Source organism: Lonchura striata, chromosome 11 (genome assembly GCF_050655825.1).
Source record: "Lonchura striata isolate lonStrDom1 chromosome 11, ASM5065582v1, whole genome shotgun sequence".
Classification (NCBI taxonomy): Eukaryota; Metazoa; Chordata; class Aves; order Passeriformes; family Estrildidae; genus Lonchura; species Lonchura striata.
The window spans coordinates 5,138,965-5,209,800 of record NC_140713.1 but is presented as its reverse complement, the minus strand read 5'-3'; the positions used below and the strand labels follow the sequence as shown (position 1 = coordinate 5,209,800).

At 48.3% G+C, this 70,836-nt stretch overlaps 1 protein-coding gene across 1 annotated transcript; it reads left to right on the top strand.

The window, feature by feature from the left end:
• The first annotated feature begins 10,294 nt into the window (after positions 1-10,294).
• On the top strand, positions 10,295-70,604 carry LOC144247087 (axonemal central pair apparatus protein HYDIN-like). The gene is made up of 26 exons (XM_085589344.1): positions 10,295-10,316; positions 11,268-11,396; positions 11,737-11,961; positions 14,904-15,032; positions 16,048-16,108; positions 16,204-16,319; positions 16,448-16,581; positions 17,101-17,226; positions 19,935-20,054; positions 21,827-21,961; positions 23,404-23,603; positions 26,681-26,805; positions 28,089-28,297; positions 29,123-29,229; positions 46,039-46,152; positions 46,834-47,177; positions 47,685-47,735; positions 49,309-49,396; positions 51,519-51,771; positions 52,321-52,464; positions 53,984-54,124; positions 54,611-54,927; positions 57,703-58,117; positions 59,629-62,311; positions 62,829-63,004; positions 65,384-70,604. Exons 1-24 carry the CDS (start codon positions 10,295-10,297, stop codon positions 59,776-59,778), a joined length of 3,855 nt encoding a protein of 1,284 aa, XP_085445470.1. The 3' UTR covers positions 59,779-62,311; positions 62,829-63,004; positions 65,384-70,604.
• The last annotated feature ends 232 nt before the right edge of the window (positions 70,605-70,836 follow it).

Genomic DNA, 70,836 nt, shown 5'->3' with positions numbered 1-70,836 from the left:
AAGTGCTCCTGAATGTTTTTACTGTAAAAAGAAAGGACACCTCAAGAGGGATTGTAAGAAACGAATAAAGGATGAAATAGTCTTTCAAGAGGAATAGAGGTGTCAGGGGCTTTACAATCTGGGGCCAAGGACATCTAGAGAGCCCTTGATAAAATTAAAGGTTGGACCCCAAAAACAAGAACTAACCTTTTTAGTTGACTCTGGAGCAGAAAAAACCACAGTCAAACAACTACCTCCTGGGTGCATCAAAGGTAAAGATTTTATGACTGTGATCGGGGCAAAAGGAGAACCTTTTCAGGTCCCTATCCTAAAAAATGTAGAAATAGAATCGGATAATAAAATCTGTGTTGGAGATATTTTATTAGTGGAAGAAACAGAATACAATTTACTGGGAAGGGATTTTATGGTAACATTAGGAATAAGTATAATTGCAAAAGACTCACAACTCACAGTAAGTTTATACAACCTAACTACCGAAGATGAAAATAAAATTGATCCCAGGGTCTGGCACACTCCCGAGGAAGCTGGAAAATTAGACATGGAACCAATCCACATTGAAATTGAGAGACCAGAAGACCCCATATGTAAAGCAATATCCCATCCCTCTAGAGGGAAGAAAAGGATTAAAACAAATAATCGAAGATTTAATAAAAAGAGGCACCTTAGAGCCTTGCATGTCAAGACATAATTCACCTATCTTGGCAGTTCAAAAATCAGATGGTAATTATCGGCTAGTACAAGACTTAAGAGCAGTAAATCAAAGAACAGAAACCCTATTTCCCACGGTCTCTAATCCATATACTTTGCTGAACAATGTGTCCCCGGATGATAAATGGTATAGTGTGATCGACCTAAAAGATGCCTTCTGGACTTGTCCTCTAGCTGAGGAAAGTCGTGATTATTTTGCCTTCCAATGGGAGGATCCAGACACCCACAGAAAACAACAACTAAGATGGACTTCCCTCCCTCAAGGGTTTGTAGACTCACCAAATCTTTTCGGTCAGGCCCTTGAAAAGGTGCTCAGTGAATTTGTGCCAGTCCCCGGGACCAAACTATTGCAATATGTAGATGACTTATTGGTAGCCGGCTCTAAGGAGGAAGAAGTCAGGGCTGGAACCATAACTTTATTAAACTTCCTGGGAGGACAAGGGTTAAAGGTTTCAAAGTCTAAATTAAAATTCACTGAACCTGAAGTAAAATATTTGGGGCACTGGCTGACAAAAGGGAAAAAGAAATTAGATCCAGACCGGGTGGCAGGAATAATTGCATTACCCTCCCCTAAGACAAAAAGAGAAATCAGGCAATTGCTGGGACTTTTGGGCATTGCAGACAATAGATCGAAAGATACAGTGAAATGGTAAGGTTTTTATATGACAAACTTACCACAGACAGACTTAAGTGGACTGAAAAAGACGAAGAGAGTTACCAAGGATTAAAAGAGACCCGCATAGCTGTGGAAAAATGACGGGAGACAAGTCCATTCTATAATGTCAACAAGTCTCAGTTTATTTCAAGCACACATGTATAGTTATACCCGTTATAATGAAGCTTATGCATATTGCAAAATTTAAGCTCATCCTTGGTGTATGAAAAACAGGTCAATCCTGCCTTTGGAGCTTTCTAAGCTTGCTTTGTTTTCCCTTACATTTATCTTTTTGCTGAACATTCTACTGTTGGGAACCAGCTTAGCCAAGGACATAAGATATTATTGCTACATCTGCTATTGCTGCACTGTGCAATTTTCAGCTACTGCTTCACTAACTGCACGTAGTCATGTCCTTTCTCACAAAGCCATTCATCCACAAAACTCTCCATATTTCCCCCGTTTTTGTTTTGGACCATTAAGTTAGTTGTCCACATCTTTTGAACCATGCGTTCTACCAGCTTCTGAAGACAGTTAAACAGGCAGGGCAAAATCAGCAAGAGTAGGAAAACAACAATCAAGATTCCTACTGCATACATGATAAAAGTTCTTAGCCAAGGACCGATCCCTAAACCTTTAAGCCATTCTTCTATCCCCAGACCATCTTCTTCTTTTAATTGATGAAGGCCCTGTTGTAGTTCTTTAATCTTAGCATGTATTGATACAGAATGATCAGAGAGATTCATGCAACACATTCCTTCAAATTCCTCACATCCATGTCCCTGGGCTAACAACAAAAAATCAATTGCTGCTCTGTTCTGTAGTACAGCATGCTTTACACTTTGTACATCCATAGCAAGCATAGCTAAAACCTCTGATGTTTTGTTAAGTTCATCTTTAGTCCAGCATCCCAATTGTTCAGCTAACACCATAGCCTTTTTGGCAGCTCCTCCTGGTAACAGGGTTGCCACTATTACCTGTTTTAAAGTACTCCAAAATTGAGGTTGTCCAACCTGATCACATTCTAAGTCATGCACATCACGTCTCTTCCTTGTCTTCCCTAGCCTGTCCCATTGCATTAGCAATGATATATTAGGATGGAACAGCGCTAGCTTTCCTAGGTAACAGGGTCCCCCTTGTGGTTTTACTGGTATTCCATTCCAAGCTCTATCTCCACAGATCAAAAATACACCCTTTGGCAACCTTAAGGGTTTCGTTATCTTGGAACCATCACAGTTAGAATATAACTGTGATGCTACCCTACCTGAGTCCAGTGAAGAGTCCAGAGAAGCCCATTTGTTTCTTGGGTTATTTACACTCTGCAAATTCAATGGAACAAAGCTAAACCATCCTCCTGTTGAAACATTCCCTAAACTAGCATTAGCACTTCCAAAGAGATCTAATTCTTCTGGTGGAGATTGCAATGTTTCTTTAAGTGACAGTACCAACAAACATTGCCTATAGCCATCTCGTTGAGCTTCTGTGTAACCAATATTCTTGTCTGGCCCTTTCACCTTTGCAAGATTTTTGCAAAGCATCTGATTCCTTATTAATCCACAAAATTCTTCTGGTCTCCAGACAGGAACACCTGTTAGGCAGGTACGAAATGGATTTGTCACTCCTCCCAAGCTAAGGCATAGCGAACTTTGATTAGTCATGTTAGCCAAGGTTACCCAAATATTTTCTCTGGGCTGATTAAATTGTATTAGTCCGTGACAAAGATTAGTCAAAAGAACAAGATAAATTATCCACCTTATCGCCCTCATGATTTCTTTTGCTTGAATTTTAATTTTAATGTCTGCGCATATTTAATAAGCTTATCTAATTCTATGTCTGGATTTCCTACTACTGGTTTTCCTAAATAAGATCTTATAGATACCTTCACTTGCTTTTGACACCTTGTTGATAAAACTTTTGAATTTGCTTGCTTAATTAATCTATCACAAGCGTGTTCTGCTTCCCACCTATAAAAAGCTAATATCTTTTGTTCTGGTGCTTCAAATAACTGTAAAGCTATAGCAACTCCTAAGCCTGTGTCTCGTATTAAATCTTTCTGCCAAGAATCTCCTCGTTTTCGAAAGTCACAATGTTTACACCAAAAAAGTCGTTTTAAAAATACTTGATCTTCCCAGTATGTTTTTCCACAACCCCCACAAACAAAAGCAATCCAACTGTTACAATTAAAATTCCCACAACTAAGACACTCAGGATTCTTTGGTCCTGGAATATGAACAGTCTGTAAAGCCTCAATAGCTGTAACAATTGCCGTAAAAGTTAACTCTGAAGGCAAAAATTGATCAATCACTGGGGAAAGTCCTCTTATCTCTTGAAGAATAGGTCCCACTGTGCGAATCAGCTTCTCTTCAATTCTCCTCTGGTCCTGATCCGTCAGGCGAGCTAAGAGACGACTCATCCAGAGCTGGTTTGGTCCACTTTGCTGGCACCCAGAGTGAACCTGTAGGGGTGGAAACACAAAGATATCCCCTTCCCCAATATAGGACCTTTGCTGGGTTCTGCCGAATACCTGTTTTAGGGTCCCTATACCTGACCCATACTTCTTTGCCCTTTTTGCTTATTTCTTTTTGTCCATAATGTACCATTGCAGGTGGTGCCTCTGAATCCCCAAATACACACAAATGATTAAGAACAAAGAGCACTTTCATTAATCTTTCCTGAACATCTCCAATCTCTCTATGTTTTTCCAGATATCTCTTCAAAGTTCCATTTGCCCTTTCTACAATTGCTTGTCCAGTGGGAGAATGTGCTATTCCTGTAATGTGCTTAATTCCCCATGATTTTAAAAATCTATTCACCCTGCCACCAATGTATGCAGGACCATTGTCTGTCTTAATCTGCTTTGGCACTCCCATTACTGCAAAACAACTACACAAATGCCTTATAACATGTAATGCTTTTTCTCCAGCTTGAGCTGTTGCCCAGATGTATTTACTATATGTATCTATAGTAACATGAACATATTTCAAGCGACCAAAACTATTTACATGAGTAACATCCATCTGCCAGAGTTCATTAGATGAAAGACCTCGTGGGTTAACTCCCCATCCCATGCCATGACCCCCATTATGATGACTACAGGTAGGACAAGCTCTCACTATAGCAGTAGCATCTGCATGGGATATTCCAAACTCCCGTTGTAACCCTTTTGCATTCTGATGAAACATAGAATGTGCCTCCATAGCAAGCATTTGCCCTGATAAAGGAGAAGTTTGAGTCACTGTGACGAGCTTATCTGCCCGGGCATTACCCTCTCCTAAGCCAATTTTCCATTTGTGACTTCTTATATGAATGATAGCATAAGGATGTTCTTGGATTTTTACTGCTTTTTGAAGTTGTATGAACAGTTCAAATAATCTCTGATTTTGTACTTCCTTGATAGCAGCATCCTCTATTCTTTCCACAACACCAACTACATACAAGGAATCTGTAACAATATTCAAAGGCCCCTTCAGGACTGTTAGAGCCCAAACCACAGCTGCTAACTCCAAGGTCTGAAGGGTATCTGAGTCATTTGCAGTGAGAATTTCATGATTCCAAACTCCCTGCTCCTGCCATGTAATTGCTGCTGTTCTTGACCTCTTCCCTGCATCTGTGTATGCTGTTATTGCACCAGGAATTGGCTCCTTTTCTCGCTGTGGCCGAACCATCCAACTCAATTTTCCAATCCACTGTAATGGAGGATTTTTTAATACTTTCAGTTATGACAGCACCTCCTATTCCTAGCAGAGCTTCCTGCAGTTCTTCACTATTGAACAAATACCATTGTAAAGAGTCCTTTTTCATTGGAATCTGTATTAATTCAGGCTCTCGCCCATCAACCTGCAAAATTCTCGCACGACCTCGTTTTATCAAAGCTGCTAACAGTTCAATTTTTTGAATTAAAGTCTTTGTTTGCTGAAGTGGAGGGGATAGCCATTCCAACACCCTTATCTCCCCCGTTTTTGTGTCTAGCTGGGTTAAAGCTCCCAGCAAATGTTTTTCACCACACCATATAGTGAGATTAAGCGGGATTCCCAGTATTCGCCGATGTACACGACCCTGAACCACACAGTCTGTAATTTGCTGAAGAGTTATTTTCTGCTGAGGATTAAGGGTCACTGGTGCTGTTGGGTCTGTGCCCTTCAATAAGGGTCTAAGAGAATCTAACAGTTCATTTGGAAGGCCCACTATAGGTTTAAGCCATTGTAAATCACCTAGTAATTTCTGAGCATCATTTAAAGTAACAATCTGTGTTTTCAGTTCTAATTTCTGAGGCGTTACCAAGCTTTGAGACAATGTCCATCCCAAGTATTTCCAAGGAGAAGTTAACTGTATTTTCTCTGGGGCCACAACAAGCTGAAAACGTCCCAGCAAGTTTTGTACATGTTTAACCTGTTGACTCGTAAATGATTTAGGCTGAGCAATCAAAATATCATCCATATAGTGATAACTGATAGCTTGTGGCCACTGTTGCCTCAATGGTTGTAATGCAGAATCTACGTAAAGCTGACATAAAGTAGGGCTGTTATGCATACCCTGAGGCAAAACCGTCCATTCAAATCTTTGATCTGGACCTTCTCTGTTCAGAGCTGGCAAAGTAGATGCAAAGCGCTTTGTATCCCTGTCATGCAAAGCTATTGTAAAAAAGCAATCTTTGAGATCTATTATCAATAGAGGCCATCCTTCAGGTAACATTGCTGGATTAGGCAGACCTGACTGTAGTGCACCCATTGGCTCCATCTGTTTATTAACCTCCCGCAAGTCATGTAACAAGCGATATTTCCCTGACTTTTTCTTTATTACAAAGATAGGGGTATTCCAAGGACTTGTAGACAATTTCAGATGCCCTTGTTGATATTGTTCAATGACCAAGGCATGAGCATGTTGCAGACTTTCCCTTTTTAAAGGCCATTGCTTTACCCATATAGGCTCATCACTTTTCCAAATTATGGGAATCGGGAAAGTCCAAGCAATGGCTATTATCCCAAAGGGTGCTCATTTGTCAGGACAACCCCTAACTGTGTTAAAATGTCTCGCCCAACTAGGCATTGCACCGTAGGTGGTAACTGAACAACAGAAAATATTGCCTTTATGACTTTACCATCTATTGAGACAGTAAGAGGTGGCGAGCGACTTGCAAGAGTTAAACCTCCAACTCCTGTTACTGCTGTAGCAGCTGGCTGTAAGGGCCAATGTGCAGGCCAACACTGGTGCAATAATACTTGAATCAGCACCCGTGTCCAGCAAACCTGTAAGCATGCATTTTTGTCCCTTATACTCCAACAAAACCTCTTTTCTTGGTCTGTCATTCAGATCCAAAGTTAATAGAGTCAAGCCTCCTGTAGATCCAAATCCATCTCCTCCACGGCTTTTCCGTGAGGATACAGCCTTAGTAACTTGCTCCAGAGGAACCAATTGAACGATCCTTTGTCCTTTATTAATCCCAATAGGAGGAAATGGAGTATGAACCATAATCATAATTTCACCAGTATAGTCTGCATCAATGACACCAGGCAGCACAAATAATCCAAGCATAGAGGCCGATGATCTTCCCAATAACAAAGCTCCCATTGTCCTGCCCTCTATTATAATAGGTCCATTAACTCCAGTGGGGACCTTCTGTGGCTGTGGTGTCATTAAAGTCACTTCTACTGCAGCTGCCAAGTCCATCCCGAGGCTCTCTCTTGTGGCTGGACGCAAGATGTCCTGTTGGAAAGGCTGGAGCAGCTATTTGTGTCGGAGCGCGGCTGCTCTTGTTCGCGCTGTTTCGGGCGTTTCCCGGTCTCCTCTTACAGGCAGCAATGTTATGAGTATCCGATTTGCACTTAGGACACCATATTCCAGCAGCAGAGCATTCTCGCCGAACGTGTCCTGTCCCTCCACATCGGAAACATCTCATACGGCTGCCGTAAACATTTCCCTGGGTTGCTACTGACGCTTGGAGGGGTGCAAGAGCATCTAACACTTGTGTCTGTGAAGCTTTTGCCTGCTCTTTTAATCCCTCCCCCAGCTCTTTAATAGCCTCAACTAAAAATGCCTGCTGCCCCATTGGTATAGTAGCCATCCTCTCTAGTGCATCTTCTATAGTCCAATTAGCTCCTAATGTGTTTAACACACTTCTTGTAGAAGCATTACAATTTTGCAAAGCACACTGCTTCAACAATGATCCACGCATAAACTCAGGCACTCCAGCTCTCTCTATTGCTGCCGCTGCCTTATCAATAAACGCTCCAAAAGTCTCATCCCTTCCTTGTTTAATTCCCATATACGCTGGCAAACCTCCCGGGTCTTTCACCTTATCTATAGCCCTTCGAGCCAGTCGCATTGCCTCTCGACACTTCTCAGGTCCTAGCATAGCTTGTGCCTCAGTGCGAAAATATGGTCCTAAGCCCATCAATTCATCTACAGTTACTCCATGAAGAGGATCTCCAGGCTGCCTTTGTATAGCTACAGCTTCATTAACTTCTGCCTGCCAGTGTGCACCAAACAAAAGCCTCTGATGCGGCGAGAAAATAAGCTTAGCAAGACTTCTACAATCTCCTGGTAGCAATATATTAGTACTCCAAACATAATCCAATATCTGCCTAGCCGGTTCACTAGTAACTCCAAATTGACTCACTGTAGCTCGCAACTGTGACAACAACTTCCAATCTAACGGTGTAATCTGAGCTGTTAACCCTCCGCCTGCCTGCTGCTGAAAAATTACAGGACAAGCCAGTTCCGCTGCTAATTCCAAAGCCTGCCCATCTCCTTTGTCCAGCTCCTCTCTTGCCAAAGTCGCCCAAACTTCCCTCCGTTCCCTGGCCAGAGCCTCCGTTAGGTCAGACTCTGCCCTAGGGGTCGGCTTACTGACAGACAAACTTTGACAAACTGTCGATTTCTGTTCTGAGGGGGCTGGAGGAGCCGTGGGCTCACAACGTGACTCTGTTTCTGTGTCCTCAGAAACAGGTCGCAATGGAGGTAACTCCACTGTAGACACAGCAGGTGGCATGGAAACACCAGGCAACCAATCCTCCCTGCTAAAACCTCTATTTTTCTCTAGTGCTGAAGTTCTCTGCTCGGCAGCTTTCTTTTCTGACTGATGTTGTAATAACTCATTGTGAACTACCTTCCACCACTTTCCCAACTTTTTAGCTGTCTTATCATCATCTAAAACTTCCTCCCACACTTTATCCCCGAACTTATGCCACTCAGACAACTCATGTACTGTATGAGGATTTACAAAGAACCCCTTAGAATACCCATATGTTAATAACCCTGGCAGATCTTTTTGCAAATCAATGCCTTTAATCTGCCTTCTCTGCAAGAATGCAGTAAATAAATCATATGCTGCTTGCCTCTCCATACCTATATTGTCAGCGCTGTTGCAGCCCTCCGAGGTCGTCGGCAGCACGTATCGGCCAGGCTTGCCTCTGCAGTCACCTGGGGCACGGTGCACTCTATTTCAGTTCAGCACTTTTGCCGTCCTGGCTGCATCAGGACCCGAACCCTTTTTCGTCACTCCACCGTGGTGCCTATCACGTCGATCGGGTCACCATTTTGTGGAAAAATGACGGGAGACAAATCCATTCTATAATGTCAACAAGTCTCAGTTTATTTCAAGCACACATGTATAGTTATACCCGTTATAATGAAGCTTATGCATATTGCAAAATTTAAGCTCATCATTGGTGTATGAAAAACAGGTCAATCCCGCCTTTGGAGCTTTCTAAGCTTGCTTTGTTTTCCCTTACATTTATCTTTTTGCTGAACATTCTACTGTTGGGAACCAGCTTAGCCAAGGACATAAGATATTATTGCTACATCTGCTATTGCTGCACTGTGCAATTTTCAGCTACTGCTTCACTAACTGCACGTAGTCATGTCCTTTCTCACGAAGCCATTCATCCACAAAACTCTCCATACATAGCAGCTCCAGTACTAAGTCTCCCTGACATAAAAAGGCCCTTTCAGCTCTTTGTGGCTGTTAGTAACCACACTGCCCACGGGGTTCTGACCCAGGACTGGGCAGGGGCCAAGAAACCAGTCGGATATCTATCCAAGCGCCTGGACCCTGTCAGCAGGGGGTGGCCCACTTGCTTACAAGCAATTGTGGCAGTAGCAATATTAGTGGAAGAAGCCAAAAAGGTAATGTTCGGGGCTTCATTAACCATCTACTCCCCCCATAATGTAAGAAGCATCTTGCAGCAAAAAGCTGACAAGTGGCTGACAGATGCCAGGCTTCTGAAATATGAAGCCATCCTAATCCACTCCCAGGACCTGGAGCTAAAGACTACCCCGGCACAAAATCCTTCCCAATTCCTGTTTGGGGCAGTCCCAGGGGACCCCCTCCATAACTGTGCTGAGATAGTAGAATTACAGACCAAAATATGACCAGATTTGGAAGAAGAAGAACTCGAAGAATGGGAAAAATGGTTTGTGGACGGTTCTGCAAAAATTGTGGAAGGTAAAAGAAAGTCAGGATATGCAGTCATAGACGGGAAGACTGGAAGGGTGGTAGAATCCGGGCCCCTGAGTGCAGGGTGGTCGGCTCAGGCCTGTGAGCTGTATGCAGTATACAGGGCTCTGCTGGGACTTGAAGGGAAAAAGGGAACAATTTTCACTGACTCCAAATACGCATTTGGGGTAGTACACACCTTTGGAAAAATATGGGAAGAAAGGGGTCTGCTAAACACACGGGGAAAAGGGCTAATTCATGAAGAAATAATTAGACAAATCCTAAGAGCCATCAGGGGACCAGAAGCTACTGCTGTGGTCCATGTAAAGGGACATCAAACTGGGATGCAATTCAGGACTCGAGGAAACAATTTAGCCGACAAAGAGGCAAAGAGTGCTGCTTTGTTAAAACTGAGTACCCCAGAACTTGGGAAAGGAAAAGCTCAAGAATAATTCCCCCACCACCCCTCTGAAAAAGAGATAAAGGCTTATCAAGAGATGGGGGGACGGTTAGAAGAAGGTAAGTGGAAGCTATCAGACGGGCGGGAATTGTTATCAAAGGAATACACCAGGAAAATTTTAAAAAGATTACATCAACAAACACACTGGGGAGCCCGAGCTCTGGCAGAACAATTCCTAAGATTCTTTGGCTGTAGAGGTATTTATGAATTGGCTAAACAAGAGGTACAGGGGTGTATAATTTGCAGAAAAATAAATCGAGCAAACTCCCAAAAGTTAACAATGGGGAGTCGCCCAGCAGCTTACCGGCCCTTTGAAAGGGTCCAGGTAGATTTCACTGATCTACCTAAGGTCGGGAGATACAAATTCCTATTAGTCATAGTGGACAAACTAACCCACTGGGTAGAGGCTTTCCCAAGCTCTCGGGCTACAGCCCAAACAGTGTCAAGAATCTTATTGGAAGAAATTATACCACGATATGGGTTAGTAAGCTACATTGATTCAGACCAGGGAACACATTTCACATCAAAAATTATTAAGCAATTGGCATATGCTTTAGGCATTCGGTGGGAATACCACACCCCGTGGCACCCCCAGAGCTCAGGACAAGTTGAGAGGATGAATCAAACACTAAAAGCCCAATTAGCCAAACTGATGTTAGAAACAAGAATGTCATGGACAAAATGCCTCCCGTTGGCCTTATTAAATATAAGGACTATGCCTCACTCTGAAACAGGACTTTCACCTTTTGAAATGTTATATGGGATGCCTTATACCCACGGTATGCCTGTAGGGCATCCGAGATTAGAGGATACACAAATACAACCATACCTAATAGCATTAAATAAGAATCTTGAAGAATTGCGAAAGCAGGGGGTGATCATGCAGCACAGTCCTCTTAGCTTCTCGATACATAAAATACAACCTGGGGACAAAGTGCTTGTAAAAGCATGGAGGGAATCTCCATTAACGCCTCATTGGGAGGGACCCTTCATTGTTCTTTTGACCACAGATACTGCTATACGAACTGCAGAAAAGGGGTGGACACACGCATCAAGGATAAAGAAAGTCGAACTCCAGGATCAAGCACCAGAGTGGAAAATCACCTCCCGCCCTGGAGATCTGAAGATAACCCTGCATGGCAAAGTAACTGACTGAAAACATCCCAATCAAACTTTCTGGGCCAGAGTGTAACTATTATCCTTTTTGTATGCTTCCCCTATGAATACTGTTAGACTGCTCCAACTAAGTGGGTTATGTGGGAGTGCTTTGAGCAGGAGTTAGAGCTGACTATCCGTTTTCTGGTAATAGCCACAAGGCTGAGATTGTTTCAAATTAAATTCAATAATCTGATGTTTTCCCATATTAGAACGGATTAAGGGAAAAATTACTTGGAAAATTAAAATTATTATTGTTGAGTCTCATAGGTTGAACAACACACAGGCTCTGCTGAACTACACCAGGGAGGCATTTCTAAACAGGTATGCAGCTCAGCCTGAACATGAAACCACAGACGAAGATTCCTGCTGCCAAGAAGATGGTTTGCCCCGCCGCTGGAAGCACCCCAGTGGGCGCCGGGAATGGCAGAGGGATCCTAGCAGTGGGAGTAGTCTTAGTGAGCCTGAGCCTAGCCACATGCCTCAAGGGGGAACTTAGAGATAAATACCCAGAGAAGTTATCCCTCACCTCATGGAACTGCAGCAGGGGTAAGCCTGATAAACCATGTCTTGAGACAAACACTCAACAAGGGGTATACAAATTCAAGGGAAAATCAAAAACATACCGTGAAAACGGACAGTCAGCTCATCAACTGCATCGAAGGAGCACAGGGGAAATCTCAATTCCGGTTTGTAATGAATGTAACAGTACTGTATGGGTTGGGGGAAGACAGGAGTCTATCTTTGTTGCTTATTTCCAAGCTAACCCAGTGTGTTACAATCCGAATAAAATTAGTATGTGTATAATGGGGGGAAAGTCCTCACAGCAGGGCGGCTGAGGCTTTAGCAAAATTTGAAAGGCGAATAAAGGGAAAAGAACAAAACTACAAAAATTACCAAGATATCCCAAATGTAGACTAAAAGCCAGTCTCAAGAATGAACAGAGGTAGAAATTAGGGCGCAAATTAATTAATCAATATAAAAGGTGGGGGATTGTTATGTATAGTAAATATAATTCGCGCCATTCCTTGTATGAAATATGTAATATTGGATGCTTGTTAAATCATGCCCGTTGTATTAGTTCCTCCCCCCTTCCCCCGCCTTTTTGTAGGTGAGACTTGAGTGTATACTGGAAACTGATTTACAAGTAAACAGATGTGGCTTGGCCGGGAGATGGGCCGTTGTCTGCTGATCGTCTGTGCTGATCGTCCAAGATGGATATCATGGAAATACTCAGACAGATCCATGTGAAAGAAGCCTTCCCGTAAACGCCCAACATTGAATTTTTCTCCTCATCACCAAAAAGAAATCCTTATTAACATATGGACTCCGAATAGAAGAAAGGACTGATTGCTAAAACCTTGGCCTCAGGCAGAATTTTCCCTATAAAAACCGCCTGTGCCAGGATGGAGGTGTGTGGGCATAGGGGAAAACCTCTGCTGAGGCTGACTCCTTGTTGCACACCCAGGGTCGACCCCGGGCTCGGCTCTGTCCTTTCTGTGTGGCTGGCTAGATAGAATTTGACCGCTAATAAAATTATTTTTATTTTTTAATCTGGCTAAAATAAACTCTCGTTTATAACAGGGCATGTTTGAGGGAGCATCTTTCTGCCTCCAAAGCTGAATGTCACTCTGCTGCTCTGCTCTCAGAGGCTGCCACGTTGGGTTTGTGTAGAATCAACGCTGTGGGGTTTTGTGGGTTACATGGTTCGTGTAATGTGACAATGTCTTTGGTGAGTTTAATGAGTTCTCACTGTAAGGAACATGTCTCTGTGCTCATAGCCTTTGGTTTGATCAGTCCTGGCAGAACAATGCTGATGGTTTAGTGGCTCCTTGAGCAGCAGGAGGCTGAGTGTTTTCTAGTGTTCACGCCCTAAGTAACATTACTTGGTCTTAGTGCCAGTTGTTGGCTGATGGCAAAGTTGGCCACTCTTGTAAGGAAAATTGGATCAGCTTTGTTGTGATCAGTGACACAGAGCAGGGGATATTCTTTCCTGACAGTGCCCCTCAATGGTAACATGGAATGACCTGATTTCTGCAGAATGTCCACTTTCAGATGATAACCTGGTAGTTAGAAATGCAGGGTTCTTATAAAATAATGTGATTCCAAAGGAAAACTTTGCCATACAAGAATACTTGAAACTGTGTGTGTGAGATGCCAGAGTAAAAGCAGAAAACTGGAAAAAGTGCATTTTAGAAGAATGATGTCATTTATACTGCATATATCATCATTATTAACATAACACTGCTAATGTGAACAAAACTGAAAACACTTTTTCCTTGCTGTTGTAGAACAAGAACAGAGATAAAACAAAAATGAACACTCAAAATGTGCAGATAAATCAGTGTGGTAAGATAACCTAATATAAGTTGTCATTATAGTCTGCATCAGTTTTACAAAGTTTTAGTAGACTGTGATAGGCCTGTTGTGGGGTGGTGAGCAGTTGGGAAAATGTGCTTTTTCCTAGTTGCCACATTTTGGATACTGTGTTGGATATGCAAAGGGTAAATCAAATTACAAACCTACATATACAGTAAAGCACACCCCCATAAAGTCTTTTTTTATTTGCTAATATTTATCCACATTGTTATTGTATTTTAACTTCTCTAAGAACCCCCAAACCTTGTAAGGGTTTACAGACTAAGAAGCAGATTTTCCAAGTCTGTTTACCCGCCTAGGGTTGTATGAGGATATTTTCTGTTATGTCTCCAACTACCTGACTGAGGGCTCTGCTGCTGTGGTGCATGATTTATGTCTCCTGTAACTAAGTACCATGGAGCAGCCTTGTGCTCTTGGGCTCTTTCCTTACTACTCCATAGATTTTCAACTGTATTTGCACTCTGAATATTTTAATGGCTGTGTATTATTTACACTTAATGCACCTTGCAATTGTGAATTTACTATTTAGTAGTTGACATCTGACTTACTAAGAGTTACTAGTAAATAAAGGCCAGAAATGTTAAAAGGAGGCTGTTACTCTGCAAAGGAAATCATGCTCAACTAACAAACTATAGACAGAAATATTTCTTGGTTTGTTGTTTGTGGCTGAATAGAAGTGATGTAGCTCCGTTTTGACTCCCTTTTCCCCTATTTTTGAAATACATGTGCACACTACATTTGGGACAGGTTTGTTGTAGTACTGACTAGATTAACATATAGAAGATATAACAATTTTAATGAAGGTTTTTGTGTTTGCTCCTAGACATGAAAACTGATATTTACTGCTTGAATGCCTTAAATATCAGATGGACTGCCCTCTGTCTCAGAAGGAGGCTTTGATCACTATCTATTCCATTTGCCAACAAAACAGTAAGGAAGGCTTTTCCTTAGAAACAATGCAGTCATTTGTGTTCACCATGTATGCTAAGAAACTGGTGGGCACTGTAAAAATGTCCAAAGGACATAAGGTTGGAGACGTTGGAAAATCTTAGAAGCCTTTCATTTTGCAGAGAAACAAAAGCAAAAGTTTCTGTTCTTTTTTCCTCTTGTAGGTGAAGTGAGTGAATACTTTCGAGAAATTGGTGGTTTGATGTTTATAAATGACCTTGCCAAGTTGAGTGCTCATTGCATCGTAAAGGAAGCAGCTTTGTTTACATTGGGGATTATTATAGAGAGTAATGGTAATACAAATAATAAAAAATAGTATTGTTTGTATTTCTGAGTGCACCACAGCCCCTGTCATTACTTGTGCTCATGCTTTGTCTCCATTTTCTTTTGGTCTCACAAAATGAGACTACAAGATTGTCAGTTGGAGCAAGGGCAATGAAGGTGTGCCAGTTGCCCTGTCCATCCCCAGATTTGATCAGTACCTTGTTGACTTGTGCACACAGGGTGTCTTCAAGTTTCCAGACACCTGCACCCCCCCTCTCCCTCAGCAGCAAGTGTTCAATGGCTGCAGGATTGTTGCAAAGCTTGCCAGGGTCCTGGTTGGTGTAGAGCTCACTGTGGGGGGAAGCCCTCAGTCACTTCATAGTCCTGCCTGCCTCCACTCCCCACATACTGGCCACAAGTGAGACATAAAAGTTTAGGATTATGAGTGGCTTACATAGGACTTAATGGTTTTCACTTTCTGTTTTCAGTGTATTGCCAACAGACTTTGTGTACTTCTGCATTGTTTGAAGACCTCATTTTATTTTTAATGAAAAAGGATTCTGGTGTGAACTTGAAAAGAATGTCTGTTTATGTCATCTTAGTACTGGTTTCAAATAATAGTAAGTTGGGTTTTTTTCTGTGTTACAACAGCACTCCTTTTCTGTTTTCCATTCTGCAGTACAAAATTTGGAACATTCAATAAGTAATGTTTTGGTGAAGTTAGTTTATAAAGATGAATGTTTGCATGTACCTGAACCTGAATTGTTGCAGTAGGTCATTGCTCACTGGGATTTCCTTAAACAGCAGAACGTGGTTTAGTTCTAAAAATATAGTTTGCCAATGCAAACCCATAATTTCTGAGAGTGTATAGAAAGAGAGAGACATAGAAAGGTTGTTTACCATTATGTTGATATGATTTTGTATTTCCTTCTGGGGAGGATATGTGCTTAGGAAAGGGAATGTATGTATGTAAACTAAACTTGATGTTAAGATTTTGTCTGCAATTGCAATTGTCTCTGGAGTCTTGTGTGTATTCTCTTTTAGAAAATGGGCAAACCTATGTCAGAGATACAGGCTGCATCAGCCTGCTGCTGCAGTTATTCAGGTAAAGAGGGTTGAAATTCAAACAGACAAATAATGGACTGGTTGGCAGCTATGTTTCCTTGACTCTCTGGGACTTGTTTGCATTGTCCTTAACAGAACAACTCTCTCCACCTCTGAGAAGAATGTGTCAGATGAAAACACTGATCCCTGCTATCAGCTCTGGTCCTCGGTGTGCAGCACTCTCTGTGCCTGTGTCAACAACCCCCAGAACGGTACGTGTTGCTCTGAACATTGTGAAAGAACTTCAAAGATATTCTCCTGTGGAGTTGTGTTATTATAAGTTTTATTATATAATGGTTTGCTCCTCTGTACCCCCATGTTCTATTTGGTTTACCCCCAGTTTTCCCGCCCTACCCCACGTGTCAATCCTCCCCTAAAGTGCCTACCCACTCCCTTGCCCCCTCCCAGGCGCCCTGTCAGTCACTCGGCATCCCCTCCCGGACACCTAGAAGCTTCTACCCTGGGTGCCGGGTGGTTGGACAGGGGTCTGGGGACCCCTCCTACGTCTGCCCCTCATTGGATCCCATACACATCACCCCACACCAGAGCCACTCCTCACCCCATCCCCATTGGTCAGCCGGTTCCCCTCCCTCCCCGGTTATAAGGCGCTGCAAGCACCTGTCAGCTGCTCTTGGCAGCAGGATTGTTCGGGTGTTGTTAGCCCCGGTTGGGCTGCAATAAATCTTGGCTATACCCCTGCCAGGAGCCTCTCTTCTCTCATCGCCGCGGGGTCCAGCAGCGCTCGGAAGACCCACGGAGCATTCTCCAAAGCCCCTGGGGGTCCAGCGGAGGGTGCTTCATTTGCCCCTCTCGCCCCACCGGACAGCTAGCCGGGGCAGGATCGGGGGGGAGCGCGGCAGCCCGGCGCCCAACTTGGGCTCCCCCCGCAGCGACGGACCCCACGGCAGAGGACCTTCTGAGTCTCCCCGACTCGAGGATTACAACCTCTTTTGGCTGTCGGGCTGCCCCGGTGGGAGCAGACCCTCGTATTAGAGGGTGGCGCTCCCGGGGACAGGACCGGCAGCTCCGGACAGCACCCCCGGAGTCGGCTTCCTCCCGCGGCTGGATCTACTCCCGGGATTTTTTCGTTTCTGCCCCGACCTCACCGGACCCTCTTCGGTAAGTAAGGGGACCCCCGGGGCTTAGCCCTGTCCATTTTGGGTGTTTCTTTCTCCCCGGGGTCCGGGGAAAAGATTCCTTTGGTGGGTGGGCATTTCTTTCTCCCGGGGTTTTGGGGAAAGATCCCACTTTCTTTTTTGGTGCTTCCTTTCCCGGGGTGTGGGGAGCATTTAGGACAATTTGGCTAAGCTGTCAGGGCAGTTTTCTGTTTTTAGTTGGGTTTTTTCCCGGTGGTTGATTTTTGTGGCACACTTTTCCACTTGACAGCATGGGTGCTAAGCTGTCTGCGCCGGAGAAGAGATTGTTTTCCCAAGTTGTGGGTATCCTTGTTGTTGGGAAAAAAAAGTTTAAAAAATCGGACATTAAGAAGTCTGTCCGATGGCTGTCTCAGACCTTCCCTGAAATTTCGGCAGGTAAATTATATCAAGTCTCCTTTTTGGGACCAAGTGGGGAGGGAGATCCTTCGGCAGTCGGATCTCTCTCTCTCTAAATTTACTCACCTGGCTTTCCAAATTAGAGATATTATTAAAAATAATTATGAAGGTCTGCCACAAGCATCTGCAGACAAACCCATCCCCAGTTCTAAAAATCCTACCCCTCTTTCCTCTCCCTCTCTCCCAAGGTCGGGTGTTCTCAGCTCGCAGGCAGATTCTGGCCCCTCTGTGAATTCCCTGGACCCCCGACAGGACAGTGCTGGCACTGTCCCGAATCCTCCCTGTACCCCTTCTTCCCCACAATGTTCCACCCCATGCCGAAAGCATTCTGTTGGGTTTAAGCTGCCCCAGATACATAGGAATCCCTTATCCCCTACTCCCTTAACCCCGAATCCCCAAAATGGCTTCCCTTCTCCCTCCTTCCCGAGGGCACAAAATGGCGGCCCGAGGACACAAAATGGCGGCGACCGCGTGGCTTTTCCCGCCAATTTTGCCTCCTCTTCCCATCCCCCCTCCTCCTGAAACCCCTTCCGGACATTGTCCAACCCCTTCCTTTCCCGAGATTTCTCCGCCCCTCCCTCGTCTCCACCCCCTAACTCCTCCTCTAATGAATTATGCAGCACCCCGCCCCTCGGCTCCACCCCCGGGGAGGGGAGTTGCCCACACGCCACTCCCCTGATCCAGACCCCGCCCCTTCCGGCTCCTCCCCTGGTTCCCACGACCCAACTTCCGGTTCCCACGCTTTGGGTTCCGGGGCGGGGGGGAGCGTGGGAACTCCGGGCTGCCCCATTCCCTGCCTGCCTTCTCGGCTGCACCGGTCACCTTTACACCTCGGCGGGGGGGCGGGCTCCTCACACAGTGGTTCTCCATCCCACAGCAGACAAGCAAGGATCTCTGCAAATCCCGAAAATAATTCGGCTGCGAAAGTGAATATTTTAGAGGCATGTTGAAAGCAACCCTCTCCTCGGCCGAGTATGTTCCTGCTGCCTAATTACCCAAGCAGAGTTTTTAATTTGGGAATCCGAATGGAAGGGGGAAATCAGGGAGGTGTTGCCAGACTTATAGGCTGATGCAGAGATCTTGCGGGATGTGGATGGTGCAATTTTGTCCGTGGACCACCTGTGCGGGGAGGGGGATTGGCAATTGGGAACCAAGCAGGCAGATAAAGTAATGTCTCTGCTCCAGAAGCATTTGCTGCTGTTGTGTCATTCCAGACATGCCTCTACAATGGTATTAAATAAGATAGCAATAATTACAAGAAAGCGCCCTCTTAAAGCACATGGAAAAAGAAGATACCAACTCTACCAACAAAACCACTGAATCTTATCCTCATTCAGCATTTACCTCATTTGTCTTTTTATTCTTGTCTTTCCCTCTGTTTGAAATGCACCATCTTTTAAGCACAATTAAGCGGGACAAAATCATCCAAGCAAAAGAAAACTGTTTATTAGTACCGATTCAGCTGAGCTGGGCGTGTCTCCCATCCGCTGGAGACAAGCAAACACACCTTTGGAGAAAATGGCAATCTTTCTATCCCCTCTGTACCCAGCTGGGGCGGTCCCTGTCCCCTTTACTATTGGATGGGTACTCAGGAGCTTCCATTCTCTACTGACCACCAACTTTCCTGTTCCCTCCCCGCTCATCCTACTTCCTTTTGGTCAGGTCTTCAACCCTGTTCTCACTGCAACACCCAACCTGAGCAGATCCAAACCATAAACAACACATAGAACCAACAAATTCCATTCTTTTGCTTAATAACTTTTTGGCTTTAGTAAGATATCGCCTCATCTCTCACACTTCCTTTGGTACTGTTTACTTCTTACTGATGTCTAAGTTCTAGAGCAAAAAAGATACTTGCAGTTGTGTGGGCCTTGGTTTCCCTGTCTCAGAGTAAAGGACATCTCAGAATTGTTTCCCATGGAGACTCCTGTAAACCCATGGGTTTTTCTACTCCATGAGTGTCGCAGAGCTCTGTGACCACCTGGGCACAGGGCTGTGCTTAAGGTAAGTGCTACCTGGCATTGTGGAGAAGGAAACCTGGAGAAATACATGCCAAAAGAGCAGCTTGCCTTGCTTGCCTTGAACCTGCTCTGTGTTGCCCAGCAGTTCTTGATCAGCTCAGAGCTCAGTAGGTGAGCTACTGTTTGCCCAGTGTGGGCTGGGCAGACGTGTTTACCCAGAGCCTGGACTTCACTGGGGGTCAGTGTAAGATTCTCCTTCGTGAACCTTCTTCCCAGCAGCTGAACCTCTCTGTGTTCTCTCTTTCCTCTCCAGCTGCCATCAGCTCCCCTGAAACAGAGCTTGTTTCAGGTTTCCCCACCAGAGATGTTATTTCAGAACTTCGTTACCCATGAGGCCTCTGAAATGGTGGTGTCTCTCATTAATAACAGCAAGGTAAGTGCTGGGGTGTGAAGGTTTAACATTGTGCTGGAAGAGGAGGGTGGTGTAATTCCCCTAGTGTACAGCAAAGCAAGTTACCTACTGCAGGAGATATAGAAGAAAATATCTCAGCACCTTTGTTCTGCAAGATGGAGCTGAGACATTTCCTGTGCAGGGAATTGTCCCCTGATTTTGGCCATGTATTGATGGTATTTATTCCAAAGGAGTTTCCTTCTCTTGAAAGCTCTGGATTGATAGGAATGTTGAGTACTGTGCAGTTCTTACCTGCTCTCATGCTTTGCTTTGAGTCTGTACCACATCCTGTGTCTCCTTGGGTAATCTTGGCTCCTAAAATTTGTAGGAATCCCTGCCTTTCTCAGCCTGTTTGTCTCCCTTTGTGCAGCTCACAGTCAAAGCTCAGGGGCTGTAACTTCTCCACTTTATGCTAGAATCACTTATCATTAATGGCTTTGGCACTGCAGGAAATGTATTCTGAAACAGCCCTGGAATCAGACTGATGTAGCAGAAGCAGCAGGAGGCCTTTAGGTGCCATTTCAGGCTCCTGCCAAACTTCATCCAGCTCTGCTCAGGTTTTCCAAAAGCAACATGGTGCTCTGCTGTTCCTTTGGAGAACCACAGCACATCCAAAGCCATGTGCTCCTGGAGGTTTTCTGTTCACTTGAAGAAATTGTGATTGTTTTGTAGTTTGCCAAGGAAGTTGAGAGAGAAAAAGTTGAAAAATGTCAGCAGTTGTCTTCCACTGTAAAAGGACAACTGAGACCATTTGAATTCCAGTCAAGGAAACAGTTTCTCAAATAAGGCTTGTACCAAGAGTGGCCTGGTGGGAAGAGACAGGAGGGAATCAAAAGCATCTGGTTCAGACTTTTGGAGAGCATTTTGGTGCTCAGGGGTTGATATCTGTGCTAGAAAATGCATGTATGCTGTGTCTGTCTATCCTAGAGGGCAGAACCTGGCTTGCTGGCTGCAGGCAGGAATGCCCAACAGCCCAGCTTGCCTGCACAGGCAGCAAGAACCCCTAGAAAGCCAAGATTGGCTTTAAATGCTGGAACCACAATGTCAGTCACTGCTGGTCATCTTTCTCCAGGCATAAAATGCCTTTGAAGCCCATAGTCGATAGGCACAGTCTGTCTGTGTTTCTGTCACTTTTGGCAAGTTGATTGCTGTCATAATTTTTTGATTCTTCCTTGCTGCTTTACTGCCCATTTAAATTCTCTTTGTCACCTCCTTGGTTTAGGAATTGTCTTGCTGTGTTCCTTCCTTTGCTTTTATTCTCAGTAAGGGCACAGTGTTTGGTCTCCTCTCTTGCTGGTCTGTCTGCTTGTCTGTATCCCCAGAGCTGCCCTACCCAAACCTGATCTGGTAGAAGAGATTTTCTTCCTTCCCACAGGATAATGTGCTGTTTTACTTTCAGGCAGCACCTTCCCCCTCTGGAACATGACTGCATGGCTGTGTGCTGGCAGAAGCCAGCAGTTTTTTTGATCTTGTTGAATATGCAGATGACTTGGTTCAGGTGCTGTGTCTCTATCCTAGTGCTGACCTGCTTGGCCCTTCCTTCCCACCAGGCACTGCCCTACTGCCCCTGGCCAAAATGCTGGACCCAGACAGAAAGGACTCAAGTTCACCCCTGTGAATTATGTGCCTGTACCTCCACAGCTGAAAGTGGTTTGGAAAAGGAGTCAAGGAGGGATGTCACAAGGGCACGGACAGGTCTTGTCTCATCCTGTTTCCACAAGTGGTAAAATCATTGTTTCATATCTTTCCTGCAGTTTCCTCAGCTGGTGAAGATCTACATGGAGAGCTCACCTTATTTCCAGCTCATGTGCTCCAACAACGTGTACCGTGTTGTGACGCCGGGTGTGCCTGCCCATGTGCGCATCCGCTTCACCCCTGACGAGAACAAGGTGAGACTGGAGGAGCCAAAACAGAATTATCTCCAAAGTCATTGTTCCCTGCACCCTGGGTACATCCCATTCCATGCTGTGAGCTTGGCTCCCGGCCATGGGCAAGCAGCTTGCTGCCAGTCACACCTTGGCATGTGCTGTCAGGCACTGCATCCAGGCCTGAGAGGCTCTGCTTCCCCTCCCTGCACATTCCTGAGCATTCCCAAGGGAAGGTGCATAGGGAACAGTATGAAAATGACAAAGGGGTGTTGACAGATGTTCAGTCATTTCTAGGTACAGTGAAAAGACCTTAATTATTATGGAAAATACTAGAGGAATTAAGAGGTCAGAGAGCTTTCCTCCTTCCTGACTGGCAGCAGCTTCTCTGCCTCACCCGGGGCTGGAGCAAAGATGATGCTTTTTCACACCCTCTGTTCTCCAGCCTTGCAGCTGTGCTGTCCCAGAGCACAGCTGACCATGATACAGCTGCAGGGCCAGGGCAGAGGATGTGCTGGGCCTGTGAGCCCGGCCTGGCACAGGCACACTGGGCTCTAGGTGCCCTTAGTCAGCAGGAGGCTGGTGAGCTGCAGGGGACTTGGACACCTCTGGACACCTGCCTGAAAGAGCTCGTGTAGGGCAGGTACAACCTGCAGGCAGTCCCGTGAGCCCAGAGCCTGTGGCAGTGACGCTGCTGTGGCTCTGTCTTCATGCCTGTCACTGTGGTGGCTCTGTCAACTGGCACCCATTCCCTGCCAAACCTGCTTTTATGAGGATGTTTGAACACCAGTGCTGGGGCCCTGGCAAGTCTGATCTCAGTGCTGTGATCCAGAGGCTTGTTCATTGAGAAGGGTTTAGGACATGGCATGGAAGGGAGGAAGCCTTGCAGGGAAACAAAGAGAGGCTCTTTCCAACAGCATCCTTCAACCTCTTAGCACTGTTCTTCTCCTGACTTGGTTGGAGAGGCAAAGTTAGAAGGGAGTTCTGAGCCAACTAATGTTTCTACACCAGGTCAGAGGTGCAGGAGCTCTTTGGGTGCAGGAGCTCTTTGGGTGCAGCTGTTTTCTCATCTTCCTTTTGCTGCTTAGAGTCAGTTTAACACTTTGTCCTGTTCTCAGACAGCAGGAATATAGAAACCTAAAGAGGAATGTCCTGTGTTCCCTAGCTCCATGTTCCTTAGAAGGGACTTAGGAATTATTTAACATTATTAAAATTTAGAGTAAAACTTATGGTGGCCTAGGGTATTTCTCTGTATGATCCAAGTGACACAAGAGCTTAATGCCACAGAGATCGGTTTTGCAAAGTGCCCTGGTGCCTTTAAAATGTGACATATTAGTAGGACTTAGTGTTCATTTTAGGGTGGGATAGGTAAATGGATGCCATTGATGAGTTAAAGGAAATGGTTTTTCTTCTGCCATGGGGATGGCACTAAATATCCTGTGCTGAGCTAGTTTCTTTTCCTGCAGGATTATTTCCACGAGCTTGTGTGCAGCAGTGCAAGGGAAAGGATAGTTGTGCCAATTCGGGCAGTTGGTGCCCGAGCTATCTTGGACTTCCCTGACCAGCTGGACTTCCCGGTGTGTCCGGTCAAGTACAGCAGCCAGAAGACTCTGCTGGTTCGCAATGTCAGCAACCAGGCAGCTCGTTACCAGCTGAGCACCCAGAGGTGAGGGAGTCCAAAACACCTTTGGATGATAACAGGGCTGGGAAAGAGCAACAAAAGGAACCAGAGCATCGCAGCTGCTGCCCTGCAGCCTGGCTGGAAATGGGCAGGATGAATGGCATCTGCTCTTGCTTTCAGTGTTCTTAGCAGGATGCAGCCTTTGAGCTTTCTCTGTCCCAGATTTCCTCCAGGGTGCTGGAACATGTTAGTAGCTGGCTTGCACCCACCTGAGCGCAAGCAGCTTCTGAAATGCTTACTCACCACTGTCAGCCAAATAGACCCATTCTCTGGGAGGCCACAGGCACGTGGCTTTCCAGTGGTCCCTGCATCAGATGCCCAGCTTGAGCTGTGCTGCAGGCATCTGGTGCATTCCTATTACTTAAAGCTGATCTGATTTCCCTTGTCAGCTGAGGACATCAGTCACCTCTTCTGTTCCATGATAAACCTTTGAAAGCCAGTTTAAAATTTCAAACAGATGATTTAAATCTCTGAATATGGTTGAGCCCCCTTTCACTGAGATTTATTTTTAAATATTCTGAAGTTCCTCTGTTTCTGCTGTTTTTTCTTTTTTGTTTTGTGTTAAATGTTTGCCAGAAGATCATGCATTCTTCATTGGGAACTTCCATGAAGGTCGAGCTCCTCTAATGCCTATCAATATACCACATGCTCATAGCTACATGCACAGGTGTCTAGGAAATAAGAGATATTTGGGGAATATGTGAAAAGCAGTTGAGCTGATTTAGAAGTTAAAAGTATAGAATAACTTGCTGGAGGGGATCTCTGGAAATCATCTGAGCAGACACACTGCTCAAAGCAAGAGCAGTGTCTGGGGATTGCAAGGTGCCATTGGGAGATCTGGACCCGTCTTTAGATGCTGTACAAGGAAACAAAGATAAAAATGGACCTAGTTAAAAGGCAGAAGAAAGCAACCTGTTAAAACCCCCTCCATACCTTATCTTTTTCTGCCTTTTGGGTACAGCAGTGATTCATTGAAAGGGCAGATCTAACAGGATGAGAACTGTCTTAAGGGAAAGCTCACAATTTACAGATAAAAGGCCAAAATTGAGCCTACCAGCCCCATCTCTTGGCAGTGGTTTTCATTTGGTTATTTCAGTGTCAGGGATGTCTTCTTCACAGCTCTTCTATCTGTGGGCTCGGGGAACAGCTTAATGATGTTGGCTGAAATTCAGAGAAGTTTAGCTGTAGAGCTTGTGTCCTTGGGTCTTGGGGAGCCATGTCTGTGTGAGAGATGACTGCTACAGCAGAGGAGGAGTCTGCTGGGTACAGCCCAGGGTGGGATGTAGGAGATGCAGAGGCTGATTTGCACTCAGTTTTTCAGTCCTGAAACTGAATCCTGAACTTGGCTGGATACTCTTCTCCTGATAATTTGAAAATAAGAAGACACCTTCTTTCTCAGGCAACCCCTGAAGTCACCCCTCGGAGTGTTATTCCCATCCTGCCATCTGAGGGCACGAGCATGTAACATGTGGCAGCAGTGGGAAGGGAATGGCATGGAATGGAATGGCATGGAATGGAATGTAGTGCTGGAGTGTGGCCAGGGATTCCCTTAACTGGCAGCTTCTCTGTTCTGGTGAAATTCCTGGCAAAAGAATAGGAAAAAATCCCGTGCCTTGCCCACACCAGGCACTGATCGCCCCAAGCCCCAGCAGAGACCTGCAGCAGTCCTGGCATCACCCCTGGGGCAGATGCAGGAGCACGTACACTGGTCTGGCTTTAGGGAGGGTGGGGCCTTGTCTTTCCTCCCTTCCCTCCAAAGTCTCACATCCAGCACATAAACATTGCTGGCCCAAGGCTTCCCCATCAGCCAGTAGTGATGTTCTCACTAGTGGTAATGGGAATAGGTCAGGCCCATCATTGCAGCAATAGATCCTTAATGAGCAGAACCTGAAGCAAAGTTCATCAGCTGTCACTACTGACATGAAGTTCAGTTTGCCAGATGTTCCTTTTGTTTTTGTGTGTGATGCATTCATCACCCAACTCCCCAGAACGCACATTTTAAGTGACAGATTGGCCACCAGCAAAGCCCCAAGGCCTGGAACTTTTGTTTTATCAGTGGGGCTGTAGAAGAGCACAAAGCCCAGCAGCTGCTGGGCAGAAGCACATTTCCCCTGAGCTCTCCCTGAGCATCAAAGCATGGAGTCCTGTGTTTGTCAGGCAAGAGCTGTTTACCTGGTGACCAATCCTAATTGCTCCTGTTAAATCCAAAGTGCACCAACACATAGCACAGAGTTTCTTTGCTGGGCCAAGCAAACAGTTACCAGCATGCATGACAACCCAGAGTGCCAGACTGCACTGCTGGTAAATACACCAAAACTTCCTGTTCCATTTCCTTGATGTGCTGCTGCTAATGGTGATTCATTTAGCTGGGATTAGATCCTTCAGTCTGCAAATGGCATCCTCCTTTTGGGTTTCCATGTCACTGTGTTGCTCTAATCTGCATTTGCACTCTTTCAGAGCTTTGATTGCTCCTTTTCTTAGCACAGCTTTCATCGAAATGCTGATAAAATGTGCCCTTTTTAGGCTAAATCAGCACATTTTCAAGGTAAAATAAACCAAAGAACCACACTGCAAATTGAGCAGTAATTATTCCTTGGTCTTCAAGGAGAAGTTCCCTCTCCCTGTCTGATTCCTAGGCTGTAATCTCAGAGGACAGGTAGTGCCCTAACATTTGCATCTCTTGAGATGAGGTTTATAGGCAGCAGGTAAAGAGAAATTCCTGAGGCAGTCAGTGTCAAGTTGTGCATGCAGATAGTTCTGAACCCTCTCTGTGCTTTTCACAAACCATGATGGGATTGCTGGCAGTCGGACCCTTGAGTCTCATTGCAGAGGGCTGAGTATGGGGGTCATGAAGTAATTTTATCCCACAGGATCTTGTGAGGGCTGGATCTTCTTAGAGGTGGGTCAGTGGCTGTTTCTGATTCAGTCTTTTCTGTCTGTTTTCTGCTGACTGTGGTTGGTTTTCTCCCTGCTTGCCCAAGTGAACTGAAGTGAGCTGCACTGCAGAAGGAATCTCATCCCCAGGTGTGCCCCCAGTCCTGATCCCTCTCTCTGTGTTGCAGTCCTTTCTCCGTGGTTCCAACCACAGGAATTCTGGGCGCTGGTGACAGCATGCAGGTGACAGTGAGATTTCACCCGCTGAAGACTGGTGACCATTCCGGGTCCCTGGTAGTGTGCTGCAACACAGGTGAGTGCTGGGCCCTGCACGGGGCATGGGACAGTTCTGCACCATCACTCCCTGTTGTCCCATCCCCCTCCATTGCCTCTAGAGGTCCCTCCCCTGTTCAGCTTTGCCCCAGAGAAAACTGAGAACTCCTTGGTGTTTAGGGAGTTGACAAAGTGGATCCCCTCTAACAGGGGTTTTGGGAGTTGCTGAGTGGAAGAAGGAGGATCCCTAATTCTCCCCTGTCATGTGGTTATGCCTGGGTGAAGTTTTATTTTATTCCTGGGCAATGTGAGGTGTGAGGTTTCCATCAGACTCTCTCCCATAACAATGTGTTGCTTGCACACCTCTGTCCCATATGGTGCTTCTTCTCCACTGGCATGTCACAGACCCTTTTTCTTGTCACCCTCTACATATGTACATATGTAGTTTTTGTCTAATAACATTTTCAAGCCCTCAAGTTCCTGATTGGTGACAAATCAAGACAGATTTTTCCTCATCTCCATTTCCTAGGCCATTCATGCTGTTGCAAACCTCTCACATCTATCTCCCATTTGATTTCTAGACTGAGGAATCCCATTCAGTGATCATACAGAAGCTGCTCTGTACTTACTAATCTTTCCCTTGTCCCTTTTTTATTCAATTTGCAATGCTCCAGCTTGGTTTTTGAGATCAGAACAATATAAAATATTTCAAGACTGATGTGGCTGTGGGTTTGGACAGGGAGATGATAATGATTTTCATGGTGTTCATTTTGTAGTGGTTTGTCATATTACAGAGCTGGGCTGCTTGTTTCCTCACCTGTGTCCCCTCCTGCTGTGGGCTGTCACTTCATTGGTTCCTCTGGGCCTCCTTTTGCTGCCCACATGCCCCCAGGTGCATTTATTTCTCAGTGTGTTTGTAGAGATTTGGCCCCTAGGTGACAGTATGTACACAGTGAGATTGGTCCGTGTGCTCCGATGACCCACTCAGATCACCAGGATTTCTGCATCAAAGTCCTTCAGGTGATGCTGAGGAGCCCTGTTCAGTCCTGGCCTGCCCAGGGTCTCCCCTGAGCATCCCATGAGACTCGCGTCTCTCCTGATCCCTTGGATCCCTTATTGCTGACCAGCAAAGAGTTTAAGGAGGTGCCCAGGACATCCTCACTCTGTACACCCAGAGCTGTCAGGATGTGCTAAACGTACTGATCCACAGAACTGCTCATTCAGCTAAAAACTGTGACACCTTCTTCTGCGACCTGTGGTTTGCTCTGTTCCTTCTTTCTGGCAGCCAGGAAGCTGAGCAAAGACTCCTTTGCTTTGTTCCAGGTGAAGAAAGTATCCAGACAAACCTCCATGGACAAGCTGTAGATCTCAAGATTGGATTGAGCACAAATTCCGTGGACGTTGGCAAGACTTTCATTGGCATGTCAAACCACACAACCGTGTTCATTGAAAACAGGAGTAACATCACAGCCCACTTCCAGTGGAAGACTTTGCCTACTGAGGAATACGAGAACGAAGAGAAGAGGAGGTTGGTTTGAAAGATGCATTTCAGTGAGAGACATGGCCCAAGACTGAAACTGGCGTGTGGCCGCAGGGGGGTGTTGGTGTTTTTGAATGGTTTAGGCCAAGTAAACCATCCCTGGCCCTAGGGTGTGTGTCCCTGGGCTTCAGGAGCTCAGCACTGAGCATTCCAGTTCCATTTATACTCCAGCCAAGGATGGCATTTTGGGAAGGAAAGGTTGATTGCAATGACTGGATTTCCTCAGGTTCTAATTGGGCTTTTGCCTCTCTAATCTTCTTCCTACATGACACAGCAATATCCTTAAACACTTCCTGAGTTGCCAGCCCCTCTTTTCAAAGGTGATGCACCCTCTTTTGTTCCCTTAGAAGCTCCATGCCCATCCAGGCTGGTTGTCTTCCCCATCAGCTCATCTTTCAGCACACAGGGACAGTTTGTTCCTGTGCCTTCAAGACTTCTTTCTTGAAGTCCATCCATCCATCCTGGACCCCTTTGTTTTTAAGGGCTGTTTCCCAAGGTACTCTCCAAATCCATCTCTTGAACAGGCTGAATCTGCCCTCCAGAAGTCCAGAGTGGAAGTTTTGTTGATGCCTGTCCTTATTTCACTGAATATTGAGAACTCTATTCTTTCACAGTCACTGTATGGTGAACAGATGAAGTTCATTTAGTCATTAGGGAATCTCCTGGTGATATCCAGTACCTGGACCCCAGGGAGGCAGCACGCTGCCCTGTGGAATGGATCCAGTTGATCTGCAGGGCCCTCAGCTCCCCTTAGAAGGGAGTCACCTACTACCACTACCCTTCTTCTTAATACTTGAGGCTGTGATGTGTCTGACAGACAAGTGCAACTGGGAGACTCTCCAGACAGAATTTTTTCTTTAGTGTCATCTGCCAGACACTCGAGAGCCAGGGCCTCATACCTATTCTCTCAGGGCACCTGGGAAGGTAAGGTGATGGGCATCAGGACAGAATTTTATTACCTCCCCAGTAGAGACCCATTTCCATTCCCCACTTTCTCTTAGGTCTCCTCTTGCCTGATCACAAGAAGGGCAGGACTTCTGCTGAGCTTCTCTCAGGATTGGACAGGTGTAACTCCACCAGTTTATTTCTGTTTCGCTCTTCCTGATGCTCCTCAGCCTTTCCACTTCTTAAGTTCTGACACTGGACAGAGCAGATCGTTCTCCTGCTGACACCACACACAGGTGTCTTTCACACTGTTCTCTGATATCAGTACCAGGGTCAGACCTCCCTGCAGCCAGGGGCCTGGACAGCTGCGTCCTTCTTGGGGGGTTCAGTATGAGTTAGTACATTCCTGCTGGCAGCAGCAGCAGCAGCAATGACTTTCCATCGTTTGTAAGCCGTTTCTGGAGAAAAAAAAAAGGCAGGAAGAAGAAAGAAAAAAGGGGGAAAAAAAAGGCAAGCACCTCAAAACCAGCTAAAAGACACAACCCACTACACAAGGAGGGTGGGTGGCTGCACTCTTTCTGCTCAGCCACGCCAAAGCTGAAAAAACGCTGTGCCAAAACTGCTGTGCCAAAACTGCCGTGGCAAGCCCCTGGTTGCTGCGGGCCAGGTTGCTCGCACTCCCCGGAGCTATTTCACTTTGCCTGCAATGGACCAGGAGATTGACCCTCGCCTGCTTGAATGGCTGGCGAGAGGGTCCTTTGGTGCCCTGGGCTTCTTGGTTTTCCTCTGTTCTCGATCTCCTTTCCTCCTTCTCTATCTCCTTAGTGTCTGATTTCCATACAAGCTCTGCATGTTAAAAGAAAATCCTTCTCTGGCTACTTCCCTGGGCTGTTATTTTCATGTTTTTCCCACTTGCCTGCCTCAGCCTGGACCCCAGGTGAGCCACTCTCCCCTCAGAAGCAACTATGTTTACCCAGAGTAAACTTCAACTTGGCTTTGGTTCTGTGGGGTTTGTTCCAATTACATGTGTTTTCATGCCAGTTTGTGTCCTAGAGTGCCACCAGGACATTTTGTTCTTCCTTACTTCTGGTCTTAGGGATGGTTTTAGCTCCAGGGCCACTGTCCTGCTGTCAGAGAAGCTTTTGAGATCTCAGAGCAGAGAGGACTTTTTATGAGAGGAGATAGTGCAGGACCCTTTCCCTCTCAGGACATTCTACTAGCATGCACTGGGATGGGACCCAAACAGCTCTGGATCATGAAAAGGCCTCTCCAGGAGTTTGCTGTTTCCTCCTGCACAACAAAGTCCCTTCCCCTTTCAGAGCCTCTGTTTTCATGCATATTGCATCTAAAACCTTGACTGTCACTTCCAAAGGAAGTGCTCTGGGATGCTCTTGTGAAAGCAGAGTAGGGAATAGGGCAGGTCCAAAATGGCAGAAACAAAGAGTGATGCTGGTAACATGTAGCTGCAGCCCAGCTTCACCTCCCCTTCTGAGGGAAGTCCTGCTCCATGATTATTATCTGCCTCCCCCAGGCAGCTCAGTGGTAGGAAAAGCTAACTGAGGTGGCTGCTGGATTCTCCCTCAGCTGTGGCAGAGGCTTTGAGCCAGGAGGTTCTCTTGAGGGATACTGGCTTTGGAAACCTCTCCTGAGCTCGCAAGTGTGGAGTAAAACGACCTGCTGTGCCAGTGAACAGCAAGTTCTCCTCTGATCCATGTGGGACCCCCATGGCTTGGGGTCAGCCCTTGCTGGGGAGCTGCTGCTGCTCCTCCCCAAGTGCTTTCCCTCCTGCACTCACACTTCTCTCTGCAAATACGTGGCTTATTAAATGATCTGCTGGCCTTTTCTCTCCCTGTGGCTGCAGGCAGTACTTGCTCAGGCGCCGAAAAGCGGTGTGCCTGGAAAACTTCATGGAGGAGAGAAAAATGGAGAAGGGCTCTTGTAAAGATCATACTTCCCTCATGAGGAGTGTGGTCCAAGAGGAGATGGCAAAGATACAAGAAGACCCCATGCTGTTCTCCAGTGCCATTTTTTGCATTGAGCCATTGGTAAGTGATAGCTGAGAACCTCATTTTCCTCCTCTTCCTCCTCCCCGTTTTCCTCTTCTTTCTCCCACCCACCCTATCCCTGGCCCCTCAGCAGATCCTCAGCTGGCTGGGTGTGCTGAGAAGGAGGACATCAAGTTTCTGGTGCGGCTGCAGAGCTCCCTGCTGGAAGCATTTCTGCCCTGCAGGCTCAAGGCAGGGCTGGGAGCCTGACAGAGCCGAGCTCTGCTGCCAGGGCTCGAGCTCAAGGGTGCTCTGTGCTGTCATTGCAGTGTCCACAGGGAGCAGTTCTTGTAGGCAGGGGCTCCCCCGACACGTGGTGCGTGGGGCTCAGCAGAGGCTGTTGCAGCTCTGCCAGTTCACATACTGACCTCAAGCTTGCAATGGTTCGCTGGAGGCCAAATTCAGCCCAAGGTTAATTATAGAAATGCCAATTCCCATCCCCATGTCGTGCAGTATTTCTGAGTGTCCCTTCCAGTGTCATCTGAGAGCATGGACACAAGGGTGGAAGGTTGAAATGGGCCTTTTGAGTTCTCTTGCACACAGGGACAGAAAACCTTTTCCTTTTCTGTTTGTGCAAGCAAACTGCCAAGTCCTCCCACCAACCCGAGCCCTGATTCTGAGTACTGGCATTGTGAGAGATGATGAATGCCTGGTGTCTGCACAGTGCAAAATCCCTTCTCATTTTGGAGTAAACCCCAGAATAAGCCCAACCTCTGCATTCTTTCAAAACGGGTTAAACTAACATTTTTATTTCCAAGGAAGGGGGGATCATGTTCTCTTCTTGGTTACTCCTATGGCCTCTGTTGGCCTCCTATGGCCATCTAAGGCCAAGAGCCACCAGTGCACAGTGGCAGTTGCATCCATCCCACTGTAGGTGACAGCAGCATGATGTGACCAAGAGCTTGTGTCAGAGCAGTAGGAATATTGTAGAGAGTGGGAGCTGATCAGCTGAGCACTGAGAGCTTCCAGCGGTGTGCTGAGCTGGGTTTGGAGTGCTTCCTTGTGTTGTTCACTCATCGCTGATGCTCTAAATAAAGGCTTACAGGACTGTGGTTGAAAACAAGAAATGTGAAGTTTGAAGATAAGTGTTTTGCTGTCCCTTTTCTGTTCTAGGAGGGAGAAATTCAGCCATATAGTTGGGCTGAAATCAAGGTGACCTTCAAACCCTTAGAGGCACTGGAATACCAAATTATGGCTTACTGCAACATCTCAGGTACAGCTCCTTTCCCCTGCTGCTCTCAGCCACAGTGAAGCCATGGTGCAAGCCTGAGCCCACTGGGCTCCCCTGTAACTGCTGGGAAGAGTCCCTGGCCAGCAGGGCAGTGCTGGCATATCCCCACTGGCCCTGCAGCTTCCAGGGAGTCTCCTGTGCAAGGCCAGGGCTCAGAATCCTGTGTCTGGGTTACCGATCCCAGAACAACCCAGGCAGTGCAGGGAGAGGTTTTCCTGCCATGGCTTTGCCAGCATATTCCCTCAAAGGCCAAAGAGCTGCAGAGCACAACAGCTTTAGTGAACAGGCACTGAGCCCCTCTAGGCCACTGACCTCCAGGATGGGTCCATTTGCCATGGCTCCATCATCAGTTGGTAGGAGCTGAGTTAGAAATGGGCTCCCTGACCCTGGATCGCTCCCACTGCCCAGACACCACCAGACCAGAGTGGGTGAGCCCAGGGTGTTTGTAGAAGGAGCACCCTTGGCCAGCACCTGCTTCTGTCCCTGTGTGGGAATTGTCACCTTGCAGCTCAGTCTGTGGAAGTAGAACACAATGCTGAGTGCCAGAAGTTGAGGATTTTGGCAACAAAGTTGTGTGCCACTGGGCCAGGTAGTTTGGTAATTGCCAAACTCTTGATGAGCTTTGTGCCTGCACTGAATGGATTTCTGAGCTCCTCTAAGTGCATGGGAAGGAAACCACAGAATCACAGTATGGTAAGGATGGAAGGGACCTTAAAGGTCATCTAGTCCCAAGGGCCCTGCCATGGGCAGGGACACCTCCCCCTAAACCAGGTCACTCCAAGCCCCATCCAGCCTGGCTCTGAACACTTTCGGGGCTGGAACCTCCACAACACTCCTGGGCAATATGCTTCAGTGTCTCACCACCCACACAGTAAAAAATTTCTTCCCAATATCTAACTTCCTAATATCTAATATTCCTAATATCTTCCTAATATCTAATAACCTAAATTTCCTTTCTTTCAATTTGTACCCATTACACCTTGGCCTATGACTACAGGACTTCAGAAACGTTTTTGACGCAGCAGACTGGTGGCTAAAATTGGAAACTAGCCCAAGGAATGGGTTAGAAATTGCAAGTCAGCCCCAAGGGATATCTCCTGAGGGAAGAGAAGGGTCCATATTTTCTCCTGCAGCATCAGGAGCTGGTTGCATCCAGCTCAGAGTCGGGGACTAGCACCTGAGGCAGCCTGGAAAATGCAGTGTAACAGATGGAATTATTGTACTGAAATGGACATCTCTCCCCAGGCCGTGAGAGCAGGCTGCCCCTGCACCTCAGAGGGGAAGGCCAAGGACCCTTGGTTGAACTCAGTTGTCCTTCAGGGAACCTTGGGAACATGCTTGCAACAACCCCCACATCTGTGAGGTGAGCAGCAGGGCTTGGGATGGATCCTGATGGCTCCTGAGGCAGCAGCAAGGCTGGTGGAGCTGTGGAATTCCTGCCAACCTGGGCAGTTGTGAGCAGGGAATATTTGATATAATGGTCAAATCTGGCGGGGTCAGAAAAGTGTGTCAGTCGCTCATGAAGCCCCAGTCCCTGCTTTTGGGCAGCCTTCCTTAGGGATCAGCTGGGAGGCTTCCTGCAAAACAACCCCTTGGCACATGAGAGCAACAGCGGGTCAGACAGCTGCACCTTCAGAGGCTTTTGTGGCAGTGCCAGACACAAGGCACCTTTGTACTGGGCTGTTGAGAAGCAGCTGGAACAAACTGGCTGCGTTTGGACTCCAGTCCACTGCAAACAGCTTCCAGTCAAGTGTCTGCTGCTCATTCCTGGAAGCCACAGGAAAGCCATCCAGCCTCCTGGCTCAGTGCTGGCCCTTGCAAAGGGCTTGGGAATTCTTCCCCTTGCTGACCAATCCCTCACCACGCTTTGGCCTTAGTGTATTTCTGACTCTAGAAAGAGAAAAGTGTTCTTGGGAATAAAGCAAAGGATTTTTCTACCTATTTTCCTCCCCTGACAATGGTATCAAGTTTACAAAAAAATCATGAGAGAGCAACTGAAAGAGGTAGAAAATGAAGCACTGCCTCATGGCGGACACTTTCAAAAGCCTGGCTGGGGAAGGCAAAGACACACAGATTTTTCTTACCAAAAGATGGTGCTGTCTATATATTTAGACACTGATGCCTCCTAATCAATGTATTGTTTTCATGGTGTGAGAAAAGGTGAATGAGTAGATGGTACTGTTGGAGCTGTGCTCGCTGGGGCAGCAGCAGCTCTGTGGTGATTCACTACCCAGCTGCAGTCACCCCATGTTGCTGTCAGGGCCAGGTCTGAATGAGCTTGGTGGTGCTGACCAGAGGTGACTGCTCTGTGTCCATGGGATAACCCCAGGGTTCCAGCAGTTATGTGGAGTTACCACAGCTTTGCATGAAAACCTAAAGGCAGACCTTGTCCTGTTGTATCTTTTAACTTCTGCCATTCAGCAGCACATAGCACCTTCTGCCATTTCTGGGTCTTAATTGCATCATTAGAAAACAACTCTCACAAAAAGGCAAGATTCCATGTATATTTCCATTTTGCTTTCTTGCTGCTGCAGGTGAAGCTGATTAACCAAGGAGCTATTAATGCTCCCTTCACCTGTATTCCTTCAACTACAAATGTGGGCTTCTTCAAGTTTGCACCTGAGGAGGGCATCATTACACCAGGCGAGATCCAAACTATTCAGATCTTCTTCAGCGCCACCGTGCTGGGGAGGTTTGAGGAAGAAGTCCGGTTCAGTGTGGCTGGATCTCCTGTGCCTGCAATCCTGACCATCAAGTAAGGACTGTGGGAGCTTGGTGGGCACATCTGGGACATCCCCCACCTTCCTCATTTGGGGGCTGAGTAGAGAAAAAAGGTGTTTCCTGAGGTCTTAATCTCTGCTCTGATCCTGGCATTGCTTTAGTGTGAGGATGCTTCCTGTCCTGTGTGGTACCCAGGAGCTGGAATGACTCTTCCCTGCAGGGATCTCCCTCTGCCTTGGGCCATGGCAGGCAGTGGGATGGATCAGCTTTGGGCAGTAGCTGCTCTGGGATGTCCCGCTGAACAGCCAGCAAGGCCCCCAGGGCTTTGGAGGTGGGCCAGCCTGGGTGATTCTGCACCAGCAGCAGTGTTTGTAAAAACTTGTGTTAATAATCCATCCCAGATGGGCAGCAGCAGCAGCCTCACCTCACCTCTCACAGCCATGCTGTGGGGCACGAGCCGTGCTCTCAGCTCCTGTGCAGAGAGTGCCCTGGTAGCTCCTTTCCACAGCCAGGAAAGGGCTGATGTGGGAGACAGGGAACTGTGCAGCAGGAACTGTGCCAAGGACAGGGGCGTCATCCCATGGGCTGGTGCCAAGGCAAGAGATAATCCTGGCCCAGCAAAAGGGAGAAGGGCTGATAGCAGGGGAGGCAGAGCTCAGTCCTCAGCACCACAGCAGCATGAGGGCTTGTCCCTGCTAGCCTGAGCCATGTGCTGCTAGGATCATGTAGGGTAAGCCAGGAGAGTTGATGCTGGCTGCTCTGGAGCTTTGGAGCTGGGCTGCTGCTCTTGGGAGGCACTGGGTCAAGGCAGTAAAGAAATTAAAGCAATCTGCAGTCAATTATACCAATGAGATAAGGGAGATGGAAAAAAAAGAACAAGAAAGTTACTACTTAGCAAGAGAAAAGTGGTGAGTAAGTCTGCCTATAGTAGAGAAACAATCATGCTAGCTTTGTTTTTGGAGGAAAAGTGATGCTTTTTTATTTTGGAAATCAAGAGGGAACCTTTGACCATCACATAATTGATGCTCCTCTGTCCCTCCCCCAGATTGCTCATGGGATTTTATTACATAAGCAGCTTTCTCCTTGAGCAAGGGCAGGTGTCTCTTGTTGAGAGGTGTAGAGCAGAGCCAGTGGCAGTCCTATGAACACAATAGGAGGCACAGTTCACTGGTCCTTGATTTTTAACCAGAAGGCAGAGTGGGCATTGATTGGCATCTGCCATGAAATAAACTCGTGAGTGTTGTGCAGCTTCAAGTGCTGATTTTCAGTTGGTGACTTCTGGAGTCTGTCTGCTGAGGTCAAGGACAGGTGAGGTGCTGTGCTAGATGCAGGACACCCTTGTTTGGTTGTTGAAGCTATTGCTCTTGGCTGTGCCAGCTGGTGCACTGCTGACAAGCTGCTCCTTTCCTCTAGGATTCATCTGTCCACTGCGTAGAACTGTTGCTGCTCTTTTCAGAGGATGTTTGGGGCTCCCCTGGATTCATGTCTCAAAACTGTCTGTAATAATTGCATGGGTCAAACTCCTGAGAAAGCTCCTCCATGGGAGCAGCAGTTCCAGCTCAGAAGTAGCAAAGCAGGGAACCTGTGGCTGGAAAGGCTGGTTACAGAAGTTTGTGGAGGCACCTTTATGTCCATCACTTTACAGATGGGGAAACTGAGGCACAGGGCAATGTCTGGGTGTGTGTTCAGGGTCCTTCATGGGGCCACCAGCAACCATGGGGCTTTTCCTGCCTGCCCTGAGCCCAAAGCCCCATCAGTGGCTGTTGGCTGCTGGCCACTTGGCTTTAGCTGCCTCCTGTCCACAGGGGCCCTGTGCCGAGTACATGGTGGTGTGTTGATTTGAGCCCCGCAGTGCCCTGACACCAGGTTTTATGCCCCCAAGCCACAACACTGGACCTTTGCAATTCCCTTTAACCAAGCCATGTCCTCCTCTGTCCTCGCCACTGCAGGGGCAATGTGACTCGATCAACTTTACACTTCGACCTCGATGAGCTCAGCTTCGGGGACATCTCCTTTGGTGAGTGTTCCCTGGGCTGGGACACAGCGTGAGGGATCTGTGTGTTCCACAATGGAGCACTTGAACATCCAAAGCATCCCTCGCTCTTGTTCTGCCACAGCAGCCTCTTCAGGGTGTGAACTCCAGGGCTGGTGCCTCAGGTAGCATTCTGCCATTGTGAGATCAAATAGAACCAAGGCATAGAAAGTCAGTATTTTCTGGTGTCTCTGTCCTGCTTTAAAAGGCAGATGTCTGCCAAAGAAGGTGGGAATCCTCCTGGAATGGAAAGATGACCCCCTCCCCCCAAATTATTATACCTCTGAAATTACAGGGCTCACAGACAAAAACATGGGAAAAGGAATAGCAGTTCTTTACTAGAATATATCAGCACAAACAACAACACAATAAGCAGAAGTTTCCAACCTGTCAAACAGTGTTTTTCTCCTTTGGTGTAATTATGATCACAGCAGGAGGAGGTGAAGGCTCTGGCAGGGCAGTGATCCCCTCCCAGCCGGCACTGGCAGGGAAGGAAGGAAGGAAGGAAATGGGAAATGCTCCTTTTGCAAACTCACGGGCAGAGGGAATCTGGGCACTGCCCAGCAGCAGCAGGCAGGAGCGGGGAAGGCAGGCAGGCTGGATCCCAGCGCTGAGCCGCAGCCCAGGGCAGTCCCGGGCCAAGCACACAACCTCCCGCAGCAGCAGCAGCCGACCTTCCATCCCGAGCGGGAGGAAGGGAAGCTCCGCTCCCTGCCGAACCTCGGCTCCGGCCTCACAGCCGCCCACGGCATCACGCCACAACTCCCAAAAACTCCGAACGGAGAAGCCCACCCCCAGAGCCAAAACCCCCCAAGACCCCTATCCCCCCTCTTCACTACAAAGCCTAAACCCGTAATAATGATTTTCATTAACTTTTTAAGAAAACTAATTGCCTTTCCTGAGCTGCTTCTTCTCCACCCTGCATCACCACTGAGGCACTTGTTAAGTTGCCTTTTGAATAAATGAAACAAGAAAGGCAACAGGTAGAAATATGGTTCTGAAACGAGCTTCATCCTGCTTAGTCCGATTTAATTCCTAAAGTCTCTTTAGCTAAGGCAGCTGTTGTATCTTTACTTCTTTTTAACTGCTGGCTGTTGTCTGCATGTGGTGACCTCAGTCTCATTTGAGGTTTTGACATCTATGTTTGTCCTTTTTGTGCCTCCCTTGCCTCCCTGCTGGAGTCATTGCTGGAGCTGGCAGTGGTCACTGTTGATGGGCACAGAGAAGCTCTGGGCTGTACCTGCAGTTGTTTTTTCTCCCCATCTGTGTTCCAATGAGTCTGGGTGAGCAGGCCCAGGGAGAAGCCTCCTCCCCACAGGGCTGGCCAGCCCAGCCAGATGTCCACTGCAGAGCAGGTCGTGGCTGCTGTCCAGGCTCTGCAGGGCATCCCCACCATGCCTGGCTGGATCTGACTTTCCAGTACAGAAAGCAAATCTCAGAGCTAAAGTGGGGTAAGCCCTTGCAGGCAGCAATCACGGTGAGCAGCACGGGTGTGATGTCCCCGTTTGTTGGGTGAGGTGGGCCATGGTTCCCAATTGCTAATCTCAAAGCAAGGCTCGGGTTTGCCCCCAGCTGAATGGGCTCTGAGCTGTCAAGTACTCAGTCTGTTTGGCCCAAACCAAGAGCTGCCTTAAGGGTCCTGCAAAGGAGAACTGCGTTAGGGTGCTTTGCATCACGTTCTAGTTCCTGACAGCATCCTCACTTTCTTTTGCTGTAGCCTCTTCTCAATGACGACTCACTGTTTATAGATCTTGAAAAGGGTGGGAGTGTTGGTAGCCTTAACAGGGAATTTTACAGCTTGAATTCTCAGAGTAAATCCTCGGTCTGGGTGCAGACCCATCACTGAGAAATAACTGGTGCTGGTTTGAGGCAGGTGAGGGAGCTCTTCCCCATCACAAAGAGAGAAGCTTGCAGTATTCAGCAGGGCTAGGAGTAGGCATTTTCAAGGCTGCAGTTTGGAATCAGTGTCAAAGGCAATTAAGTGATGATGAATTCTTCCTGCAGCTTCTCGGTGAGCTGTAGTTCAGACAATAAAGAGCTAAACTCCAGTCACACTTTCATCCTACCGGGATATTCACCCCAAGGGTTATGTCATAATTGGTGCCTAAATGGATATTTGTGTCCTTTCCTAGGCTTTCCCTACACCCAGAGCTGTCGCTTGACTAACACCTCCTCGGTGCCAGTGACGTTCAAGCTCCGCGTGTTGGATGATGGCACCCAGCCCGCTGTGAACGTCTTTGATCAGATACACAGCGACAGTGACCCGTCCTGGAGGGAGGGAATTCGTTTTTATGTGGAGCCAAAGGAGTTTACAATGAATCCCAGCCAAGGGACCATCCTGCCCCAGGGACACCAGGATATCGAGGTATGGGAAGAGCCCAGCCACAGATGCTTCAGCACCAGGGCTGAAGCTTCCCTGGAGTGTGGGAGGGCTTTAGCTCTGGTGCCAGCTTTGAGCACTTGGAGCCCTGTGTGAGTGAGAGATCTGCACTGGTGAAAGGCCTCTGCTGGCTGGCTTCCTTGGGATGTTCCTCAAGGAGCACCCTGTTGTTTCCAAAATCACAAGCTGAGATCACATACCATATGGTCAAGTACTGAAGCCATTCTTGTGCTTTTTGAGAGAGATTTCTTTGACTGCAAGTGGGCAGAGGGAGGATGAGGACAGAAGGTGGCTGTTAGAGGAATGTCATTGTAAAAAGCACTTTGCTTCTCGGTCTCATTTCCCTTCTCCTGGGGAGCAGAATGATTTGTGCTCACTGCAGGGAACTCCAGTGGAGACAAAAAAATGCAGCCATGAACTGCCCAGCACCTGCTGGGCCCCACTTTGCCCTCAGCTTCCTGCTGTAGAGCTGAACTCATTCTGTTCAAGTCAGATTTCCTCTGCATTTATGTCATTGCAGTCAGATGAAAAATTGGCCTCTTAATTTGAATACAGTGGTCCATAGAGCTTCAGTCTAATGTTTTAATTTGGCTGACCTATGCCCTGATACCAAGGTGTGTTTAACAAATCTGGTCTTGCCAGAAGACTTTTGCTACTCTGAGACTGTGCTCTACACATGGGCCAGCAGAAGAATAAAGGCAAAATCTGCCCTTTCCTTACCATGAAACAAGAGCTGGAGGATATCACACGTGGGTAATGAGCTTTTGTAAGGAAGAATTCACTGCTCTTCTCTTCCACCAAGTGACCCTGTGTTCCAACACAGTGATGGAATTCTGTCGGAGAATGCTGGTGGACCTGGAGGGTGTTGGCGAGGGAGTGGCATCACTGGTCATCACAGCCAGGTACCAGCCCTTCCCTGGCCTCCCCCAGCCGCTGCCTTGCACGGGGTTTGCTGGCTGCAGCTCCCAAGGAGAAGTGCTGTCTAATGACCTCCTGTTGTGCCTAGCTGGACATGAGAACAGCGGTGCTTGGACATCAGCCTGTGCTGAAAAGCACCCCTGCTCACTGCCCAGCACGGCTCTGGGCCCTTTCCTAAAGGGACCAGGAATGATAAATTTTATTGGTCTGGGTTTTGGTGCTTGAGCTGGAGCAAATTTCCTGAGGCCTCCTCTCCTTCTTCCTGCAAGAGGTGGAGTTGTGCTGGTTGTGACCACCCTGCACTGGTTTGGGACACACAAAGCAGCCTGCTGAGAGTCAGGGTCTGGTTCTGTCAATGAGGGCACATGGCAGGGGGAAGTGGCTCACAGAAAGAGTGGTGAGGGCAAGGTCTTAGGAGGGGAAAACAGCCCTTGATGAGGCAGGTCAGCTCTAGTTTTCCTCCTTCCTCTGCTTCCTGTTTTGAGCTTTAATGTTCTCAGACTCGACCCAAAAGTCGTTCTTGCTGCAGCAGAATTCCATCCTGCTATGCTGCTCTGGCTGTCATTTAATGACAGGAGGGATGCAGTTCCCTGGTGCTGTTCCCTGTTCCAGGCAGAGCCAGTCAGTGCCTGGGCTGCCATTTTGTCAAGCAAGTGCAACTGGGGACAGTCAGTGCATGGAGCTGTGGAGTGAGAGACCGAGGGAGCTGTAGGACCTGGGAGGGGAGATCACCCACTCTGCAGGGCAGGGGGTGTCTCGTGCCCTCCAAGGCTGGGGCAAACAGCTGAGTTCTCAAGCAGGGCAGCAGCACCGTGGGAGAGAAGAGAATAATTTTTACTGAGATGCTAGAGTTGTGTGTTCCTTGAGCCCTAGTGAGCACTGATCCTTGTTGAGAAGGCTTCCCCAGAGATCACTGGGACTGTTACAGGAGTCCTTGCAAGCCCCCTTGGGTAAAGGAGGAGCTGAGGCAGCCCCTGCGGAACAAAGTGCTCTGCCTGGGGCAGTTGGCAGCCTCTGGCGCTGCCGCTCAGGGTTTGCCTCTCCCTTACAAGACATGTTTGACCAGGAAGACTTTGAAGGCAATTTACCACTGTAGGGTTGTTAAATGTCCGTTTGACAGTGACAAATGTGTTATGCTCCATTTCACAATCTTTGGGGGTAAACATTCTCCATTCTCTCAGTGTCTCATTGCCCGGGGTCATCTTTTGCCCAGGTGTCTCGTTCCTGAGCTGCACGTGTACCCCCAAGTCCTGCTGTATGATGAGTGCCGGCCGAAGGTGCCATACCAGAGGAAGTTCCTCATTGCAAATAGCACCAATCTTCCTGGCTGCTACGGGCTTATTCCCCAGGTTTGGCATCGCATCCAACTCCTCCTCTCCTCCTCCTCCTCTCAAATATTACTGAGGAGATATTAGGGTAAAAAAGGGTTTGGATAAGGCCTTGCTGGTTTCTGTTCTGTCTTAAAGATCTGCTGAGAACAGGATCCTACCTGAATGTAAACTTCAGGATGTAGTTTAACTTCCTGAGGATAGTTGATGTTCCAGTCTTCAGGGTGTTTTCTTGTGGGCGATATTAGAGGGTTGTGAAAAGCTGCTGCATCCACAGACACCAGTGCCTGTGCTGGCAGCCTCCTTGCAGGAATCCCTGAGAATGCTAAGCCTACAATTCTTGCATCTTGTTTGTGCCTTTTACCTTTGTCCTGGGGATGTTTAAAAATGTGTGTAAGTTGCTGTTGCGGTGGATGTTAAGGAGTGTAAAATTTCTTCAGAGGTCCCTCTGAAGCTGCATTTGATTCTGTCCCTGCCAGGAACACAAGGAGGACTCTCCTGTGTTCTACTCCAGCCACAAACCCTGTGGGATTGTCCAGCCTCACAGCATTGCAGAGATTCCAGTTACAATTGAAGTCCAAACAGTGGGCAAGCATCTTATCGGCGTGTTTGGGGATGAGAGAAACCCACTGGTGAGTGCAAGGGGAGATGTGTGCCTTTGTGCAACTGCTCCTGGCAGGGTGCAAGGGTACAGGGATTCTCCTGGGGAAAACAGGCACAGGCTGCTGAGGAGGACAGGAGGGATCGGTGGCACAAACAGCTCACACCTTAGAGGTGGTAATCTCAGTGTCTGACACAGAAGGTAGTTCATCTAAGCAGGAATCAAGGATAATTTTAGTTAATTGTTCTTTAAAATGCTATTAACTTTGGAAACATCTGTTTTTAAATGTCATCTCTCTGAGCACAAAAGAGGATGTCAGACTTCTGGGAACCTTGAGCTTTCTGTAAAAGAAAAGAAAGCTGGCATTTGAAGAGTGGTTGCGAGGACTTAAACTTACATGTTTTAATATAAGACATGGAAATGATGGTGCCAAACATCTGAACCTGGGCCATTGTGGCACTGCATGTAAATCAGCAGAAAGGACAGGCAGTGCAGGCTGTGCCAGGGAGCCTGAAGTTTGACAAAACAGTTGCTTTCAACTATCAGGCTGCTTACCTTAAAGAGGAGGGTTTCTCCCCACCAGAATAACCAGTTGTTTAACTGTCAGCCTGGTCTTAACTTGAGATTTCTTGCAAAGATTTTGCCTGTCGACCAACAATTTGTAGTTTAAAAGGTTCTCTTACTTTAATCCTTTTAAATTTGGAGGTGAATATATATTTTTTTCCCCCAAAAAGCCCAGCATTTCAGGTGAAGAGTGGTAGCTGTCCCTAAAGAAATAACTTGAGTGGAGTTGAGCTGGTTAAGCTTTTTTAGCTTTCCCTGTTGTGGTTTGTTTTGTTTTTTTCAGGGTTTTTGGTGGGTTTTTTGTTTTTTGTTTTTTGTTTTTTTTTTAATCTTTCTTGCCTGCTTCCTGGAATAGAGATCAGAATTACGGAGCTCTGGACAGCTGGCAAAAATCTACCCAAGTCCAAGGCTGATAGTGTTTGGCAGGATCCCAGCACTACAGCCTACTTCTCAAAATTTTACCCTCTTCAACAAAGGTCTCATCCCTAAAGACTTCAGGATAGACATTGTAAGCATCTGTGGGGCTGTTTTCCAGGGAAATAGACTGGTCAGTAGCAGCCATGACTTGGTTTTTAAATGTAAGATTTCCATATTGCCCTGTGTGAGAGGAGGCAAGATACTCCAATATTCTATCTGAGCGAGGCAAGAAGAACCTGGCTCTGGAGTGGTGTTAGCTGGGGCACCCCTCAATGAAATCAGTTGCAGAGATACTGGAGCAGAATCTAGTCTGGATTGTGTTGACAAGTTCTCCCTTAATTTTATCTTTTGTCTCTAGCTCTGATATCAAGAGAAACCTGTGGTCCTTTGCTCCCCAGAGAACATGGATTTCCCCATGGTTTCCCTGTTCCATCTTCACTTGCTTTGTGCCAGACTGCTGTTCATAGTAGAGAGCAGGGTGCGGGGTCTGTCCTCAGACTGCTCGTGGGGAGGCATTTTTCACACCTCCTGTGGGTCAGGCTAGCTGGGCTGTCCACACAAAGACATGTGGGGCTGTGCACCCCTGCAGTCTGTGATCTCTGTGCCATTGAAGAGCATCTTTGGGCACCAGCTGCAGAGAAAGGCAGTTTAATATTGGAGGCTGCAGAGGGCAGAAGGAGCTGGGGCTGCTCCCCTGGCAGGGGGAGCAGGGCTGGTGCAGCCAGGAAGGCCTTGTAGGCTGGGCCTGCGGCTGGGTGGGATGTTTGCTGGATGGGGAGATCCATGAGGGGCTTGAGGTTTGTTTTTCTTCATGCTGGGTGTGTTGGACTTGTGGGGTTGGTTAAAACCTGATACTAAGGACTTGTTTGTGGCTGTGGGTAAAGCATTAGGCCATGTGGGAGAGTCCAGCCACAGCCTCCTGGGCCAAGGAGGGGCATGGATTTTCCTCTTGCTGCTATTCCCGCCGTTTGGGGGATAAATGTAACCTCAAAGTGAGGGATTTTTCCAGGACAGCTTTCTCTAACTCCGCAATAGAATTCTGCTTTCAGCCTCTGCAGGGAGCAATGTACCTTGGCTGGGTGGTCGTGGTGTGTAAAGGATGGGTTTCACATGCTGGTAGCAGGGAGCTGTGTCTGCACAGCTGTGCTGGTGCAAGGCCTTTCCTCCCTTCTTTGGGCAGCTTCCAGCTCTTTTACCCAATCTGTGAAATCCATGAAAAACCAGATGACAAGAGTTTTAGGGAACAGTGAGCCGTGCCCACAGAGCACATGTCCACTTTTCTTTCTGCTTCCTGTTTTCCTGCTCTGCTCTTACCATTTGGAGGTGACTTTTCCAAAGCAGAGGGTACTGGGGCACCTCTCTACAGCTGATGATTGGTGGGAAGTGAGGGCTTCGGTCATTTAGGGGATGTTGAGAAGCACTGATGGCCCCTTGGGAAAGAATAGTTTGGTGCTGGGGATTTGCACAACTGGTTTTACAGAGATATTCTTCAGGCTCTCAGCATTATCCTCCAGCTGTGTGGTTTCTGGAGTGGGATTGGAGCAGTCCTGGCTTCCTCTGGCCTTGAGCCTTTGTGAGAAGCCAGGAGAGAGAAAGCAGCTTTCCTTGGCACACACTCCAGAGAAAGACTGGGGAAGGAACACTCTCCTGAGGATAAGCATCCCTTGGGTGTAGTAGATAGGGACAGGCGAACGGAAGATTTCGGGATGTGACGGAAAGTAAGACCCCCATCCCCCTGTCACCCTGCAACGTGTTATCCATTACCCCAAAGAATGTAACCACACCTAACCCAGTAGTCTTCCACTCCTGACTAACCCTAGAGACCCTGCCAACCCCCCCTGACGTAGCAGCGTCCCCTAAGACTATTTAAACCCATGAGATGAGATAATAAACGCTTTCGACCATCCACCACATTGGTGTCCTGCGTGTGTCGTTAGACCGAGTGGCCCAGGAGAGACTGGGCTGCCGTGCTGTTCCTTACAACCAGGTCGCCGTTGTCTTCCATGAAGGCAACATAACTGGTGCTGAAGCCCGGAAATAATTCGCTCGGGCAGCGGGTGTCGCCTGGACAAGAGCAGCAGCCAGACCGGTGAAACCGTGTTCTCAGCGAGGGAGATGTCCCAGGACCCGCGGTCGTCATGGATGCCATCGCCAGGGTCGTAAGTGAGGTTCATAAGCAATGGGGCATTGAGTGTAAGCTCAAAGACTTTTATCTTGCTATCGCAAGGCTGCTTGAGCTTGGGGCAATTGAACGCCCTGTGAATGTTTTGCATCCGGAGATATGGGAAAAACGCACAGCCGTGCTGGCCGATGACACGAAATCCTTAGGCAGTGGCAGAAGCCTTAAGGCATGGGGCAAAGTAGAGAAAGCCCTGTGCGGAGCAATAGAAGAGCAGGAGACATGGAGCATAGCGCGTACGTGTTTATTAGTTACACCCAAGCTAGGCGTAGGAGCGGCAACGCAAACCGGCCCTGAGGACGATCCGCCCGGGAGCGGGGATCCGGGGGGGCCCGGCGCGTCGCCCCCCTCCCCGGCCCGGGGTCTGGGACCCCCCGCGGAAACCTCCCAAAAATCCGCGGCTTCCCCATCCGCCCCACCACTGCCGGTCAGTGACCCGCTGCCAGAGGTGCAGCAGCGCGCAGAGTTCTTTTGGCGGGGACTGGCGGGGGAAGCCAGAGGCGCGGAGGCCGCGGCTCGGGAGGAGATCCTGCCCACGCCGCCCCCGTATCCCTTTGAAAATGGCGCCGGCAGCCAAGGGGAGGGGCGGGGCGCGGGCAGTCTCGGCGCAAAGAGCCCAGAGGCGCGGAGTTTTGCTAATGCGCGTGTGCGGGAGAAAGAGGAGGAGAGCGGCAGAGGGCTCGGAGCCGATCGGCAGCTGCGCCTGACGCCACTACCATGTAAGGGAGGAACCCCCCCCTGCAGGAGGCAGGGCGAGCCCGGGGGGCGGCAGCGGCGCCACCCCCGGGGGGAGCAGCGGGGTCGGAGCCGCACAAAACGGCACCGAGCCCCGGAAGTGCGCTGGCATTCGACTTCCGACTCTGAGTCCAGCAGCAGCTCCGGCAGCTCGGAAGAGCTGCCAGGAGCCAGCTGCGACTCTAAGACGAAGAGAATAGAGCCAACACAATTTAAAACCGAACCAAGTAAAGCTTTAAGCCGCACCAAAAAGCAGCCACAATACGAACCAGCCCAGTTTACTGACTGGGGAGAAATAAAAATAGCCTGTGCCGAGTGGTCCCCAGCGGCTGCCGTACAAACCTTCCCGGTGAGGATCACCGGCCCGGAAGGGAACCAGCAGAGGGTATATGCCCCGGTAAACCCAAAAGATGTACAGTCAATTGTCAAAGCCATTGCAGAAAAAGGAATCAATTCGGCCATGGTCTCCACATTAATCGATGGTCTTTTTAGTAATGACAACCTGCCTCCCTTTGATATCAAACGAATAGGTCGCATGATACTTGATGGTGCCAGAATGATTGTGTTTAGACAGGAATGGGAGGATAATTGTACAAAGCTGTTCGCCCAAGCATCTGGCGCGAGGCAGCCACTACACGGATCGACGTTATCCAGGCTTATGGGAAAGCATGATGATATGATCACGCCTCAGCAACAAGCCACACAGATGCAGGCTGAGGAGGTCAGGGCGACCACTCGGGCTGCTAGGGAGGCTATTCGTGCAGCCTCCCGGGTCGTGGCCAAGCCGTCGCCGTGGTCCACCGTGAGGCAGGCAGAGCGAAAGCTTCACACAGTTCGTAGATCGCCTGCAGGCAGCAATAGACTCCTCTACCCTGCCGGCAGAGGCAAAGGGCCCCGTGGTAGCTGACTGCTTGCGCCAGCAGTGCAACTCTGTCACCAAAGATATCTTACATTCCCTGCCAGCCGGAGCCAGCCTGGCTGACATGATCAGACATGTAGTAAGGGAAGAGCACCTGACACCCATTCAGGCAGCCGTCCACACCCTGACCAGTGCCATGGCATGTTTCAAGTGTGGTGAGGCAGGTCACATCGCGGTGAGCTGTCGCCAGCCGGCACGGCAGCCCGCCGCGGCACCTCCACCCCAAGCACGCCTGAGAGGAGCCTGTTGGAGCTGCGGGAGGAAGGGGCACCTCGCTAAGGAATGCAGGTCCCAGCCCCAGGGAAACGGGAGAGGGAGGGGGCGTGCGGGCCACACTCAGCCTCCTCCCGCCGCGAATGCAAGGCGGCCCATCTATGCCAACCCCCAGTGGGACGGGGTGCCCTTATACCCCATACCCACACAGGAGGCAGCCAGCTTGGTACCCTCGCCAGCGAATTTCGCAACACAGCCTGCGGTACCTTCGTACCCACTACCACCGCAAGCAGCGCCCGTGCCGCAGGGTCAGCAGGGGATGCCCCAGAACGGGACCCCTGGGTGGCCCTGGCCATGAAAATAGGGAAGGAGCCTCCGAAGATGGGCGGGACGTGCCGTCTTTATGGCAGTCAGGACCCCCATGTCATAGGGCTTCAGTTTTGGGCAGACACAGGAGCAGACTGCTCAATTTTTCCCCAAGCACTGTGGCCCCAACACTGGCAATGCAAAGAAGTCCCCCCAGTGAACGGAGCGGGAGGGCCATCCCGAGCTTGGAAAAGCACCCAATTAGTAGCCATAATGCTTCATACAAAAAAGGGACCAGAACAAACAGTAGCAATCCACCCCTATATTTTGCAAAACTCTCCACCCCTGATAGGAAGGGACATCCTTGCTATATTAGGAGTCAGGATTACAAATTTATATTAAGGGCCACTGCCGTACACCCACTGCTGCCAATCAAACTGACTTGGAAATCACCAGACCCCGTATGGGTTGAGCAGTGGCCCCTGTCAAAGCCTCGAATGGCAGCCTTGCTGGATCTGGTCAACCTCGAGCTGCAAAAGGGTCACATAGAACCCTCCACCAGCCCGTGGAACACCCCTGTGTTTGTATGCTAGAAGCTACCTTTCTAACCCTAAACGAAACCAAACCGAACCTGACTAACTCCTGTTGGCTTTGTTATGATGTTAAACCCCCTTTCTACGAAGGCATTGCTTTAAACACCCCCTTCAGTTACTCCACAGCCAGTGCCCCCCACCAGTGCAGATGGGACACTCCCCCGCAGAGGAATCACCCTGAGTCAAATCACAAGACGGGGCAAATGTTTAACAATGCAACCTTAGCAAAGCAGAAAGGCAACTTCTACACCGCAGTTGTCAAGCCCAACAGAAAAACCAATAAGTGGGTGGTCCCATCCGCGTCTGGGATGTGGGTTTGCCAGCGATCCGGAGTGAGTCCTTGTGTGTTCCTTGCCAAATTTAATGACTCTATTGACTTCTGTGTCCAAGTTCTGATTGTTCCTAGGGTCCTGTACCACTCAGATGAAGAAGTGTACCACTTTTTCGAAGAACCTGACAGACTCCACAAAAGAGAAATAATCACAGGTATAACTATCGCAATGCTGCTCGGCCTGGGAGCAGCTGGTACAGCCACAGGTGTCTCAGCCATCGCAACCCAACAGCACGGACTCTCTCAGCTGCAAATGACATTTGATGAAGACCTGCAGAAGATCGAGAAATCTATGTCCTATCTAGAAAAATCAGTCTCTTCGCTTTCAGAAGTAATTTTACAGAATAAGCGAGGACTAGACCTCTTGTTCATGCAACAAGGAGGACTGTGTGCAGCTTTGAAAGAGGAATGCTGCTTTTATGCAGATCATACGGGAGTCGTTAAAGACTCCATGGCAGAACTCCGAGATAGACTGGCTCAGAGAGACGGGGAAACCCAGCAGAGTTGGTTCGAATCCTGGTTCAATCAATCACCTTGGCTCACCACTTTAATTTCCGCCCTGGTAGGTCCGCTAGCAATACTGCTTTTAGCTGTTATTACCATAGGACCATGCCTGCTGAACAAGCTGGTCTCGTTTGTTCAAGCCCGTCTAGAACAGGCGAACATTCTGTTCGTGGGCCAGCAACAAATGCTGTAAACCAAAAACTGCGAACACAGTCAGTTGCAAAAGCCTTCGAAACTCACCTTGCGAGAGTTACTCAGGTTTACCAAACCCCTTTTTCCTTACCAAGTAACAAGTTTGTACCTCACTCCAGTGCCTATATCTACGACTACCTCATTTTATTTATGAAAAGGAGGGGGGAGATGTAGTAGATAGGGACAGGCGAACGGAAGATTTTGGGATGTGACGGAAAGAAAGACCCCCATCCCCCTCTCACCCTGCAACATGTTATCCATTACCCCAAAGAATGTAACCACACCTAACCCAGTAGTCTTCCACTCCTAACTAACCCTAGAGACCCTACCAACCCCTCCTGACGTAGCAGAGTCCCCCAAGACTATTTAAACCCGTGAGATAAGATAAACTCTTTTGACCGTCCACCACATTGGTGTCCTGCGTGTGTTGTTAGCCCGAGTGGCCCAGGAGAGACTGGGCTGCCGTGCTGTTCCTTGAAACCAGGTCACCGTTGTCTTCCATGAAGGCAACACTTGGGTTGGGCAGAACTGGGTTAATTAGGTGAGTCCGTTAAAGGAGGGGAAAAGACAAGTTGTAGGAGTTCTGCTGTTGCCCAATACTCTATTTTAGGGATTTTAAGCCTTTATGATTTTTATCATCCCCTCTTTAGTCTTTTTTTCCACAAGACACCAGGGTGTATGGTTCCCATCCTAAATGCATATTATGCTTGTCTTACAGCCTTGCAAACCCCATTGTTACACCATTGAACCCAGAGAAGGAGTGATCCCTGCTAGGGGTCAGGTGCCTGTGACTGTCACAGCAACCCTGGATGACACTGGACTCTTCGCTAACACTATCCAGCTGTTCACTGGGGACAGCCTTTGGACTGCCTGTCGGCTGGTGGCTTTGGGCACTGGCAGCACAATTGTCATAGACAAACCATTTGCCCCAGAGCTCAACCTGGGATGCCAATTCAGGTAGGAGATCTCTCCACTCCCACCTCTGCTCCTGTCTCAACAAAGAGCAGTTTTGCTGTAGTCCTTCAGGCAAGGTCTTCAGTGTCCAAAGCCCTGACTCCCTGAAGGCAGAGAGGTTCCTTTAGAAACATGTGATGGCCAGTTGAGAGTTGTTGGACACCCTCAAAAGCCACTGTCAGAGAAACAAGTCGCTAAATTGCCATTGAATTTTCTTTAGTTCTAGTGTCTTGATTATTACTTGATCAAGTGAGGACATAAATGTCTGTCAGCAGGACAGTGAGTAATGATCAAGTGATGATGGCAGGCTCACAAAAGGTTCCTGAAATGGTGCCCAGATGAGGTGGTCTCTCCTTGTGGCTGAGGGACCAAGGGAAGATGGCATCACACCAAAATGGCATGCAGGGGCCCCAGGAACAAAGAGACAGGAGGGTGACAGTTCCCACCGGGAAGGCAGGAACCCACAGAGCAGTCCCAGAGGCAGATGGAAACTCTCTGGTTTGTGTGGGGTCTGCACCGCTGCTTCCTCACGCTGTTCATGGGCTCTGCTGCTGCCCTGCTCTGCCCAGGACCTCGCTCAATTTTTCACTGCCAGCAGAGTTTGCAAAGTTCACTTCCAAACAGTTTCTTATTGCAAAATGAAGTTTCTACAGATGGCTACCAGTGCAAAACCAAGGCTGCTACCAACGAGAGAGAGGCCCTGCTTCCCTGGTTTCCTCTCCTGGAGCAGGCAGACAATTTTTATCAGCTTGCTGGGATCATCCAGAAACTGCCTCTGAGCTGGCTTTTGGGAATGCCTGCAATCATATCCCCACACACAAAGTCCCCAAGTGCAGGATCTCAAAACTCAGTTACAGTTTTGGGCACAGATTAATACAAAATACAGCAACAGTATGAATCACCCCAGAACAAACATTTTGGAGGAAAACACCAGGTCCTGTTAGCCTTGCCTGGAAAATGCTACATTACCATTATAAACATATTTCTCTTTGCAATAATGACATCAGAAGGGCAGCTTATCAGATACTATTTCTGGTCCACATTAAGAGCTGGAAATGAAGACCTTCTCCAAGCTATTAACACCTCAGGTTGCTCACTGGGAGCAATCTGATGACCAGGGAAATAGCTATTCCCATAATATTTTCCATCCTGCCTTCTATTCTAGCTTCCTTCCCTGTATTCATCGGTTCAAAGTGACAAACAGGGGCCACCATTTCTATCAGCTCTTCTGGAGCGTGGGATGCTACAGCCCACCTGAGGAGGGGGGCCAGGGCATCTCAGCCCTCAGTAGCCCCAAAGATGATTCCCAGAGCCCCAAACGTGCCGCCCCCATGTTTGCGCTGGAGCCACCGTTGATGAAACTGCAGCCAGGCGAGTCTGCGGACCTGGTGCTGCGAGGCTTCTCCCGCGTCGCACAGGTGAGGTGCCCCCAGGGGCTGAGCCTGGGCAACCATCAGATCCCCTCTCCTGGGCTTGCTCCACAGTCCCTCGACGTTAGCCTGGGGAAATGAGCAGGGGCCTTCAAGAAACTGGTTTAAGACCACACGTTTTTGTGGCAGCACCAGTTGCTTTCCCTGCTGGCCACCCCCAGACCAGCTGAGACTTTATTGTGATTCCACAGCTACCAGAACCCAGTGCTGATACCAAAGTAGGGCTGGAAGGAAATACTGCTCTTTTGGGGCAAACAGCATTGCATGCTTAGTCAGCAAAGAAGGGCAGAGAAATAAATTACACTTAGACTAGGAGCCCAAAAAGAAAGTGAATTAAACAAGTGCCAAGTGGTTATTGGGGTGCAGTGTTGCAGACAATTGAGCACAGAATAAACAAGCTGCATCGCAGGAAGAAAAAGGGGCAGTGACCGTAACTCTGTGGCAGGAATGAGGCCTATGGTGGGTGCTGAGCCAATGTCGGGCATTTGCAGGGTGCCCTGCCACCACCCACTGGTGACAAGTGACTCTTGCATGCAGGAGGTGCAGGATTATGTGATGTGTGAAGCTGTCAGAGGGATAGCCAGCAGGAGAGAGAAGATAATAGAAACAGTCCTTATCTGCAAATATATTGATCCCTCCATAGAAATATCAGCCAGACAATTTTCTTTCCACGTGGAGAAGGTAAGTTTTGGGATTGCATCCTGGCATTTAACAGCATGGCTGAGGGGGTTGTGTGCTTGTGTTAAAGCTCCTCTTTACCTTTCCTGAGACACTCTGTAAAGTAAGTGACAACACTTTTAGAGGCGAGACTGGTATTTAACTTCCCCAAAGTAAAATTACAGCTGCACTGCCAAGGGGGATCGTGGCCGCTTCCAGAGAAATGCTAGTTTCTTTGCTCACTGTAAAGGGAGGCTTTTGAGGATCCTCCAAGGCACAGTGATGTCTGTACACCGATGCTGTAAGGAAGCTGGGAAAAATGGAGATTCCTGTGAATTCCTCAGGCTGACAAGGAAAAACCCATCATCTCCTGTGTCTCTTTGCCTTCTTTGCTGTGCATTTCCCTAAGCTGCACCTGCTTCAGAGGACCCCCCATGTTGCTGTTGAGAAGACTGACTTAGAAGGCTGCTGAGAGTGAAACTCTCATTTATTCAAAATACACTGCTCTTTTATACAGAGCTCTGTGAGGACCAGTTCCATTGGTCCTGAAGTGGAAACAACCCACCCCATTGGTGCAGAGTGCCTGACGCACAGTGATAGAACTTCACTATAAACAATGTGAACAACAAGAGAGATAAAGAATTATTTACATTCTTCTCCAACTCTTTCCCAGGCTTCTGCCTGGTTAGAAACTCTCCATTTCTCTCTTTGACTGAATCTGAGACCCACACCCCCAGACATCCTGCAGCTGCAGTGATGATAACACTGAAGCAGAGCAGGTGCCCTTTAGTCTCTGGATTCCAACTCCAGCATCATCTTTCCCTCTCCTGCAAGTTGTCTGAAAAAGAGACAATGTTTCATCCTTTGGTTTCTGCAGTTTCAGGCCTCTCCTCTGGTTCCCAGGCTTCCACTGAAGTACAGAATCCCCCCTGGAACAGGCAGTTCAGATGTAATTAGAAGCTTTTCAGCTCTACCTGATTCTGCCTGGGTTCTGCTTGATGCCACACACACAAACTGATTTATTGCATGCTATGGCACAGCACCTGTTTGATGTCAGCACATCCAGAAGTAGTTTCCCAAAGTCTCTGGTTTCTCTAAACCATGCAAGAAGCCCAGCACAATGCATAGACAGGAAAAAAGAGCCTAGGCTTTTATGAGGCTGCTAGAGCCAATAAGGTTGTGAGAAATGACTGTATGTGAGTGAAGACCATCTAGTGCTGTTCTGCCCAATAGAAGGACAAAACTGGAGACAAATGGTCTGGAGTCACTTTCTGCTTTAGATTTTGTTGAAGCAGCCACCTCCTCTCAGGGACCTATTCCCTCATCTGTACATGGGAGTGTTTCCCTGTCCCCCAGAGGATGCTGTGGTTTCTAAACATGAGAAGTATCTTTAAAGAAAAACCTCCTGGAAAAAAGGGTAATAAATAGAAAGGGTAAATAGGAATGTATGCGTTTCTGGGGCTGAAAAATGTGAGATGCAGCAGAAGCAGGAGGAGGTCTGTGCCTGGTTGAGGCTGTTTTTCCTTGTCTCCTGTTTCCATAGAAACCCAGTGATGACCTGACTCGGCAGTACCAGCCTTTGTCTTTAAAAAACACCTGCCTGCTGCCACTGGACCTTATGCTGGACTTGGAGCAGCCGTTCCTGGTCTGTGATGAGGACCAGCAGCCCCTCCCAGATGGCCAGGTGAGCAGCCCTGGACTCCTGCAGTGGGGTCTGAACAGGACGGATGTGGTGCCTTTCTGGTGCCTTTCAAGGGAGCTCCTTGGGTCAAGAAGTTCATTCTGCAGCATCAGCAGTGAGCTGGCCTGAGCTGCATCAGCGGAGCTGCTGAAGGAATCAAAATCTTTCCTGAATTGAGAAGATCCGTCCTGCCTTTAAGGCACAGGGAGAAGGGAGCAGGCAACTGGGTGTGGGCAAGCCATGCAGTAAAGGTGTCTCATGGAAAGCATGCCAGCTCTGCCGCAGCCACCCCCTTGTATTGGGGCTGAGCACAGAAATGGCCTGAGGGAGTCCTGGACTAGACTGTGGTGCCTACAGACCCCTGCTGTAAGGAAATGAACCATGAACTGAGAAGCCCAAGCTGGGGTCACTTTGAACATTTACAGTTTTGTGCTGTCAGACCTTGGGACATCATCCCACAGGTGATTAATTACTGTTTGTGTCCTGCAGCCTGTGACAGTGGATGTAGGGGAGACCTGTCATCTCTACATTGCACTTGACCCAGCTTATGACCTGGATTTTAAGAGCTGGAAAAAAGAGAAAGTTCTGAAGATAGGCATGGTCAGGGGCCATCCATTTGTGGAGCATATCGCCCTTTGGGGAGAAGTCCTCTTCCCAAATCTCCAAATCCAGCCCAGCACCCTGGAGTTTGGCTGCATCATGGCTGGCACTGAAGAAGTGCGTTCTCTGGAGATCACCAACTGCAGCCCACTTCCTGTCAAGTATCACTGGTCATTCCATTCGGATAGCCAGGTGAACAAGTTGAGGTGTGTGCACCTTTGTCCTCTCCCTGAAGCTCTTCTTGCTGGTGTCCTGTTTGTACTTGGCAAAGAACAAAGGTGTTGGCCTAGGATCTGGCAAATAACATTGACCAGCCGTGGTCAGGCTGGATGCTCAGGGAATAGGTTTCCAGCAGTTTGGTGCTGTGCAGCCCCCACAGTGGTTTCCCCTGGGAAGGAAAGCTGGGGTGAAAGCTGCTTTCTCAGACCTCTGTGGCCTGAGGCAATGTCCACCTTGATGAAGGGCTCCTAGTGCCAGCTCCCACAGTGCTGCTGAAGGCCCTTTTGGTCCCTCTGCTTTGGGATGGGTCCTCTCTGCAGGAGCTGCTCTCTGCTCCTTGCCTTCCTCCCTTGCATTGTGCTGCAGGATGCCCAGAAAGTCCCAAGACCAGAGAAAGAGCTACTTAGTGCCTGGGCTGATGCTGAACATCTTGTTACCTTCCCTTTCCTTCTTTGTTAGGACAACTCCTTTACTGCCAGGATGATTTCCCTCCCAGGGGTCAGCTTTCAGTGGACACCTTGGATTCTTCACTCCCTTGTTTTGTGGACACTTGTTACTTATTTTGACTTGTCCACCGTGCAACATGTACCTTATGGGTTCTGTTCTGCTTGACATCAGGACTTGCTCATCACATCATCTCCTATCCCTGCCTTCCAGAGAGTTTCTACGTTAGGGTGAAAAATGTCTTCTGGTCACCATGGTCCTGGGAAGTTGCCTCAAACCATTCATTCAACTAAAGACAGTGGAATAGATGATTAGGGGATCTCTTGGGGGTTATGATGAGAGAGCCCCTCATCCAGAAACGAAACCCAGCCTTAGATCACACGCTACAAAGCCAAAGGCAGTGATTCTTTGGGGAGCAGGTCATTACAGGCCCTGAATGCCTGTCTGGGAATGGTGCATCCAGGTCATGTTTGACTGTGTGGGGAGCACTTGCAGCTCATCAGGGTGACAGGCAGGCACGGCTTGACGGTGTCCCTCACATGGCATTAGAAACACAAGCAGAGTTACTCCAGGCACCTGCTTCAATTTAAAATGGGGAATGTGACCTGAGTCACCTGGAGTGTTGGAAAATGTCAATCAACCCCCCCTACACTGTCAGGGAAACATTCCTGATCAATACCTGGTGGAGCTGCAGAGGTTCTGGTGTTGGGCACTGTGGAGGGCTGTGCTGGCTCGTCTGTGGCCGGGTCTGCCCCTCAGTGCCTCAGATCTCACCTTTTTGCTTTCCTCCCACTGTGCTTTTTGCATCCCCACAAGATGTTAATCCCTATCCTCTCTAGTTCCTCAATGTAAGCAATTGCAGCTGCTGTACCACTGCTACCTCAGTGTCATCCCTGGGCTGCCTATAGAGCAGACCCGCTCCAGCCTGGATTGGGAAGGGCTGGATCAAACCATTTCTCAGTTCAACGTGCCAGCACCCTGGTCAGGGGCTGCATCCTGACCAGGAGCTGCTTGTGCAGGTGTTCCTCCCTCCTTCCCACTGCAGGTCCCTGTTCATAGTTATGTTGTTTTCCAGATCTGAGCTTTACCCACCTACATTCAAACCTCAACCGCCAAAGGAGAAGAGAACCTGTTTGGATTCCTTGGCATCTCAAACAAGACGCTTCAAGATTAGAAATGTGGAGGAGGCAGTCATAGCCCTGAAAGAATCGCAGGGTCTTGCCCAATCTGTAGGAGCAGAGGTAGATTTTCTTGTACACCTAGTGCTTGTGCTGCCTCCCCAGCCTGCCACCAACCAGTCATGCTCGTGCTGACCTCTCTTTTTGCTGCCCTGTTGTCCTGTGCTCTGAAAGTTGGCCAGGCAGCAGGGCCAGTGGCTGGATGTGGGGAGAGGGAGAAATAGGAGAGTTTTTCTTGGAGGAGCACGCTCAGATTCTACAAGCCTGTGTTGAGTGTGGAATTTTTTTGCTTTGTTTTCTTCACAATGTGAGATGAGGCTTTTATCTGTATCATCATGGTAAGACCTCCAGCTTCCTTCCCAGAGCAAGCTGTGATGAGTCCTGATCTCCATGTACCCTTTTCCCAGCCCAGCCAGACTACCTGTTTCCAGGTGTCTGCTCTCACCCAAGAGCTGGTATTACACTGTTGGCCCTGGAGCTGTCTTACAAACTGAGACTTTGCAAAGTGGCCGTCTCTTCCTCCTAGCATAGAAAATGGCTTGTTTTTCAGGTGCCACCACAAACTCGTGCAGGGTATTACACCCCACTAGGGTTGACGGGATTCAGGTGCTCTATGGATGTACCGCACACTTCCCTTGAAGCGCAGGAGGTAAGAGGGAATCCGTCTCACTCATCCATCGCCAGCGTGGCAAGCAGGGCTGTAGCTCCCAGTCCCACTGGTGGCCCCCAGCACTGCACACAGAGGGGCCTCACGTCCCTCCAGGCCCATACAAAGTGCTGCTGAACCAACTGGCTGTTGGAGGGGCTGTGCAGGACATGTTGTAGGACACTCCAGGGACGCTGTGCAGCACCTATAGAGGGCATTGCTCCCCCTGGAACACATCAGGTAGTCCGTAGGAAATTTTTGCAGGACCTTTTGCTGAGGCACCTTGAGAAAGCAGCATTTAAATCAAAAGAGAGGGGAAAAGCCTCAGAAGTCAGATTAGCTGGGCCAGAGTCCTTCCCTGAGCTCCAAGAGCTCTCACTCTGAGTCTTCCCCTTTTCTAAAAGCAGTAAGAAATGCTTTTGAAAGGCATTAAAAAGAATAAGTTGTGCACCAGAGAGAATTTCTGCTACCAGGAGACATCCCAGTTCACTTTAATGTAATGTGTTAATTCATGCATTGATTTCTGAGTATGGGAGAAGATTTTCCCCATGGTCCCTCCATTGGTCAGTGGCACAGATGCAGGAAGAGATTAGGGTGATTGTGGCCGTGTTTGTGCAGTGGCTACAGCTGCACTTTGGTCCAGGATGCTCTTCTGCACCCATTTCCATGCTCAACACCTCAATCTCTCCTGTCCTCCAGGCTTTCAGTATTGTGCCAGTGTCAGGTGTGCTGCAGCCAGGAGGGAGCCAGCAGGTCTCCTTCACCTTCTTTGGCCACCTCAACGCCATCTCCAGTGTCACGGCGCTGTGCCACGTGGAGGGAGGCCCCACCTACGAGGTGATGGTGACTGGGGAGGCCTCACGTGTCAGCTACTCCCTGAGCCTCCGGGAGATCAACTGCGGCTCTCAGGTACCACACGTGTCCCCTGGTGATACAGCCCACCAGAGCCCAGGCTAGCTCTAGAAACTCTGGTGCTGCCAGGTGTGAGGAACTGCCTTGGTGCGGGGATTTGCCAGAGACAGAATTAGAGCCACATGCTCTGCAGTGCCAGATACAAGCCACAACAGGGACCAGGCGAAGGAGAAAGGAGGAGGCTCTCTGTCTTAAGACTCCACAGGGAAGATGTTATTTCAAGTGAAAGGAGCAATGTAAAAGAGCCCTCGCTGCTGCATGGGTTTTTATACTGTTGCAACTTACGGGGAAGTTGCTAGCAGTTGTCCAGTGGGGAATCTTCAGGGGAGGAGTAAAGGGAATACATCATTTTTTTGGGATAGGGCAGGGGGAGGAAGGGTAAAGTCACATGGGCCAAAGGGGCATCCAAGTTTAGGGGAATTCCAAAGGGGTGTTGCAGTTGGGGATTGGCCCAGGCTAAGAAGTGGCACAGGTTTGGGAATAAGGGGTTGGGTTGCCTTGACAGGCAGGGAAAAGAGCTGGAACAAGGGGTGGGGAATGGCATGAAAGACAGCATTGAGGCAGGGTACAAATCAGGGATGAACCAACTTGGGGAGAACATGGAGGTGCAACAGAGCAAATTATTTGACAATAAACTAATAAAATAAACAGGAACTGCAACACCCTGGCACAGCTGCCTTGGGACCACGGCCAGCAGGTTCCTGCCCACCTCGGTCCAGGGCTCCCTTCCCTTCCCAGCCTCTTTGTTGGCCCTGGGGCTTGGAAGTACAACCTTTGAGGGACGCATCTGGCATCCAAGCTGGTTTAAAATGGCCATCTCCAACCCTCTCCAAAATGTTGGGAGTGCCTCTTTTTCAGGGTACCTAAGACTGCCTCCTGAGGAAGGCAGGATCTCGGGGGGTGCTCTGAGGGGCATGTTCCTGAGACATGCTTCTGCTGATCCACTCTCAAAGCCTGACCTCCACGAAGATGCTCTTGTCTAAAGCTCTTGCTTAATCCACACAACAGTCAAGGGAAGAAGTTGGGCTTCCAGTCACTGTATTTGGGGAGACTGTCCCAGAATAATCCCCACATCACTCTTTTAACTGAAAGCCCACAGATATTTCCAGCTGCTGGCCCTGTCGGTGTTGCCCTGTGTTGAATCCCTTGTTGCATGTATGTTGCTTGACAATACTTGCATGCAGGTGCCTTTTCTCCTGCAATGCCTCAGTGCTGTCTCTGTTTCTCCTGGCTGTTGGTGACCCCTCAGAGTGCAGAGGGCCCGTGTCCCCCGGTTCATTTATTGCTGCCCCTCACACGGTTGTTACCACACCGCTGTGTGCTGCCAGAGCTCCCTGGTCCCGTGCAAGTGCCCTGTGTCTGGGGGTTCCCCGGGTTCCCAAGTGCCCTTATCTCCTCCCTGGTCCCTGCTCCCATGATGTGTCTGCTTCCAAGGCCAGGAGAGAGGAAGGAGATTCCCAGCAGCAGGCCTGAGTCTGTAACTTCCTGCTCCTGTGCCTTCTCTCCAGATATTTAATGAAATTGGTCACAGCACGGTCACCCTGGTGAACACTGGCAAGATTGAATTCATCTGGACGCTAAATCCCAGCGCTGCAGCCGAGCATCTGCCTGGTGTGTTTCTGGTCAATCCCACCACTGTAAGTAGCACAAGTGACTGACCCCAGCCCTGTGCCAGGTGGCCCAGGAGAGTGTTAAAAGGAAAAAAGAGGGTGGGGGGAAGGGGGAAAAAAGTCAGAGGGGAAAACCCCAAACCCAGCCATGAGAGAGACAGAGCTGTAAGCAATTTCTGCGGGGGGCAGAGGAGATCAAACAAGAGCTCTCCTGATAAGACTCCCCCAGGCCTTGGCTGATGGGGGCTCTGCTGTCACAGGGCAGACACTGGCAGGAGGCACAAGTGTGTTGGTCACTGTTCTGCTGTAAGGGAAGTAGAGGAGAATTCTTTTTGATAGATTTCTCAGATGAAAATAAGGCACAAACGCAGCAAGTGTTATATCTGAAAACTGATTATTGATAAAGAAAGGGTATGGTCCCGACCAGAAGGGGATAGAAAAGAGAGCAGGGAGAGAAAATGAGCAACGGAGACAGCAACAGAGGACAGGGACGGAGCGCTACCGCCAGAGTGCTGGGCCGCTCTGTTGGGTCCTGCTCGGCAGATGGAGGAAGTGTGCTGCCAGCAGCACCGAGCGTGCGGTGCAGGGGCTCCATCCGCAGCGGCAGCAGGAGCGGCTGTCCCGGGGCTGCGGCCGGGCCGGGCTCAGCAGCTGCGGCTTGGCACCGGGCACTGGGCACTTGTCACCGGGCACTTGTCACCGGGCACTTGTCACTGGGCACTTGTCACGGTTGGGGCGCGGCGGCTGCTCCCTCGGAGAGGCAGCGGAGCACTGGGTTGCCGTGGCGAGCGGGGAAGTGGCGACAGCAGCGTAGGCAGACGGGGAAGAGATGGCTCTGCAGAGAGCCGGACCCTCCAGGTGCTCTCAGCCCAACAAAAAAACCAAAAAATGGTGGGGAAAACCTGGCAGTGTTAACTGCTTCGATATGGTAAGATTCCTCCCATAACTCGGTCAAACGGGCAAAGTTGTTAGAAGATTGGTCAGACAGGCAAAAATTTCCTGGGCTTTGGGGTCTGCCTGCCTCCACGGGGGAGGTCTCTTGCAGCCCCCTAGACAAAGCCTGCCTGCATTGTCTCCCAGCAATCTCCTTTACACGTGGGATGTGTTAAGGCTCTCAGCACATCTACAGCCCCTATAGTAATTTTTCACCCCACATCAGAACGTGTATTTATAACATATGTTGTGGCATAATTAAAAGTGCAATTGGTTGCTCACAGTCACTCTGGGGACTCCCAACAGCTGAGATCTCGGGTTGTGTTGGCACTGGAGTGTTTCTGAGGGTCACCTTATCCTGCCTGTGTGATCACATATCCCTTAAGTAGGCTTGCTGGTCTCTGCCTCCTCCAGCTTTGTTGCTGTGCAGCGGCTTTTTGGGCCAGGGAGCAGCAGGGCTGGAAGAGCGGGGAGAAAAATTAACAGCATCCCACTGCTATCCAAGCTTCTCAGTCCTGCCTGGATGCCTTTGAGCCGAAGCAGCACTCCTGCCTTTGTCCCTCCTTGCAGTGGGAAGAGGAAGCAAATTGCTTTCCCATTTCTTCATGCCTGTCTCCTACAAGGGAGGAGAGGAGCTGCTGGCCCTGCTCAGTGCGGGGACTTCCCCAGTGGCAGCAGAAGAGCCTTTTTGGATGAGGTGGGCTCTTGCTGGCAGAGGGCAAACCCCATTAGCAGCAGAGCTGTGCTCACATCAGGCTGTGCTGGGGCTGCAGCCTTATGAGCCCTGGGGAGGACACACGGCACCCTAGAGTCAGAGGCTCGACTTTTTGGGCACAAGGAAGGTAGAAGGTGTGAGAAACGAAGGCCACTCCTTAGTTAAAATTTAAAGAAAATTTAATAAGAGACAGTAGGGGACAAAGTCAACAAAGGAGAAGTAACAGCGCTGGGTGCTTGGCTTGGGTGCTTAGGCACAGCCAGAGGCACCCAGGCAACACAGCAACACCCCTTATATACCCTGGGTATTGCATCAGCCTAATCCATATCTACAAATGCTTGTACATATTGAAATATTTTAACATAGTTCCTCCTCTGTCCTGCCTTTTTGGAGCATGTGCAGATGTCCTGGTCCCAGTCATTTGTTACCTTTCAGCACATTCAACAGGTTTCCATTCCTTCACTGGTTAAACGTTATTATTACAAGAGCTCTTCACCAATATTTATATCACAACACAACATTCACATTTAAAGAACTCTAAACCTTAGCAAAACTTCTTTTACAAAAGTCAACATTATAAAACGCATGGTATTTATTCTACCAGTTGCGAAAGCCAACACTGTAATGTATTTGTCACAAAGGTGATGTGGTCTGATGGCTTCTTCTAGATGAGAACCTGTCTCCTCAGCCTGTCTGTCCCCTGAGCCATCCCCATCACTCTGATGCATTCCCTCCCTCTTCTCCTGTCCCTGCAGGGCTCCATTGCACCTGGTGAGAAGCAAGTGCTGAAATTCTCCTACGTGCCAGGATTACCAGGAGCCTTCAAGAGGACTTACCAGCTTAAAGTGGGTGACCTGGACCCAGAAAATATCCTCCTGAAAGGAGAAGCGTCCTGTCCCATGATCAGCGTGAACCTGCCCTGGAACATCACAGGTGGGCACTGCCTGTCTGGCCCCAGGAAGGGCTCCTCTGGTTTTGTTCCCTACCATATGCCCATAGGGCAGTTCGTGCTCACCTCTACCGAGCCTGGAGGGCTGCAGGACTCCCAGACTAAGTCAAGCCCCCTGGTTGCTTCATGAGTCTTGAGCAGAGGATGCCGTGTGGGCTTTGTCCCAGGAACCAACCTGCAGAGCTTGCCAGCACATCTGGCAGGGTCCTGAAGGATGATGGCTAGACTGAAGGGCTTGGGAAAGCTGTAAGAGAGGCTGGCAGGGCTTCTGGCAGGGTTGGAATTCTGTGACGTTGCAGGGGATGAGATGCTCCTTGGGGGGTGGGAGATGGGTGGGAGCAAACATGAGGATTCAGAGAGCAGCAGCAGCATCCACTTCCCATAGATTGCTTCAGGGATTTCTTTTTGGAAGAAACCAGTGCTGGGAGGCAGGGACTTCCCAGCTGAAATGGGACTGGCACTTTGCCCACACTTCTCTTTGTGGATATTTTCTTCCTTCAGGAAATGAAAAACATGAGAAGCCACTGAAACAGCTTGTAAAACCCCTGCATCAGTACAGTCGGAGGAGTATATCAGCTGTTCGGAAGAAGTCTCAGACCCTGATGACTGAGACCTTGAAGACTCTGAATCCAAAGACTCGGGACCTGAAGCCCCGTTATCTTGGCTCTGGCACTGTAGTAAGAACAGATACAGCCTTGTTTGGCACATGCGACCCTCCCCATGTCACCTGAGCCCCTTGCAGCCCACAGCAGCTCCCTGCTGCACCTGGGACCTCCCTGCCCACTTACAACCATTTGTCACCTCAGCATTGCCCTTAGGGCTGCCACTCTGCTCATGGCCTCTTCTGGGGCTGCAACAGCTCTACCCCAGGGAGAGATCAAAGGATGGAGTTCAGATGGTGCTCTGAAGGAAATGCAGGTCATTTCTGGGGAGTTTCTTGGTCCCGACCCAAGCCCTGCTAGATTTACAGACCTGAACAGCGGCTGCCTGATTGTGCCCTGGGGCTGTGCTGGTGGTGCTCATTTCCAAGAGGCACCAGCTTCATTCTGGTTCCTTTTCAAAGCAGTTTTTGTCCAAGCTGCCTTGGTGTACTAGCTGTGGGCAGGCAAGCACCTGGAGCTGTGGAAGGTTCCTGGCTGGTCTGTCTGCCTGTGGCCACAGGGCAGGTGTCGGTGGGGTGGTGCCTTCCCGAGAGCGAGCTCTCTGGTCAGTGCGGATAGCTCCCACAAACCACCAGATGCTCTGAGGGCTAGATGTGGTAATAATGGCAGACCAGTAAAAGGGAGAGAGGCTTGCTGCTTGAGGGTCCAACTCTGTTTATTGGAGGGTCCAGGCGAAGCGAGGTAAAGAGATCAGGTAGCAGGGTGGCAGGTTGAAGGGGCTCAGAGGCAGCAAGCCCTGAGTGAAGGAGGGTCCAGGGTATATAACTGGGAAAGGATAGGCGGGGTAACTGTGGAAAGAAACCAGCCAGAGAAAGGGTAATGGGAGGAGCAGGGATGGGGTGATTGGAAAACAACCAATGGAGGAACAAGGGATGAATGACAAGTAATAGGGACCAATGAATGAACACAGAACATTGAACTTTCTGGAACAGGGGATTGAACTACAACTTGATGGACAGAACAGTATTTGCATCTGAAACAAGGAACTATGGGAAAAAGGTTCATTCTCTCTCCCTAAACTACACAGTTGTTTCCTCCCAAGGCATTTCTGCCTCATAACTTCCCATCCGACATCCTGTATCTGCCTGACCAGATCAGTTTTCCTAACAGTGTCTGGGCAGGCAAAGATGCTGGAGTTGTGTCCCTGGAGATGAGGTCCTGGCTAAGAGAGCAGGAGGTGTCACAGACACTGAGCAGCCAGCCAGGAGGACCCCCACACCCCCTCTCAACAAGAGCAGGGAGGGATCCTTTCTCAGGTGCAAGCTGGGCCTTGGGAAGGACCTTTGCTAATCGGCCACTGTCTTCCCTTTCCTTAGCCAAGCTCTCAGCTACAGATAGACACGATGAGGACGCTGATAGAGAAGGCTGATCTGGAGCTGCAGCAAAAGCTCACATACTATCCCCCGAAGAGCAGGTTCCCTGACAAGGAGCTGTGCCAGAGTCTTGTCAAGTGAGTAGGGACTCCCATCCCCAGGTGCCCCATGGGGAACACCCAGCCATGTCCCCTTCTCCTGAGAGCTCCTTGTGTCTGCAGAGCTGGGAATAGCCTGGACTTCAGAAAGGGTCTGGTCCCGGTGGCTGTGACACGCTACATGGGAACAGCAGAGTGTCCTCCCTTCCCCAGCACCACGCTGAGCTTTGGACTGCTCAGCTCCCCACAGGTGTTGGGGTTCTGTCCCTAGAGCTGGGGGACCCAGTGCAGACCTTCAAGCCCTTCCAGACAGCATAAATTCTGTTCCTGCTGATTAGCTCTGAAAGAGACAGCTCCCAGCTGATGTCTTGGTGCCAACTAACAGAGCACACTAAACAAAAGGAGAAGGGAACTGCACATGTCAGCAAATCCTTTAAAACCCAAAATCAGATGGCTTGAACCCTGGTGGGGTGGCAGGGCTTATCCAGGTAACTTGGTCCCTCTCTTTGCACCATCGTGATGCAGCACAAGCACAGGAGGCTTCAATTCAGGAAGAAGATGCTCTGCAGAACAGATCATGTGATCTGGTTGCAGAGCAATGAAGATTTCCTGTGGAGGCAAATCTTGTTCCTAGGCCCCAAAGCAATGTCAGGCTCAGGCTATATACCAGGCTAGGCAGTTTCATTGAGACCGGTGGAGACCCAGTGTACTCACACTGGCTTTTCATGGCAGAGCAGCTGTGGCCAGTGTCCATTTTAAACTAATTTTATTTTCAGGTACCATTAGAAGTTGATAAAACCTAGGACCTGCACTCCTCCTGACTTCCCAAAGTCATTGCCAGGTGGTCAGGCCATGGGTTTCATGGGCTTGAGCTGAGTTTTTACAGCAGTGAATAGAGAAATAGCCACTGTCTTTGTATCCTCCATCCACTTGGATGTGTAGCCAGGCTGTGGTTTAAGGACTGTCCTTACTCCTCCTTGCAGAGTTGAGCTGCCCGAGTATGTCCTGGACATGGGCCCTGTCCATAAGGGTCACATTGAGAGAAGCACTCTGGAGATCACCAACCCAGGGCAGATCCCAGTGTCTGTGAGAACCCCAGCCTTGTTTTCGGGCCACATGTGGTGGTGAAATTCCTCCTCCAACCCGTGCTTCCAAAGAAAAACTCTGCAGGCTTAGCTGTTCGGTCTCAAGGCAATTTATTGCTAGTTATCTAACAGATTATGTTCTTGGACTGCGGCTATTTGATCAGCGGCCTGGGTAGAGGCACACACACCCCCTGACATCCTCTCTATCTGCTGCCTTCTTCGTCTCTCCCTCCGCCCAGGGTTGCTGCTATCTTTTATAAGATACATTACGTATAACATGTTTACAATTATTCCCCAATACCTACTACCTACGTTGCCAAGTGTTTTTCTACTCTAAACCAATCTGTGAGTGCCAACATCACCAAGAACATGGAGGTAAGGAAGAAGAAGGAAGAAGGATGGGTTCAGCCCACTTTCCTCCATCTTAGAACTTCTGACCCCCATGTACAAAGTGAAAACCCCCCTGTACATGTGCTAAAACCCCCCTGTACAATACTAAAAAAATTTCCCCTCTACTTCGTAACTACTTATACTATACTATCTAACCTTTTGTGATTGCTTGTTCCACCTCCAAAGCCGGCAATTCATTCCATGGCTCAAACCCAAAACCACAGCTGTTTTTCAGCTGTCTGCCAGGGTCTAGAATGCTTCTGACCAAGGCTTGGAACCTCTAAAAATGTCTGAGAGACATTTTGAGTTCCCAAATCTCCACTCCCTGTTTGAACCAGAAACACTTGCTTTGCCATGTTGTTCAAGGCTCTTTGAATGCACATGAAAATGCATGGCAGAACAAGTAGAACTACAAACCCTATAAGAATATATAACACTATTTTAAAAAGTTTTTCCACAATGGTGAAAGATTAAAAAAGCCAATGAAATCATTTCACCAGAATCTTGTAAGTTTCTTTTTTCTCAATTTGCTGATACTACTTTGCATCTGTTTCATATTTTCATGAATAGATTTTGAATGATCAAGCAAGTTCATGCAGCATGTCCCGTCAAATTTTTCACATCTGTGCCCATGTGACAGCAGCAAATAACCAACTGCTGCCCTGTTCTGAAGCACCGCTTGTCTTGCACTGCTGATATCTGTTAACATGTCACTCAGTGCAGACGAAATGGCACGATTATGTTTACTCAATCCAGCATGCTATGTGGTCCAATTGTGTCAAGGTCACCCCCAACGCTGTTTTTGGGGTGAGAAAATTGCAACTGCAATTCTCCGAGCCTTGTCCCAAGTACAAACATCATTATCACAATTTGGCTATATTGTTCAAAGGACCTTTTCTCTTTCATGTGTGTCTGCTCCTTTAAAGTTCTCAAATCAGGTGTTATCAATGAGAGCTCCTCAATGCTGCATGGACTGCTTTTGACTTTTGCAGGGATAGCAGGCCAAATTCTGTCCCTGCAAATGAAAAAACACTCCGTTCGGTAAAGTGGCTGGGTGTTGAAGGGATAGTTTGCTCATCACTTTGGTGTGATTGCACCAGGCATTTCTATGAAAGAACTGAATTGGAATGATATCTACTATCTGATTATCTATCTTTGCCACTCTTAATGGATTGAATTCGGTACCAAATCCCATTTTTGTCGATCCAAAAATTTCCAACTCTGGAGGTTCAAAGTGAGCCACAGGAAGGAACTGTGTCCAGACACGCCATCCCTCCATAGGATCCGAAAAGGACTTCAGAACCTTTTTGGAAGGGTGTCCCTTGGAATTGGACATTCCTTCACTGGCATACCTACCAAACATGTCAAAAATTGTTTCCCCAGTTCTGAATGGGTCAGGCAAATGCTGTCCAGACCTGCTGCCTTTGTCAAAGTCTCCCACACCTTTTCCCTTGGTTGTCTCATGGGAAAGCCTGTCCCATTGTCCAAGGCAACAAGCAAAGGAATGAAGCACATGAACACTATCTGTTTGAACCCCATGTCCATGTCCCCAACCTCTGTGAGAAACCCCGCAATGCAGCAACATCCAAACAACACTTGATTCCCCAGAAAAACCCCAAGTCTCTGAGTTCCCAATCGTTGTCTGACGAGACGTCTGCAGTGTTATAAACGAGCACAATAGGCTGTCAAATCCAATTAAAAGGATTTATTAATAGCGGAAAGCGAAAGCAAACCAGCGCGCGCTGGGCGGCAGTCGTTTCAACTACCGCGCCTAGCTCTCCGTTTCCCCCCCACTTATTGGGTTGTCGCTTCCGGATGTGTGACGTTCTGGTGACGCTCTGGTGTCTCTTCTGCGCAGGCGCACCCTGTTGTTAGGTGGTCGTTCTTTGCCTCTTGGTGGCGCCAGTGGTCTTCTTTAAGGTTGTCTCTGCGACCTGGAAATTCCCTCAAAAACAAGAAATGTTATCTCTAGGCACGTTTACATGTTTTGCCAAGTCTGTAACGGAACTATCCTTGAAACATATCTATTCGCTTAGGTGTTTGGGTGCCTAGCAGCAGCTTTCTCAAAACAGTTTTAACTCCCTAAAAAGTTTGTAACGAAGTTGTCCTTGAAAGATAGTCACTGGAATGCCTGAGATAGACACTGGAATGCCTGGCAAAATGAGAACATGTTCAGACAAGTAAAAACTCTAATTAAAACTCTATTCTGTGAATATGAGAGACTCTATATTATGAACAAAAAGGCCTTATTTTCCTAACAATATCCCCCCTTTTTATTTTAACCTCCTTTTTGTTCATTAAAGCGCTCTAATTCCCTTTTGCTCAATTCTAAATACTCTTCAGTCTCTACTTCGCTAAGTGGCTCATACTTTGGCCTTACTATCATTAAATGTGCAGCTTCTAACCTATTTTTCACTAGTGTAATAAGTTTGCTAAGAATGCATGGTCCAAAAGTAAGTATTAGAATTAGTAAAATTACTGGTCCTGCAAGGGTGGATAATAAAGTGGTCAGCCAGGGAGAATATGTGAACCAGGATTCATACCAACTCTGCTGGGGTTCTCTTTCTCTTTTTCGTTGTTCTATTTGTTTGCGTAACTCAGCCATCGTGTCTTTTACAATACCTGTGTGATCTACATAAGCGCAACATTCTTCTTGCAAAGCAACACATAGCCCCCCTTGCTGTAAGAATAACAAATCTAATCCCCTTCGGTTTTGGAGGACTACCTCAGAAAGGGATTTTACTGATTTAACTAGTTCACTTATGGCCTTATCTATTCTACTCAAATCCTCATCTACAGATGTACGCAGAGCTTTCATACCTTGGGTTTGACTTACCAGGGAGGCGACCCCTGTTCCTACTCCTGCTCCTCCTATGCTGAGCAAGATTGCTACCGTTAGTGCTGTAAGTGGTTCCCTTTTAACCAGGTAGTGTTCAGGGGTCTTCTGATGTTCTACCACGTATTCTTTTGGGTGGTATACGATTCTGGGGATTATTAGAACTTGAATGCAGAAGTCTGAATTATTAAAGGCTCTTACCGATAGGCAGGGTGTAACTCCAAGTTGTTGACATACCCATTTAGTATTGATTGCTGGCATAAGCCAATCAAAAGGCTTGTCTGCTTTGCTAATGCTCATTGTTGTGTTACAGAGGTGTCGCATATCTGCTGGAACTTCTCCTACACATCTTCCTTGTCCACTAACCTGGGACAAGGTAATGCCTGGAACATTATCTCCTTCTTTTTTCCAGAGACACTCTTTTGGATTTGTACCATTTATTTCTCTTGCCTCAGATGTAATCCCAATAGCTTCATAAAAGGGTGGATTTATCATGTAGCAAAGCCAACATCCTTTAGTTAGGTTAGGATGGGTATGATTCAAAACTCCAAAGGTAGCTTGCATGATTTTCCATAAAGTTGTATACCTCTGCACTAATAACTGAGGTTCTTGATTACCTTTGTCTATAACATTATCTCTGGCTTTATTACTCTCTTTTAAGTCATTGCTTATTACTGGATTTGGGCCTATAGGGCTAGGGTCGTGTGGCGCTACTTCCTTTTTTATTTGAATCAGATTTCCCGGATCATGTCCTTCTATCCAATGCCTAACTCCCCATGTTTTGCCTATTAACCACCCAGAATCGCTTGGTTGAGTGACATTTAGGTAAAGAAAGGTGCAGTTCCCAAGTAAGTTTTTCCCAGTCCAAGGCCACTCTCGTGGTTGTTTACATCCTACTGGTCCATGTCCTACCTTTAAATATTTGTCTAATCCCCCACCCGGAGCCCACGCTGATGCTATTGTTTCACAGCCCCAATAGGCACAGTAATAATGTTTGGGGTAATTACAGTATTGCTTCCCTGGGTTTGAAGCGGGGCACATATAGAAGCTTGTTAAGTTTAACAGTCGCCCGCATTTTAAATTCCGAGTTAGATCACAGATCCCAACTTTGAAGCTTGGTGCTCCAGGTCCCGTTATTGTTTGTAAAATATGACGGGTATCGTGATCCTCCCATCTGCTTAAGGTCCATTTAAAGGGTTCATGCAAATTAACTGTAGCGCTCTGAAGGGGAAACCATACAAACATAAAAACCCATAGGATTGAGTGATACGCACTGCAGGGGAGGATGTTACTTATCATGCTCAGTTTTACATTCCCATTTTCCCCCATTCCGTTGTCACCATCCTCATATTCATGATGATTTACGTTCTCTTTCAAGGTTTGGGAGGGCCCCTCATCCCCACTATCTACCTCTCTGTCTCGCCTGTCAACTTGGTTGCTACAAGTTACAGGGCAAGCCATCTTCCCGACAGCAGAGATATTCTTCAGGGGTGGGATCGTTCCCTCTTTCCCATTTTGATCTCCGGGAGATCCAATTTTTTGTATTCAACTGTGGGGTGTCGCACCTGAGTTTTTTAACTAATTTGCGACACTTGACCTGGACTATATCCGTGAGGAACGGACCCAGGGGTTCGTTGGAATGGTAACAGTGGAATTCAGGGTTTATTCCCTTTATGAAAACCTCCCACCACTCAGGGGATCCTTTAGTCAATTCCCGAGTGGCAACCTTGTAATTTAGTACTTCAGATGTCAATTTGCGCTGCTCCAGCCAGCAGCGTTGACATACACTTCTTGGAGCTCTCCCCTTTCTGCAGTGAGCCCACCACAATCCTTTACAGATTTTGCAGGAAAAACAGGCAAAAGGGTAACAATGACAATCTAACCAGCTACACCTTACTCTAATACTTTGGTGTTCAGCGTGGCCCTCCCCTTCCCAAGGTCTCTGTTCTTTTTCAAGTCGGATGAACCGATAGAAGGGCTGCTGGGCTGAATCCTCTAGACGTTTATAGTATCCTGGAGGCTTTGTTTCTCCAACTAGTTGTACTTGCAGTCCCCAGTTATCTCCAACCCAAATGTCTTTAGAGCTGATAGAGTTCATGAAAATTATTTGTAAGTCCTTTTTACT

Excerpts from the sequence above, each read along its gene's own strand:
- LOC144247087 (XM_085589344.1), top strand. The coding sequence starts at position 10,295 with ATGGGGGGACGGTTAGAAGAAG. Across the intron at positions 11,397-11,736 it reads TCTGAAGATAACCCTGCATG|GTATGCAGCTCAGCCTGAAC; the intron begins GCAAAGTAACTG and ends ATTTCTAAACAG. Across the intron at positions 23,604-26,680 it reads TACCAGCTGAGCACCCAGAG|TCCTTTCTCCGTGGTTCCAA; the intron begins GTGAGGGAGTCC and ends TCTGTGTTGCAG.